We start from the raw sequence: 72089 nt of genomic DNA on the forward strand, positions 1-72089 counted from the left end.
CCACAGAACAAGTTACGGTACCTTTGCGGTACCTTGAGCGGTAGTACCGCTTGCAAGCGGTAGTACCGCCTATGGTACCGCTTAAGTACCATTGCACTGAGAAAGTCCCACAGAACAAGTTACGGTACCTTTGCGGTACCTTGAGCGGTAGTACCGCTTGTGAGCGGTAGTACCGCCTATGGTACCGCTTAAGTACCGTAACTAATGTTACGGCAGTACCGCTTCGGTACCGCTATGGTACCGCTTGGGATCCAGTAAGGTTTGGAGCCCATTGCGGTACCTCGAGCGGTACCGCGAGCGGTAGTACCGCTTTGTGTCCAGATGAACAAGTTCTGTGGGGATTTCGAATCCAGAGCGGTAGTACCGCTTACCAAAGCGGTAGTACCGCTCGGCACGAATCTGACCGTTTTCTCAGCCCCAACAGCTATATTTTGGGCCCCCTATTTATACCTCTCTTCCACCTCCGGCCCAAACACTTCTTCCCCTCCATTCTCTCTCCTCCATTGTTGACCTTGAGTTGTTTGATCCTCCTCTTGATCCCCCCACTACTTGTTGCATATTTTTGGGGGAAAGGAGAGAGGAGATCTAGATCTAGAGCTTCACCAATTGAATCCCTCTCCAAGTGAGGGGATCTTGCTAGATCTAGATCTTGGAGTTTCTTGGTGTTTCTCCACTCTTTGTTCTTCCTCCCTTATTCCCCCAATAGCTTGTGTAGCTTTGTTGGAATTTGGGAGAGAAGAACTTGGGCATCTTAGTGGTGTTCTTAGCCATTGCATTAGGTGCATCGGTTTGAGTTCTCTCCGGGGTTTCGATCTCGTAGAGTGTGTGTTCGTTCTTGGTGGTGTTCGTGCCTTAGTGGCCATCGTGCCTTTAGTGGCACATTAGCATCTTGGTGACTTGGTGGTATGATATAGCCTCTTGTGGCCTACTTGAGAGCCTCCTTGTTGTGGAGTTGCCTCAAGCTTGATACTTGGCGTTTGACCAAGCTTGTACGGGTTCGGTGACCACCCTCAAGTGTCCCTTAGTGGATCGAGGCTTTCCTTTGGTGGAAAGGCTCGAGGAGAATACGGTGGCCCTAGTTGGCTTCTTGGAGTGCCTCGTGCCTCCACACCGCTCCAATGGAGACGTAGCACCTTTTGTGGTGTGAACTTCGAGATACATCGTCGTCTCCTCATGCACCGGTTACTTCTCAACCCGAGCTCCTTTACCTATGCGCTTTACATTGTGATATCTATCATGCTTGATGCTATGCCTATCTTGTTATCACCTTGTTGCTCATCATGCTAGCATAGGTTTTCGGAGCACTTAGGCAAACCCCTAGTTGATAGGCCTTGAGCTAAACTAGTAAACACATGTGTAGTTTTATTCCGCCTAGTTTAGCTCTCAAGTAGAAGTTTTTATACACCGCCTATTCACCCCCCCTCTAGGCGACGTCCTAGTACATTCAGCAGAAAAGTCGCCTCCACCAACCATTGAGTACCTGAATTGGTCAGGACAGGCAATAGGGTGTTGGAGATATGCCCAAGAGGCAATAATGAAGTGGTTATTATAATATCTTTGTGTTTATGATAAATGTTTGCATATCATGCTATAATTGTATTAACCGAAACATTGATACATGTGTGTTATGTAAACAACAAGGAGTCCCTAGTAAGCCTCTTGTATAACTAGCTTGTTGATTAATGGATGATCATGGTTTCGTGATCATGAACATTGGATGTTATTAATAACAAGGTTATGTCATTGGTTGAATGATATAATGGACACACACCCAAATGAGCGTAGCATAAGATCAAGTCATTAAGTTCATTTTGCTATAAGCTTTCGATACATAGTTGCCTTAGTCCTTCGACCATGAGATCATGTAAATCACTTACACCGGAAGGGTACTTTGATTACATCAAACGCCATTCCGTAAATGGGTGGTTATAAAGATGGGATTAAGTATTCGGAAAGTGTGAGTTGAGGCATATGGATCAATAGTGGGATTTGTCCATCCCGATGACGGATAGATATACTCTGGGCCCTCTCGGTGGAATGTCGTCTGATTAGCTTGCAAGCATATGATTTGATCATAAGAGATGACATACCACGGTACGAGTAAAGAGTACTTGTCGGTAACGAGGTTGAACTAGGTATGGAGATACCAATGATCAAACCTCGGACAAGTAGAATATTGTGTGACAAAGGGAATTGGCATCATATGTAAATGGTTCAATCAATCACTAAGTCATCGTTGAATATGTGGGAGCCATTATGGATCTCCAGATCCCACTATTGGTTATTGCTCGGAGAGGAGTCTCGACCATGTCTGCATAGTTCGCGAACCGTAGGGTGACGCGCTTAAGGTTCGATGTCGCATAAGTAGATTTGAATATGGTATGGAGACGAAGTTTGTTCGAAGTCTCGGATGTGATCCAGGATGTCACGAGGAGGTCCGGAATAGTCCGGAGAATAAGATTCATATAAGGAAAGTTGATTTCTGGGTTTCGGAAAAGTTCGGGATTTTTCCGGTGGTTGACTGGAAGGTTCTAGAAGGTTCCGGAGGGGTCCACCATGGGGCCCACGACCTAGGAGGGCTAGCATGGGCCGAGGGGATGCTCCCTGGCCTAATGGGCTGGGGGCACATGCCCCCCAAGGCCCAGGCCGGCCAACCCCTAGGGTTTCCCTAGGGGGGATCAACTTGGGGGGGGGGGGAATCCCTCTCCCCCCTTTGGTCGCCGCCCCCCCTAACCCTAGATGGGAAGGGGGGCCACCCCACCGACCTGGCCCCCTATATAAAGAGGGGAGGGGGTGGCCGGCCACCTTACCCCATCATTGCCCCCTCCTCTGGCCACCTCTCTCCTCCACCATACGTTGCTCCGGCTTAGGCGAAGCCCTGCAGTTTTCTTCCTCCACCTCCACCACCACGCCGTCGTGCTGCTGGAACTTGGAGGAGATCTACCACACCTCCGCTGCCCGCTGGAACGGGGAGAGGAAGGAGCTTCATCGACACCGTACGTGCGACCGAGTACGGAAGTGCTGCCGGATTGCAGCACCGGAACGATCGTCTACACCAACAACGAGATTAATCTCGTAGGCTTTGGAATCTTCGAGGGTTAGTCTCATCTCCATCTCGTTGTTCAGATCTCATAGATTAGATCTTGGCTTTTCCATAGATTAGATCTTAGATTTATTCGTCTTCGCGGTAGGAAATTTTTTGTTTTCTATGCAATGAATCCCATCATAGGGTTCACCCAGGAGGATCATCCACCTCAAGTTCCTCCATCAGGGCAGTCAGCTATGATTTTACCAGTGGTAATCGCGGGGTTTGAGGTCTCCCACATATTCATAGATGGAGGAAGCAGTCTAAACCTCATATATGCGGATACGCTGCGGAAGATGAATATCTCTTTGGCAAACTTGACACCAACAGACAGGCGTTTTTACGTCATCACACCGGAGAAGCCAAATTATCCTTTGGGAAAGATCCTACTCGATGTACAATTTTGGACAAGGGAGAACTTCAGAAAAGAGAAGCTGGAATTCAAAGTTATTGACTGGCCGTCGCAGTATCATGCGCTGTTAGGATGACCCGCATATGCCAGATTTATGGATGTGCCGCACTACACATATTTGCTGTGGAGAATCCCTGGACCCAACGGTCCAATAACAGTCAAAGGAAGTTTCGCCACGGCAAATAAATGCGAGAAGGATTTCCACAAGCTTTCTGAAACCTTCGGGATGCAAGCGGAGTATGATGCATCTAGGCTAACAACCAACTATGATGTGCTACCTGACGGAGATAGGCCCGTCCAGGAGCAAGCTTTCGACACCTCCAAGAACTCTAAGGAAGTGCAGATCCACCCGACAGATCCCAAAAAAATACTGCTATCGCAACAAACTTGGATAGCGCATAGGAAAGTGCGCTCGTCAAGTTCCTCCGTGAGCGCTGGGAAATCTTCGCATGGTGTCCAGCTGACATGCCAGGAGTTCCCAGGGAAATTGCCGAGCACCCCCTCAATCTAGATCCAAGAGCTAGACCGATTCGACAACCTTTGCGGTGCTTCTCTGAGCCGAACCGCAAAGCTATGCTATCTGAGCTCCGTTGACTTATAGAAGCGGGTTTCATCAAAGAAATACACACCGAAGCCACATGGGTCGCTAACCCAGTGCTGGTCCCGAAGAAAAACACTGAAGTCCTTCGCATGTGCGTCGATTTCACGTGTCTTAGTAAACATTGTCCAAAGGATCACTTTCCCCTCCCGAGGATCGATCAAATTATCGACTCCACAGCGGGTTACGAACGTCTTTCCTTTCTGGATGCATATTCTGTTTACAATCAGATCCGCTTGAAAGAAGAGGATTGATGTCTACGCACGCTTCTATTCCTGTAGACAGTGTTGGGCCTCCAAGAGCAAAGGTTTGTAGAACAGCAGCAAGTTTCCCTTAAGTGAATCACCCAAGGTTTATCGAACTCAGGGAGGTAGAGGTCAAAGATATCCCTCTCAAGCAACCCTGCAATTACGATACAAGAAGTCTCTTGTGTCCCCAACACACCTAATACACTTGTCAGATGTATAGGTGCACTAGTTCGGCGAAGAGATAGTGAAATACAAGTATAATGGATGACTGTAAGTAGTAATTGCAATCTGAAATAAAGATGGCAGCAAGCAAACATGTAACAAAACTTGTTGGAAACGGTGTTTCAATGCTTAGAAATAAGGCCTAGGGATCATACTTTCACTAGTGGACACTCTCAACATTGATCACATAACTGAATAAATAAATGCTACTTTCTACACTCTCTTGTTGGATAACAAACACCATTCATTGTGTAGGGCTACAAAAGCACACCTCAAGCCGGAGTAAACAAGCTCCACAACATCCGGAGTTCATATTAGAGTAACCTCTAGAGTGCATAATAGACCGTTGCAATTTAGACCGAGTACTAACATAGCATACACACTGTCAACAATAGCTATGAAAGGGGGAATAGATCGCATCAATACTATCATAGTAATAGTTAACTTCATAATATACAAGAGATTACAATCATACCCTACGCCAAGTACTACATGATGCACACACTGTCAACATTACATCATGGAGGAGGAATAGACTACTTTAATAACATCACTAGAGTAGCACATAGATTAATAGTGATACAAAGCTCATGATCACATAAAGATCACACCATGGGAGAGAGAGATGAACCACATAGCTACCGGTAGAGCCCTCAGCCTCGGGGGAGAACTACTCCCTCCTCATCATGGGAGACAGCAACGGCGATGAAGATGGCGGTGGTGTCGATGGAGATGGATTCCGGGGGCAACTCCCCGTCCCGGCGGCGTGCCGGAACAGAGACTTCTGTCCGCCGAAACGGAGTTTCGCGATGGCGGCGGCTCTGGAACTTTACCAAAAATTCACATGTTCAGAGGGGACACGATCATTCTTAACACTTCTGGACATTATCCAAAGCTACTGAAAGTTAATGGAACAAAGAAATCCATTCAACATAGCAAAAGAGGCAATGCGAAATAAAAGGCAGAACCTGTCAAAACAGAACAGTCCGTAAAGACGAAATTTTTAGAGGCACTTAACTTGCTCAGATGAAAAATCTCAAATTGAATGAAAGTTGCGTACATATCTGAGGATCACACACGAAAATTGGCAGATTTTTCTGAGTTAGCTACAGAGAGGCCTACTCAAATTCGTGACAGCAAGAAATCTGTTTCTACGCAGAAATCCAAATCTAGTATCAACCTTACTATCAAAGACTTTACTTGGCACAACAATGCAATAAAATAAAGATAAGGAGAGGTTTCTACAGTAGTAACAACTTCCAAGACACAACAAAACAGTAGAAAAATAAAACATGGGTTATCTCCCAAGAAGTGCTTTCTTTATAGCCATTAAGATGGGCTCAGTAATTTTAATGATGCTCGCGCAAGAAATAAGAGTTGAAGTAAAAGAGAGAATCAAGAAGCAAATTCAAAACACATTTAAGCCTAACCCACTTCCTATGAAAAGGAATCTTGTAAATAAACAAGTCATGCAAGCATAATGCAACAAGCATAGGAAGGCAACACAAGCGCAACTTCAATATTCTCAACATAAAGAGGGGAAACTTAATATTATTAAGATGCATATAACCATGTTTCCCTCTCTCATAGTAACTTTCAGTAGCATCATGAACAAACTCAACAATATAACTACCACATGAAACATTCTTATCATGAGCTACATGCATAAAATTATTACTCTCCACATAAGCATACTCATTACTATTAATTGTAGTGGGAGCAAATTCAATAAGATAGCTATCATTATTATTCTCATCACCATAATCATCATATATAGGAGGCAGATTGTAATCATAATTAATTTTCTCCTCAATAGTAGGTGGACTGAAAATATGATAGTCATCATTGTAATCATCATATATAGGAGGTAAAGTATCATCAAAGTAAATTTTCTCCTCAATGCTTGGGGGACTAAAAATATCATGCTCATCAAAACCAGCTTCCCCAAGCTTAGAATTTTCCATAGCATTAGCAACAATGGTGTTCAAAGCATTCATACTAATAACATTGCCATTAGCATGCATATAAAGTTCCATAGATTTTTTAATTTTCTCTTCAAACACCTCATGTCCTAACTCAAGATAAATACTATAAAGATATCTAATATTTTTGTTGTTTTCCATTAAGCCTAACTAGTAAAAATAAAAAAAAGAAACAAAAAAGATATAATTGCAGGATCTAAAGGAAATAGCTTCGAGCACTCACACACCGGCAACAGTGCTAGGAAATAGCATAGTAGTCGGAGGATGTGAATACCTTTTACCTTACCTCCCCGGCAACGGCGCCAGAAAATAGCTTGATGTCTACGCACGCTTCTATTCCTGTAGACAGTGTTGGGCCTCCAAGAGCAGAGGTTTGTAGAACAGCAGCAAGTTTCCCTTAAGTGAATCACCCAAGGTTTATCGAACTCAGGGAGGTAGAGGTCAAAGATATCCCTCTCAAGCAACCCTGCAATTAAGATACAAGAAGTCTCTTGTGTCCCCAACACACCTAATACACTTGTCAGATGTATAGGTGCACTAGTTCAGCGAAGAGATAGTGAAATACAAGTAATATGGATGATTATAAGTAGCAATTGCAATCTGAAATAAAAATGGCAGCAAGCGAACATGTATCAGAACTTGTTGGAAACAGTGTTTCAATGCTTAGAAACAAGGCCTAGGGATCATACTTTCACTAGTGGACACTCTCAACAATGATCACATAATTGGACAATTAGATAACTTCTCTTCACTGATTATTCGCTTCCATACCCGGTGCGTGAGATGAAGATTTGGGTCTGAATTACTCTCCTATTGGAATCACTAATCATCACGTAGTGGCTACAAAATCTCCACTCAAAGTTCATCAAGTACTTGACAAACACCACTCATAGGGATATCCTCATCAAATCATAATCCAAGATAATACTGTTGCAATTTAGACCGAGTACTAACATAGCATACACACTGTCAACAATAGCTATGAAAGGGGGAATAGATCACATCAATACTATCATAGTAATAGTTAACTTCATAATCCACAAGAGATTACAATCATAGCCTACGCCAAGTACTACATGATGCACACGCTGTCCACTTTACATCATGGAGGAGGAATAGACTACTTTAATAACATCACTAGAGTAGCACATAGATTAATAGTGACACTAAGCTCATGATCACTGATGTCTACGGGTGCTTCTATTCTTGTAGACAGTGTTGGGCCTCCAAGAGCAGAGGTTTGTAGAACAGCAGCAAGTTTCCCTTAAGTGGATCACCCAAGTTTATCGAACTCAGGGAGGAAGAGGTCAAAGATATCCCTCTCATGCAACCCTGCAACCACAAAGCAAGAAGTCTCTTGTGTCCCCAACACACCTAATAGGTGCACTAGTTCGGCGAAGAGATAGTGAAATACAAGTGGTATGAATGAATATGAGCAGTAGTACGGTGCCAGAAAAGTGCTTGCTAGCGTGCAGTTGATGGTAGTAATATTGCAGGAAGTAAACATGCAGTAGAACAGTAAACAAGCAGCGATAGCAGTATTTAGGAACAAGGCCTAGGGATCATACTTTCACTAGTGGACACTCTCAACAATGATCACATAATTGGACAATTAGATAACTTCTCTTCACTGATTATTCGCTTCCATACCCGGTGCGTGAGATGAAGATTTGGGTCTGAATTACTCTCCTATTGGAATCACTAATCATCACGTAGTGGCTACAAAATCTCCACTCAAAGTTCATCAAGTACTTGACAAACACCACTCATAGGGATATCCTCATCAAATCATAATCCAAGATAATACTGTTGCAATTTAGACCGAGTACTAACATAGCATACACACTGTCAACAATAGCTATGAAAGGGGGAATAGATCACATCAATACTATCATAGTAATAGTTAACTTCATAATCCACAAGAGATTACAATCATAGCCTACGCCAAGTACTACATGATGCACACGCTGTCCACTTTACATCATGGAGGAGGAATAGACTACTTTAATAACATCACTAGAGTAGCACATAGATTAATAGTGACACTAAGCTCATGATCACTGATGTCTACGGGTGCTTCTATTCTTATAGACAGTGTTGGGCCTCCAAGAGCAGAGGTTTGTAGAACAGCAGCAAGTTTCCCTTAAGTGGATCACCCAAGTTTATCGAACTCAGGGAGGAAGAGGTCAAAGATATCCCTCTCATGCAACCCTGCAACCACAAAGCAAGAAGTCTCTTGTGTCCCCAACACACCTAATAGGTGCACTAGTTCGGCGAAGAGATAGTGAAATACAAGTGGTATGAATGAATATGAGCAGTAGTACGGTGCCAGAAAAGTGCTTGCTGGCGTGCAGTTGATGGTAGTAATATTGCAGGAAGTAAACATGCAGTAGAACAGTAAACAAGCAGCGATAGCAGTATTTAGGAACAAGGCCTAGGGATCATACTTTCACTAGTGGACACTCTCAACATTGATCACATAACAGAATAAATAGATAGATGCTAGACTCTACACCCTCTTGTTGGATGATGAACACCACTAACTGTGTAGGATTACACGAACCCTCAATGCCGGAGTTAACAAGCTCCACAATATTCAATGTTCATATTTAAATAACCTTAGAGTGCATGACAGATCAACATAACCAAACCAAGTACTAACATAGCATGCACACTGTCACCTTCACAATACGAAAGGAGGCATAGATCACATCAATACCATCATAGCAATAGTTAACTTCATAATCTACAAGAGATCACAATCATAGGCTACGCCAAGTACTACACGACGCACACACTGTCACCATTACACCGTGCAGGAGGAATAAACTACTTTAATAACATCACTAGAGTAGCACACAGATAAATTGTGATACAAAACACATTGCAATCATAAAGGGATACAAATAAGCACTTCACTATGCCATTCATAACAGTGAATAAGTATTCTGTGAAATATAGCCTAAGAGACCCACACGGTGCACACACTGTCACCTTTACACACGTGGGACAAGGAGTCTCCGGAGATCACATAAGTAAAACCCACTTGACTAGCATAATGACATCTAGATTACAAGCATCATCATATGAATCTCAATCATGTAAGGCAGCTCATGAGATTATTGTATTGAAGCACATAGGAGAGAGATGAACCACATAGCTACCGGTACAGCCCCGAGCCTCGATGGAGAACTACTCCCTCCTCATGGGAGACAGCAGCGTTGATGAAGATGGCGGTGGTGTCGATGGAGAAGCCTTCCGGGGGCACTTCCCCGTCCCGGCGGCGTGCCGGAACAGAGACTCCTGTCCCCCAGATCTTGGCTTCGCGATGGCGGTGGCTCTGGAAGGTTTTCTCTGGTTTTGTCGAACGTAATAGGGTTTTCGTGACGGAGACCTTAAATAGGCGGAAGGGCAGCCTCGGAGGGGGCCTGGTGGGCCCACACACTAGGGGGGCGCGGTCCCCCCTCTGGCCGCGCCAGGGTGTTGTGTGGGGCCCCTAGGGCTCCCCTCTGGCGGCTCTCGGGTGTTCTGGAAGCTTCGTCCAATTATAAGACTCTGGGCGTTGATTTCGTCCAATTCCGAGAATATTTCCTTACTAGGATTTCTGAAACCAAAAACAGCAGAAAACAGCAACTGGCCCTTCGGCATCTCGTCAATAGGTTAGTTCCGGAAAACGCATAATAATGACATAAAGTATGCATAAAACATGTAGATATCATCAATAATGTGGCATGGAACATAAGAAATTATCGATACGTCGGAGACGTATCAGCATCCCCAAGCTTAGTTCCTGCTCGTCCCGAGCAGGTAAACGATAACAAAGATAATTTCTGGAGTGACATGCCATCATAACCTTGATCATACTATTGTAAGCATATGTAATGAATGCAGCGATCAAAACAATGGTAATGACATGAGTAAACAAATGAATCATAAAGCAAAGATTTTTCATGAATAGTACTTTCAAGACAAGCATCAATAAGTCTTGCATAGGAGTTAACTCATAAAGCAATAATTCAAAGTAAAAGGTATTGAAGCAACATAAAGGAAGATTAAGTTTCAGCGGTTGCTTTCAACTTATAACATGTATATCTCATGGATAGTGTCAATGTAAAGTAATATAACAAGTGCAATATGCAAGTATGTAGGAATCAATGCACAGTTCACACAAGTGTTTGCTTCTTGAGGTGGAGAGAGATAGGTGAACTGACTCAACATAAAAGTAAAAGAAAGGCCCTTCCCAGAGGAAGCATTGATTGCTATATTTGTGCTAGAGCTTTGGTTTTGAAAACATAAAGAGAGCATAAAAGTAAAATTTTGAGAGGTGTTTGTTGTTGTCAACGAATGGTAGTGGGCACTCTAACCCCCTTGCCAGACAGACTTTCAAAGAGCGGCTCCCATGAAATTTTATTTTTGGGTGGCACTCCTTCCAACCTTGCTTTCACAAACCATGGCTAACCGAATCCTCGGGTGCCTGCCAACAATCTCATACCATGAAGGAGTGCCTTTTTATTTTAGTTTTATTTAGATGACACTCCTCCCCACCTTTGCTTTCTCAAGCCATGGCTAACCGAATCCTTCGGGTGCCGTCCAACAATCACATACCATGGAGGAGTGTCTATTTTTGTTAATTAATTTGGGACTGGGAATCCCATTGCCAGCTCTTTTTGCAAAATTATTGGATAAGCGGATGAAGCCACTAGTCCATTGGTGAAAGTTGCCCAACAAGATTGAAAGATAAACACCACATACTTCCTCATGAGCTATAAAACATTGACACAAATAAGAAGTAATAACTTTTGAATTGTTTAAAGATAGCACTCAAGCAATTTACTTTGGAATGGCGGAGAAATACCATGTAGTAGGTAGGTATGGTGGACACAAATGGCATAGTGGTTGGCTCAAGGATTTTGGATGCATGAGAAGTATTCCCTCTCGATACAAGGTTTAGGCTAGCAAGGTTATTTGAAACAAACACAAGGATGAACTGGTGCAGCAAAACTCACATAAAAGACATATTGTAAACATTATAAGACTCTACACCGTCTTCCTTGTTGTTAAAAACTCAATACTAGAAATTATCTAGACCTTAGAGAGACCAATTATGCAAACCAAATTTTAGCAAGCTCTATGTATTTCTTCATTAATAGGTGCAAAGTATATGATGCAAGAGCTTAAACATGAGCACAACAATTGCCAAGTATCAAATTATCCAAGACATTTTATCAATTACTACATGTAGCATTTCCCGTTTCCAACCATATAACAATTAACGAAGCAGTTTCAACCTTCGCCATGAACATTAAAAGCTAAGAACACATGTGTTCATATGAACCAGCGGAGCGTGTCTCTCTCCCACACAAGCATTTATTCAAACAAAAACAAAAACAAAAACAAATAGACGCTCCAAGTAAAGTACATAAGATGTGACCGAATAAAAATATAGTTTCAAGAGAAGGAACCTGATAATTTGTCGATGAAGAAGGGGATGCCTTGGGCATCCCCAAGCTTAGACGCTTGAGTCTTCTTGAAATATGCAGGGATGAACCACGGGGGCATCCCCAAGCTTAGACTTTTCACTCTTCTTGATCATAGTATATCATCCTCCTCTCTTGACCCTTGAAAACTTCCTCCACACCAAACTCGAAACAAACTCATTAGAGGGTTAGTGCATAATAAAAATTCACATGTTCAGAGGTGACAAAATCATTCTTAACACTTCTGGACATTGCCCAAAGCTACTGGAAGTTAATGGAACAAAGAAATCCATCCAACACAGCAAAAGAGGCAATGCGAAATAAAAGGCAGAATCTGTCAAAACAGAACAGTCCGTAAAGACGAATTTTAAAGTGGCACCAGACTTGCTCAGATGAAAATGCCCAAATTGAATGAAAGTTGCGTACATATCTGAGGATCACGCACGTAAATTGGCAGATTTTTCTGACTTACCTACAGATAATTCTGCCCAGATTCGTGACAGACAGAAATCTGTTTCTGCGCAGTAATCCAAATCTAGTATCAACCCTACTATCAAAGACTTTACTTGGCACAACAATGCAATAAAATAAAGATAAGGAGAGGTTGCTACAGTAGTAACAACTTCCAAGACTCAAATATAAAACAAAGTACTGTAGTAAAATAAACACATGGGTTATCTCCCAAGAAGTTCTTTCTTTATAGCCATTAAGATGGGCTCAGCAGTTTTAATGATGCACTCGCAAGAAATAGTATTTGAAGCAAAAGAGAGCATCAAGAGGCAAATTCAAAACAAATTTAAGCCTAACATGCTTCCTATGAAAAGGAATCTTGTACACAAATGAATTCATGAAGAACAAAGTGACAAGCATAAGAGGATAAAACACGAGTAACTTCAAGATTCTCAACATAAAGAGGGGAAACTTAATATTATTAAGATGCATATAACCATGTTTCCCTCTCTCATAATAACTTTCAGAGGCATCATGAACAAACTCAACAATATAAGTATCACATAAAGCATTCTTATTCACATGCATAAAAGTATCATTACTCTCCACATAAGCATAATCAATTTTATTAGTTGTAGTGGGAGCAAATTCAACAAAGTAGCTATCATTATTATTCTCATCATCAAATATAGGAGGCATATTGTAATCATAATCAAATTTATCCTCCATAATAGGCGGTACTAAAAGACTACTATCATTATAATCATCATAAATAGGAGGCAAAGTATCATCAAAGTAAATTTTCTCCTCAATGCTTGGGGGACTAAAAATATCATGCTCATCAAAGCCAGCTTCCCCAAGCTTAGAATTTTCCATATCATTAGCAACATTGGTGTTCAAAGCGTTCATACTAATATGTTCCATAGGTTTTTTAATTTTCGCATCAAACCATCCATGTCTTAAATCAGGAAATAGAATAAGAAGCTCATTGTTGTCCATTATGCCTAACTAGTATAAACAAGAAACAAAAAGATGCAATTGCAGGATCTAAAGGAAATAGCTTCGAGCACATACACAACGGCGCCAGAAAAGTACTTTACCTGGGACCGGAGTATGAGTGCCTTTTACCTTTCCTCCCCGGCAACGGCGCCAGAAAAGTGCTTGATGTCTACGGGTGCTTCTATTCTTGTAGACAGTGTTGGGCCTCCAAGAGCAGAGGTTTGTAGAACAGCAGCAAGTTTCCCTTAAGTGGATCACCCAAGGTTTATCGAACTCAGGGAGGAAGAGGTCAAAGATATCCCTCTCATGCAACCCTGCAACCACAAAGCAAGAAGTCTCTTGTGTCCCCAACACACCTAATAGGTGCACTAGTTCGGCGAAGAGATAGTGAAATACAAGTGGTATGAATGAATATGAGCAGTAGTACGGCGCCAGAAAAGTGCTTGCTGGCGTGCGATTGATGGTAGTAATATTGCAGAAGTAAACATGCAAGAGAACAAGAAACAAGCAGCGATAGCAGTATTTAGGAACAAGGCCTAGGGATCATACTTTCACTAGTGGACACTCTCAACATTGATCACATAACAGAATAAATAGATAGATGCTAGACTCTACACCCTCTTGTTGGATGATGAACACCACTAACTGTGTAGGATTACACGAACCCTCAATGCCGGAGTTAACAAGCTCCACAATATTCAATGTTCATATTTAAATAACCTTAGAGTGCATGACAGATCAACATAACCAAACCAAGTACTAACATAGCATGCACACTGTCACCTTCACACTACGAAAGGAGGCATAGATCACATCAATACCATCATAGCAATAGTTAACTTCATAATCTACAAGAGATCACAATCATAGGCTACGCCAAGTACTACACGACGCACACACTGTCACCATTACACCGTGCAGGAGGAATAAACTACTTTAATAACATCACTAGAGTAGCACACAGATAAATTGTGATACAAAACACATTGCAATCATAAAGGGATACAAATAAGCACTTCACTATGCCATTCATAACAGTGAATAAGTATTCTGTGAAATATAGCCTAAGAGACCCACACGGTGCACACACTGTCACCTTTACACACGTGGGACAAGGAGTCTCCGGAGATCACATAAGTAAAACCCACTTGACTAGCATAATGACATCTAGATTACAAGCATCATCATATGAATCTCAATCATGTAAGGCAGCTCATGAGATTATTGTATTGAAGCACATAGGAGAGAGATGAACCACATAGCTACCGGTACAGCCCCGAGCCTCGATGGAGAACTACTCCCTCCTCATGGGAGACAGCAGCGTTGATGAAGATGGCGGTGGTGTCGATGGAGAAGCCTCCCGGGGGCACTTCCCCGTCCCGGCGGCGTGCCGGAACAGAGACTCCTGTCCCCCAGATCTTGGCTTCGCGATGGCGGCGGCTCTGGAAGGTTTTCTCTGGTTTTGTCGAACGTAATAGGGTTTTCGCGACGGAGACTTTAAATAGGTGGAAGGGCAGCCTCGGAGGGGGCCTGGTGGGCCCACACACTAGGGGGGCGCGGCCCCCCTCTGGCCGCGCCAGGGTGTTGTGTGGGGCCCCCAGGGCTCCCCTCTGGCGGCTCTCGGGTGTTATGGAAGCTTCGTCCAATTATAAGACTCTGGGCGTTGATTTCGTCCAATTCCGAGAATATTTCCTTACTAGGATTTCTGAAACCAAAAACAGCAGAAAACTGCAACTGGCCCTTCGGCATCTCGTCAATAGGTTAGTTCCAGAAAACGCATAATAATGACATAAAGTATGCATAAAACATGTAGATATCATCAATAATGTGGCATGAAACATAAGAAATTATCGATACATCGGAGACATATCAATCACATAAAGATCACACCATGGGAGAGAGAGATGAACCACATAGCTACCGGTAGAGCCCTCAGCCTCGGGGGAGAATTACTCCCTCCTCATCATGGGAGTCAGCAGCGTCGATGAAGATGGCGGTGGAGTCGATGGAGATGGATTCCGGGGGCACTTCCCCGTCCCGGCGGCGTGCCGGAACAGAGATTTTGTCCCCCGAAACTTGTCTTCGCGATGGCGGCGGCTACGTAACTTTTCGTGGAATATGACTCATTGATTTAGGGTTTTCACTTCTGGGAGAATATATAGGCGAAGGGGCGATGTCGGTGGAGTCCCGAGGTGGCCTCCCCACCTGGCGGCGTGCCCCCCTATGGGGAGGAGGCCCTGGGCCTCCCCCGGGCTTGCCCTTCTTGCTCTGTGTGTCCCTCGGAAAAATAGGAGGTTTGGCTTTTGTTTCGTCTAATTCCGAGAATATTTCCCGTGTAGGATTTCTGAAACCAAAAACAGCAGAAAACAGGAACTGGCGCTTTGGCATCTTGTTAATAGGTTAGTACCAGAAAATGCATAAAAATGATATAAAGTATGAACAAAACATGTAGGTATTGTCATAAAACTAGCATGGAACATCAGAAATTATAGATACGTTGGAGACGTATCAAGCATCCCCAAGCTTAGTTCCTACTCGCCCTCGAGTAGGTAAACGATAAAAAGAATAATTTCTGAAGTGACATGCTACCAACATAATCTTGATCAACACTATTGTAAAGCATATGAGATGAATGAAGTTACTCAAAGCAATGGTCTATAGTTTGCTAACAAATAGGTAATGACTAAACAACTGAATCATATAGCAAAAACTTTTCATGAATAGTACTTTAAAGACAAGCATCAAAAAGTCTTGCATAAGAGTTAACTCATAAAGCAATAGATTCTTAATAAGAGGCTTTGAAGCAACACAAAGGATGATTAAGTTTCAGTAATTGCTTTCAACTTGTAACATGTATATCTCATGGATAGTTGTCAACATAAAGTAATATAACAAGTGCAATAAGTAAACATGTCGGAATCAATGCACACAATTGACACAAGTGTTTGCTTCTAAGATAGAAAGAAGTAGGTAAACTGACTCAACATAAAGTAAAAGAAAGGCCCTTCGCAGAGGGAAGCAGGGATTAAATCATGTGCTAGAGCTTTTCAAGTTTTGAAATCATATAGAGAGCATAAAAGTAAAGTTTTGAGAGGTGTTTGTTGTTGTCAACGAATGGTAGTGGGCACTCTAACCCCCTTGTCAACCAGACTTTCAAGAGCGGCTCCCATGAAGGACGTTATCTCTACCAGCAAGGTAGATCATCCCTCTTCTCTTTTGTTTACACATGTATTTTAGTTTCATTATTGATGACACTCCTCCCAACCTTTTGCTTACACAAGCCATGGCTAACCGAATCGTCGGGTGCCTTCCAACATTTCACATACCATGGAGGAGTGTCTATTGCAAAATTAAGTTGCTTACTGATAAATCAGGGCAAAACATGTGAAGAGAATTATTAATGAAAGTTAATTAATTGGGGCTGGGCACCCCGTTGCCAGCTCTTTTTGCAAAATTATTGGATAAGCGGATGTGCCACTAGTCCATTGGTGAAAGTCTGCCCAACAAGATTGAAAGATAAAACACCACATACTTCCTCATGAGCTATAAAACATTGACACAAATAAGAGATAATAACTTTTGAATTGTTTAAAGGTAGCACATGAAGTATTTACTTGGAATGGCAGAAAAAATACCACATAGTAGGTAGTTATGGTGGACACAATTGGCATAGGTTTTGGCTCAAGGTTTTGGATGCACGAGAAGCATTCCCTCTCAGTACAAGGCTTTGGCTAGCAAGGTTGTTTGAAGCAAACACAAGTATAAACCGGTACAGCAAAACTTACATAAGAACATATTGCAAGCATTATAAGACTCTACACTGTCTTCCCTATTGTTCAAACACTTTTACCAGAAAATATCTAGACCTTAGAGAGACCAATCATGCAAACCAAATTTCAACAAGCTCTACGGTAGTTCTCCACTAATATGTTTAAACTACATGATGCAAAAGCTTAAACATGATCTACTTGAGAGCTCAAAACAATTGCCAAGTATCAAATTATTCAAGATAATATACCAATTACCACATGAAGCATTTTCTGTTTCCAACCAAATAGCAATAAATGAAGCGGCTTTCAACTTTCGCCATGAATATTAAAAATAAAACTAAGAACACAAGTGTTCATATGAAAAAGCGGAGCGTGTAACACATACAATGAATGCTAGGATCCGATTTTATTCAAACACAAACAAAAATAAAAGCACACAGACGCTCCAAGTAAAGCACATAAGATGTGACGGAATTAAAATATATTTCACTAGAGGTGACCTGATAAGTTGTTGATGAAGAAGGGGATGCCCAAGGCATCCCCAAGCTTAGACGCTTGAGTATTCTTGAAATATGCAGGGATGAACCACGGGGGCATCCCCAAGCTTAGACGTTTCACTCTTCTTGATCATATCATATCATCCTCCTCTCTTGATCCTTGAAAACTTCCTTCACACCAAACTCAAAGCAATCTCATTAGAGGGTTAGTGCATAATCAAAAATTCACATGTTCAGCAAGGACACAATCATTCCCAACACTTCTGGACATTACCAAAGGTTACTGAAATTTAATGGAGCAAAGAAATCCACTCAACACAGTAAAAGAGGCAATGCAAAATAAAAGGCAGAATCTGTCAAAACAGAACAGTCCGTAAAGACGAATTTTTTCGAGGCACTTAACAGGCTCAGATTGAAAAGCTCAAATTGAATGAAAGTTGCGTACATATCTGAGGATCACGCATGAAATGTTTCAGGATTTTACGAGTTTTCTACAGAGAGATCAACTCAAATTCGTGATAGCTAAAAATCTGTTTCTGCGCAGGAATCCAAATCTAGTATCAACTTTACTATCAAAGACTTTACTTGGCACAACAATGAAATAAACATGATAAGGAGAGGTTGCTACAGTAGTAACAACTTCCAAGACACAACAAAACAGTAGCAAAAATAAAAAACATGGGTTATCTCTCAAGAAGTGCTTTCTTTATAGCCATTAAGATGGGCTCAGTAATTTTAATGATGCTCGCGCAAGAAATAAGAGTTGAAGCAAAAGAGAGCATCAAAAGCAAATAAGAAACACTTTTAAGTCTAACCCATTTCCTATGAAAAGGAATCTTGTAAATAAACTAGTCATGTAAGTATAATGCAACAAGCATAGAAAGGCAACACAAGCGCAACTTCAAGATTCTCAACATAAAGAGGGGAAACTTAATATTATTAAGATGCATATAACCATGTTTCCCTCTCTCATAATAACTTCCAGTAGCATCATGAACAAACTCAACAATATAACTATCACATAAAGCATTCTTATTCACATGCATAAAAGTATCATTACTCTCCACATAAGCATAATCAATTTTATTAGTAATAGTGGGAGTAAAACTATCATAACCATCATTGTAATCATCATAAATTGCAGGCATGGTATAATCATAATAAACTTTATCCTCCATAGTAGGTGGCACCAAAATACCACTATCATTATAATCATCATAAATGGGAGGCAAAGTATCATCAAAGAAAATTTTCTCCTCAAAACTTGGGGGACTAAAAATATCATTTTCATCAAAACCGACCTCCCCAAGCTTAAATTCTTCCATAGCATTAGCAATAATAGTGTTCAAAGAGTTCATGCTAATAACATTGCTACAACTATTTTGCAAACAATGTTCCATGGGTTTTTTAATTCTCTCTTCAAACACATCATGTCCTAATACAAGATAAATACTATAAAGATCTCTAATATTTTTGTTGTTTTCCATTAAGCCTAACTAGTGAAAATAAAAACAAGAGACAAAAAGATAAAATTGCAGAATCTAAAGGAAATAGCTTCGAGCACTCACACACCGGCAACAGTGCTAGGAAATAGCTTAGTAGTCGGAGGATGTGAATACCTTTTACCTTACCTCCCCGGCAACGGCGCCAGAAAATAGCTTGATGTCTACACATGCTTCTATTCCTGTAGACAGTGTTGGGCCTCCAAGAGCAGAGGTTTGTAGAACAGCAGCAAGTTTCCCTTAAGTGAATCACCCAAGGTTTATCGAACTCAGGGAGGTAGAGGTCAAAGATACCCCTCTCAAGCAACCCTGCAATTAAGATACAAGAAGTCTCTTGTGTCCCCAACACACCTAATACACTTGTCAGATGTATAGGTGCACTAGTTCGGCGAAGAGATAGTGAAATACAAGTAATATGGATGATTATAAGTAGTAATTGCAATCTGAAATAAAAATGGCAGCAAGCGAACATGTAGCAGAACTTGTTGGAAACGGTGTTTCAATGCTTAGAAACAAGGCCTAGGGATCATACTTTCACTAGTGGACACTCTCAACAATGATCACATAATTGGACAATTAGATAACTTCTCTTCACTTGTGCTACTCTGAATTACTCTCCTATTGGAATCACTAATCATCACGTAGTGGCTACAAAAGCTCCACTCAAAGTTCATCAAGTACTTGACAAACACCACTCATAGGGATATCCTCATCAAATCATAATCCAAGATAATACCGTTGCAATTTAGACCGAGTACTAACATAGCATACACACTATCAAGAATAGATCACATCAATACTATCATAGTAATAGTTAACTTCATAATCCACAAGAGATTACAATCATAGCCTACGCCAAGTACTACATGATGCACACGCTGTCCACTTTACATCATGGAGGAGGAATAGACTACTTTAATAACATCACTAGAGTAGCACATAGATTAATAGTGATACAAAGCTCATGATCACATAAAGATCACACCATGGGAGAGAGAGATGAACCACATAGCTACCGGTAGAGCCCTCAGCCTCGAGGGAGAACTACTCCCTCCTCATCATGGGAGTCAGCAGCGGCGATGAAGATGGCGGTGGAGTCGATGGAGATGGATTCTGGGGGCATTTCCCGTTCCCGGCGGCGTGCCGGAACAGAGGTTCTATCCCCCGAAACTTGTCTTCGCGATGGCGGCGGCTACGTAACTTTTCGTGGAATATGACTCATTGATTTAGGGTTTTCACTTCTGGGAGAATATATAGGCGAAGGGGCGATGTCGGTGGAGTCCCGAGGTGGGCTCCCCACCTGGCGGCGCGCCTGGGGGCCTGGCCGCGCCCCCCTATGGGGAGGAGGCCCTGGGCCTCCCCCGGGCTTGCCCTTCTGGCTCCGTGTGTCCCTCGGATAAATAGGAGGTTTGGCTTTTGTTTCGTCCAATTCCGAGAATATTTCCTGTGTAGGATTTCTGAAACCAAAAACAGCAGAAAACAGGAACTGGCGCTTTGGCATCTTGTTAATAGGTTAGTACCGGAAAATGCATAAAAATGATATAAAGTATGAACAAAACATGTAGGTATTGTCATAAAACTAGCATGGAACATCAGAAATTATAGATACGTTGGAGACGTATCAGCGCACCCGCAAACCAACGGCCAAGTCGAAAAAGCAAACAACATCATCTGCAATGGCATCAAGAAGCGTTTACTAACACCGCTTTAAAAAGCGTGGCATACTTGGGTTGACGAGCTGACCAATGAGTTATGGAGCATACGAACAACGCCCAATACAGCAACCCAAGAAACGCCATTCTTCTTAGTTCAAGGAGCCGAGGCGGTACTCCCGATAGAAATAGAGCATAATTCTCCCAGAGTCATGGAATACGATGAAGAAACCTCGCGAAAGGCGCTTGAAGATTATGTCGACGCACTCGACGAAGCCAGAGATGAGGTACTATAGAGAGTAACCACGTATCAGCAAAATCTGAAAACTACCACAGCCGACGTCTACGACCCAGGTCATTCGAAGTTGGCGATCTAGTCCTTCGATTCAAACAAGATAGCCACAAAAATTCGAATCTCCATGGGTAGGGCCATACATTGTTACTGAAGTAATTCCAGGAGGAGCTTATTGACTGAAGGACAAGAAGTGAGGCAAAGACGAGCCAAACACGTGGAACGTTGCGCAGCTGCGGCGTTTCTATGCCTAGAAGGAAGCCAACATAGTACAATCCATGTAAACATAAATTGTATCTGAAGAGCTCGCAAGTTTTCAGACGCACTCTTTTTCTTTCAGGGCACCGAGTGGAACTGAAAGGTTTTCAATGAGGCGGGCTTGCGATGCTGCAATATAGCATGGTTGAAATAAAAATAGTGATGAAAAATATTTCTCCTTTCTTTGCCTCAAGCAACGCTCGGGGGCTTGAACTCGACAAACTTACAATATATTCAACTACATCACACTCATCAAATATAAACGCCTTGGTTACACAAAAACCTCGTGAAAAATAAACATATTATGCCAAACAAAGTACTCGGGGGCTGAAGGAAAGATAGTAACAAACTCAGAAGAACTTGCCCTGACTTTATACAAGTCTCGCAATAAGTTTACAATATACATGATAGACAAACGTATACATCTTTGCGTTCTGGTCCAACCCAACACATTGCAAAAAAAGAAACAAAAAATTCCTATATCAAGTTGTCTATGTTTACATTTTCTCTTGTAGCAGGGCCACTTTGAGTGGAAACGTCGTATCGAAACTCCTTGAAGAAACCAGTGTCTACCTGAAGAAGCTCATCAACCATCACTTCGGCGACAGGAGACACAACTGCATCATGCTTGTCGACTTTTATTTTCTTCTTCGACGCCTTGAGGTAAAAAGTTTCGAGGACCGTGTTAAAATCCAATTTCGATTGACAAATCTTCAGCCAAATCAAAGCCAGTTTAGCACCAACAATAATCAGAGCCTTGACGAAGCCATGGATACTGCACACGTCTCTGAATTTATCCATAAGCTGAGGAAGATTATCAGGTTGAGGATTCCGAGAAAACAAGGCATTATATACCATGGCCAAAGTGCTATTGCAGAAGTCGAGAAATCCCCGAGTTTGGGTAGCTCGATCCTGAAACTGAACAATACGGCGAGTGCGACCCTCATCCGCCCAAAAATTAACGCCATGGCTCTTAGCAAGGCGAAGAAGATTTTCAACCCGAGCATTTACTCGTTGTTCTTCAGCGGCATCATCTACAAAGGCACCTATGAAAAGAAGAAAAGAGAATTGAAGCACAAGGAAGGGCACAGAAAAGATAGCAAGGGAGCAATAAAATAACAGCAACATACCAGCCATGTCGTGGCTCGCATCAGTCATCAAGTCAAGCATATAATTCTCGCGTTGAGCAGATCGCGCAGCATCAGCAGTCGCAGTTTCTTTCAACTCAATGGCTTCATGCACTTGCTGAAGGGCAGCTCGCTCCCGATCCAAAGATTTACGGGATCGTTCCATGACAATTACAGTTTGTCTTTTCATCGACTGCAATTATTGTCGTAACTCAGCTATCTCGTGACTCACCAATTCAGAACCCGACGAAACCTCCAAGGAAACGTCGACAGGTACTTTCGCAGAATGAGAACTAGCAGGAGAAGCGTTGGAAGGACCAGCACCAGTATAGTTGTAAAAAATCAGCTGGAACAAGAAAAACTCGAAATCAATCATTTGGCAAGGCACACTTTTCATTCATAGTCAAAGATATTACATTGGCGTCCTTACAAAATAAGGCTTATAAGAAGCCCATACTAATGATTGGGAGCAACAAAAGGTGATACTGTCTACAAAAGAGAAAAACAAAGGAAGTGCAAGTTGGTCTACTTGACCTCCGGGCGAGCAGCACTAGCAAAAGCCGTAGACTTCGGGTCGAGGAAGGAGATAAGCTTCTTCGAGTAAATCTTGGCGCCCTTGACAAAAGCCTTCCACTTTTCGGCGTTCAGACCCTTGGGAGTCGCAGCTTGCACCCAGTCAACGTTTTGGCCGCTGGCCGCCACCAAAGCAATGGTCCCTTCGACTCCGATCTTCAAGCTAGCTTGGCGATAGGCCAAAGATGGATCATCCTCTGCCAGAAAATGATGGGCAAGCTGAGCGAAAACCTCGGGTTGAGCATCCTTCGGGAAGAAGTGCGGGAAGACGCGCTTCAGCGCACTCCGCGCAAATGTCAGGCATTTTTGCGCCAAATCACAATTCAGCTCAAGAATGTCGAGAGTGTCCAGAAGACGATCCTCCGTTTCCTGGCTCAAGGTGTACTGCTCACCCATTTTCCATGCTGGAGAAAAGCAGGACTTCGTCAACGTCAAAGAATAAGGTTAACACAAGGAAAATTAAAAGACAAGGGAAAGATAGTACTTGAAAATCTTCGAGACTGTGTCTCGAGGCGCTTGACTATAGCGTTTTCGCACTAAACTTGCTTGGCCTCCTTATCGCTCAAAGCGTCCTCAGCTGCCTGGAGTCTTTGGCGCAAGTCTTCCACTTGGGAAGCATCCTTTCAGCTTTCTTACGGGCCTCCTCGCTAGCCTCGAGCTTGGCTCCCAAATCGTCGGCGTTGAGCTTGGCCTCCTTAATAACTTTAAGCTTGGCCTCCTCGCTGATCTTGAGCTTGGCCTCTAAGGCATCAGCGTGCTCCTCAGCACGACGAAGCGCCTCTGAAAAGAAAAAGTAAGAGAATGTGTAAAAACAAGACAAGGAGACACAGGAGACAAAAGAGTTGAAGTTTTTACCTTTCAAAGATGCAGCCTCGTCACGGAACCCAATGATGGGAGCCTATGTCAATCAACCTCTTCATCAAGGGCTGCATAAAAGCCGATAAGAAAAAAACATAAGTTACAAGTACAAAATACTTCGCGTAGAAAAAACAAAGGACGACAAGCAGCAAAAAGAAACTTACATCTTCAAGGGGAGGACCCGACGTACTCCCAGTGGCAAGCTCATGAGTGCTACCAGCCTCGGTTTTAGCTTTATTCAGCTTCGGCGCTCGAGGGCTGGGCACTGGAGTTGGTGTTTCCGAGTTATGCTGCGGGGGAGGCGAAGCTTCCGAAGTAACACGACGTTCCTCGGATAGAACCAGCGTGTTGGAAGTGCTCGTCGGAGCTGGCCCTTGAGCTTCGGGTTCTTCTTTTTCTTCTCCCTCGTCAGCTCTGTCAACATAGAAGCAAATAAAACATAAGGCAACCGAAAGAAAACGGGATAGGAAAAGGCAAAAGAAAATAACAACTTACGAGCTAACAGCGCCGGTCATGGTGAAGGGGTCGAAGGCCTCTTGGTCATCCGGAGAAGATTCTTCGGCAACTGGTTCTGCGCGCTTGGACGCGCTAGAATCTTTGTCATCGTTCATCTTCCTCTTGCGACCATCTGGAGACGAAGCAGGAGAAAGAGAAACGGAATGAGCAGAGTCAGAGCGTTGCTCTGATTCTACCTCTTCATCAGAGGAACCCGCAGTTTCGTGGGGTTCGGCGGGTTCGCCCTCAGGAACAGAGGACTCTTGCGAGTCGTCGTGGATAACGGCTTTCTCATCCACTTCACCACCTTCAGGTAGTGAGGGAAGAGAGGAAATAAGTCGGTGTTTCTACAGGCAAAAGGTATGGGAAGGACAAAACAAAATTGTCAACAAACAAAAGCAAAACATTCAAGAAACAGGAACTTAACTCGAAGAAAACTACTTACTTCGGGAAGGGCACAGCTGCCACTGAAGGGCTCCACGCGGCAGAAAGAAGGAACTTCGTGATTCTTGCTCAGCGAAGTGAAACGGCGGACAAGTTTCTCCAAGTCCTTCAGAGGAAGCTCGGCAGAGACCCTGTCGGGATCTTCAGCACCCGAATACATCCACATAGGACTTTTTCGGGCTTGGAGAGGCTGGATTCGGATGCGCAGGAAGTAGGCGATAATCTGTACACCCGATAATTCAGCCCCATCTGTATTCTGAAGCTTTCGGATGTGTGCAAGCAGAGCATCAGTAGCTGCTTTCTCTTCGGCTGAAGCTTCTGCATCCCAAGATTGGCGCTTCTGAATGTCTTCGGTAGCTTCAAAAGGCGCCAGCCCATATTCTTGAGTAGGAGTGGATTCATCCTTGACATAGAGCCACCTCCGATGCCAGCCCTGGACAGAGTCGGCGAACTTCACGTCGAAATATCCGACTTCCGGGCGGACGTAGATGCAAACGCCACCTACGTTGTAGACGACGTTCTTCGAGTTGTTGCATCGGATATAGAAGATGTGTTTCCAAAGGCCCCAGTGCGGGTGGATGCCCAGGAAGCACTCGCAAAGTGTGATGAAGATAGAAATGTGAAGGATAGAGTTTGGGTCAGCTGATGTAGCTGAATCCCGTAAACAAAAAGAAGGCCGGGAAGAAATTCGTGGACAGGGACAGAGAGGCCGCGAGTGAGCAAATCGACAAAGGTTACCCGGAAATTGATCGGAGGATGGGGAGAACTCTCATCTCCAGGGATCTGCATGGCTTCATTGTTGAACAATCCCATCCTCTACATCATCTTATGGTCCTGAGCGGATAGCTTCGACCTCTCCCATCCAGAGATCTTGGGCTTCTCTATATGCTCGTCGGCGCTTGGAGCACGGAACGAGCATCACTTGGTGCGTGGCGGCATGGTGCAGAGTGCAAAGGAGAGAGGCGAGAACGAGAGCAGAGAGTGGGCGTGAGGTGCTCGAGAAAGACGATGAACAGGGGAGAAGATGTGCGGCGTAGCGAAGGGAAAAAAAGAGGAGTAGGTCATGGCTTTATAGAGGAATACGATGAAGCTACGCCGTTGGATAGAAAAAGAGGAGATCCTGAGCCGCCACGTCTTCAAGGGGTAAAAGCTCTTTTCACAACAAATTTATTGGAGGGAAGTTACTGCGCGCGTGCCGGGAATTCCGGACGACGTGCGCGGTTCACTTGCGCGACGTGTCGAAGGCGCAGAGTTTTGGACCCATGCAACTGTGGATTGACAGGAGTCGTGGCTTCCTAAGGTGGGCGTACGTGGCTGTCGTCAGCAACAACGTCATTCAAAAAAACTTCGAGTAGTGAAACAAAATATGGCGACAACAAAAACTTTGGGATCTGAAGAAGCGCACGGTTAAAAAGAAACTTCGAGAGCGTATGCCTAGATGTAAGCATCTGTTCATATGCTTGGGGGTTACTCTTATCATGAGTATTGTCTAGACTCCTGATAAGATAATGTGGAGAAAGGAAAAATGCAGAGTCGACCAAAATAACAAAAGTTGAGCCTACAACCAAGTGCAAACACTCGGTTGTAGCCTCGGGGGCTACTCCCATCGGGAGCGCTGGTCGCGCACCTGATGAAATACGAGGAAGAAGAAAGAAGAGAATAGCAAGACAATATAGAATTGCAGACGAAGAATTTTCATCGCACATCTTCGAGTTACACATAACTCGTCATGTACTCCCATCGGGAGATCAAGATATTATTTCATGAGACAATTCGAATAAATTTGCAATTCCAGAAGCCGACAAAGGCACTCGACAATATATTCTCAGAGCGCGTCCGTCGCGGTAAGAACTCTGAATGCCGTAACTCGAAAGAGATTACGAAGGTAAGTCCCCATGATCTATCATGTGTGGCGTGGTATCGCACCCGAATGCGCTCTTCCACTTTATCCGTGTCAACAGATGCGAAGAAAAATCCTAACGAACGCGTCAGGTATTCGATAAAACATAACTGGGATTCGGTTCGCGATAAGTCCTTAAGCGGCACGTGTCAAATTACGTCGGTATCCCGAGTTCGAGACCAGGGACTCGAGCTTGAAGTAGGTTTTTGCGGGTTTGCCACAAGAGCAGTTAACTGGTACTTGATCCGTCAGATGAACCAGCCCCATCTACCATCATCCCTATATAATATAGACATTGCGCAAAATATTTATGGTAATTCGAAAGTTCTATAAACATACGACTTGGTTCTACGATGGAGATTTTACTCGACTCTACGATTCAAGCAAAATCTCGGGGGCTACTGACATAGGAATGCCGAATAGGCCTGCCGAATAAAGTACCCGAGGTTGTCTGAAGGCCCGCGACCCGAAGCATTGAAGGCCCAGTAGCCCATAGATCCTCGATAAGGAAAATAGAGTTGTATTAGGAACTGTGTAGCAAAATAGGAAAGGCCTAATACGCCTCTCAGCAGTTTGTAACTTACCCGACACGAAAAGCCTCGGCTCTACCTCCTATATAAAGAGGAGCCGAGGGAGAAAGAGGGGATCGAATCTATTGTCAACACACACCATATTTTCTGTGTCGAGCACCTTTTCGGCTGAACCTTCGAGATCTACTTGCCCTCTACTTTCTACGAAACCATAAGTCTACAATTTGTAGGCATTGACAAGTTAATCCCTTGTCAATAAGTGATAAATCCCACGTAATTCTCTCATGTTGTGAATCATACATAGAGAGAAATAGTAAGACACACTTGAAGCTCTTCAAACTTTTGTATAAAGATTCTTCAAATATTATCATTGATAAAATCCTACAGTTCTTATACAAATAATTAGTTAAACACGACCATTGTTATCACCACCAAAACCACCTAGGTGATATATTCTTTCAATCTCCCCCTTTTTGGTTCTTGATGATAACATAATAATTTGCATAAGAATTGAATTTTAAGCACTTTCTAACAAAAGTAGACAAGCTCCACCTAGACATGTGCAACCATTTCAAATTGCATTTTGAACAAGAGCACATCATCTAGGATCAATACTCTCTAATATTTTATAGACTGACCAACAAGTGCAAGAACCAAAGAGTAATCAATCATATTCATATCTTGCACTAAGTAGAGACATAGCATATATAAGTAAATACAAGTGTTTATTTTAGAGATCATACCACAAGTAGTTCACTTAGTCTTTACCATAGATAGCTAGATAGCATATGTCTCATACATAGATAGATAAAGTCCATAAAACATAACGAGATAGTTCACAACACCTAATAGCCATAAGTCACAAGCATAGAGAGTCAAAGAAAACACAAGCTTGTGACTTCACATGCAATTCCCGTAAGCAACCTACTAGAACTCTTCTCCCCTTTGGCATCAAGACGCCAAAAAGGTTGAAGAGTGATGTTAGCGTCCCGTGAGCCTCAAAGGAAGTCATTCGTATCGTCTTGAGAAGAGTCGTCACTGTAAGAGGGTCCGGCTTCATCATCAGACCACTGACTGTGAGAAGAGATCCACTTGGGCTTAGGAATGATATTCTCTTCAGATCCTGGAGGAGACACTTCCAACTCTAGCTTCCGCATGATGCTCTTCGGGCGTCGTAGAGCTTTCTTCTCGGCCACATAAGTGTCATACATACGCTCCTGGATATCTAGTTGTAGAAAGAAGATCTTCTTCACCTTGATCTTGAGCTTCTTGTACCAAGATGGCTCGATCATAGGGTCATACATGGAGTTGGGAGTTGGCCCAAGTCCCATATGAACAGGAAATCCATCTATATGTGTAGCAGAAGGACCTGCAGATGTTGTTGTAGGTGCTGCTAGAGTTGTGGCTGTGGCAGGAGTTGCTGTAGGGGCTGTTGTGGCTGGAGCTGGAAGCCCATGATCTTTGATAAGTAGCTTCTTGCTACGATGCTCGGTAAGGTTGGCAGAAGGTTCAATGCGCACACTGTCAAACTTGTCACTCTACCTCTCACAAATGAGCTTCATGATATATGGAGCAAATGAAGGTGACCTCTTCTCCAGCATACGCAAATAAAGCTGATTCCACAAGCAATCCATCACATCCATCTTCACACCTTTGTCCCTCCGGAGGTGTGTTTGAAGCAATAAGTCAATGACAAAGGAGTGAATCTCATCAAGGTTACCTACTTTGGCGGCAATGGTCTCACGGTAGATGTGTAGCATGATATCATAGACTGGCTGAAGACCGGAAGTGTACCCAAGCTTGCATTTACCATGCATATAGAGAGAAGCTAGCACATCCTTGGAGCTTGCATTCAGATCATCATGGAACCTCCAACCACTAGTTCCATCCTCACAATTTTCCGGAATGGTATAACCCAGAATACGTCCAAATTCACTCCAAGTGGCAGTGAGTACCACATCACGAGTCATCCAAGTAATGGACCGAGCTTTATCCTCATGAAAATAGACCGTTGCAAAGCATTGAGTCACAAGAGATTCATCATAGTTGCATTTGAGAGCCATAATGGGAAGCAATCCAAACTCCCCACAAATCTCAAGGTTTGATAAAGAACTTGTGTGAGTATCCTTGTCATGAGTTCTAGAATTGAATTGAAGAGATACCATGAGGGTCATGTTAGGAACATTTATTTGTTTAAGACATGAAAAAGGTAAGTCAAGAATGGTTCCCCAATTTTCTTGTTCTTTGATTTTTAGTTGAATAAGATTCATAAATTATTGCAAGTAATACCATATTATAATCCCTTATAAGATTTGATATTTGATCCTTATATAATACTCTATTTGATCTAACCCCTAGATCAAAGCACCTCTACCAAAAACAGGATTTTAGCAATGGTCACATTGAAGTTTATAGCTTGTCTTGATGATCTACTTCAATTTCGTCAATTCAAGTGAAACTCCAGTCACTGTGACAAGTTTTATTTGAAAGCGTGAAAATTTCTCAGATTTTTTATACATGAATGCAATATACACATGTTTTATCTCTATTTCTAACATTGAAACATGCGATGTTATAGTAGGTGGCAGTAAGGCTGACCGGTGGGGTCTTTTATATCTACAGTTTGATTTTGAGTTGCCGGAGTCCCCCACAAGATCCCAAGCGGAGAGATTGGATTGGGAGTGCCAGCCACTATTTAGGACTCCATTTGCTCTGGTCAGCATTTAGAGACTTCGGATGAAAGCTGTTTTTTTGGCTAGGAATTCCCAAAGGGCCTTTGGGGGCACTGATGGGCTCAATCTTCTCCCTTGGCTCAAACGGAGCGGTTTCTCCCTGTCCCTTGGCTCAGATGGAGCGGCCCAGATTGTCGTGGAATCACAACACACAATAGCCATGTAACCAGACGTGGTTCATGTAACATTAGATATGTTCTCGGTAGTTGTGATTCAAAGTTTCAAACACACCCATAGCTCGATGAGGAAGATGATTGCGAAGGGGTGGAGGGGACGTGGATCCAGGATGGGACGAGTAATCGGGGTTGATGATCATTGCGTCGTCGCGGCTCACACGACCTGTGCGTGGTCGTCCACTCCGCAGCCTCCGTCCGTCCTTTTTCGTGAGGTACTACGTATACTATGTGTGTTAGCAATGATTGCCCACGTGTTGTGGAGCATGCGCTCAAAAATATATTTTTAAAACAATTGCAGATTGGAGCAGATTTTGCTCATAACTTTTTTAAAATAATACTGTAAAAGGTTCAAGAGTTGGGAACCACATGTACCTTTAGGGGTGTAAACGGATGAGATCCGTGGTCATACCATATCTTTCACCATATATTTTTCTCGAATTCAGATTAGAGCAGATTTTGATCGGTTTTGGATTCGTATGCGGATATACCGGACCGCGAATTCGAATTGGAATGGGATGGATTCGGACCGGAAACAAAAATAGTCGGATATATGATGTCATTAGTAAATAGTTATAGTTTTTGCAAATCTTGAGAGAGATTTAAATTTTAAATGTTGTGTAGTTAAGAAAAAAGAAATGCAATACGCTAAAACTCAAGCATTTATAGAAATTTAGAGGTAAAGGTGCTCGCCAAATGAATCTGATAACTCAATATTTACTAACCTTGCAATATTGGATTTGGCTTTTGACTTAAAAATCAGATTATCCGGTTAAAAATCTTCGAATTAGCCTAATTAAGTTTCGGATAATCCATATCCGCATGTTATTTTCTATACTGTATCTGAAGCACCACTTCGAAATCGTATATCCTTATCCACCGGTTTAAAATCGGATATGCATACCTTAAAACGGATTCGGTGTCGATTTCGGTGCGAAAGTTATCATATCCGTTTACACCCCTACCTTAAAATCTTTTATTCTAGGTACTCCCTTTGTTCTAAAATATGTTGCGTATAACCTTTAGTCAAAATCAACAGAAATTCAATTCGGCTCCCGAGTGCGTATGCTCCCTATACCAACAAATTATATTTCGAGTTGTCGAAAAATTTTGACAAAAAATTCTACATGTACATCTCCATAATATATGTGCATTCATCAAGTTTCACGAAAAATCAATATTTTTTGTGTTCTATATAAAAAAGAGAAAAATTATCTTGTAAAAAGCATTATTTTTAGCACTGAGTTTTGTCTTTTTTACACACGTCACATGACAAGTCTATTTTTTATGAAACAACTTTGTGAGCACGTAGCACGTGAAGATGTACGTGCGAATTTTTCGTTTCAAGTTTTTTGAAATTCAGAATATATGTAAGATGAATTTCAAAATAGAGGGAGCATATGCTCCCATGTTCCAAAACACCACTCCCCAAAATCAAACACTACAAAGTTTGATCGATTATATAGCAAATAATTACTATCTATGATACAAAATGTATATAATATGAAAATATATTTCATCATAATTCTAATCACATTGAATTCATATTATAAAAATTGATAATTTTTGTTTTATAATTGATCAAACTTTACAAAATTTGACTTTCACGTAAAATCATGCGCAACATAAATTGAAACGGAGGGAATAGTAGAGAAGAAAATACAGTTTGCTTGGCACAAGAATAGTAAAGATATAGCACTCCCTCTGTTCACTAATATAACATGTTTTCGTTTTGTAGATTCATCTCTTAGTATGCATCTAGTCTACTTTTAGCGTATAGATTTACTCATTATGTATCTAGTTTAATTTGAAATTTCTAAAACATCTTATATTTGTGAACACACGGAGTAGTATGGTCTATGATAGCATCAACTGCACCACCACCACTTGTCCACCACCCCCTTCCCCTCCACCATGCCCCCACCCCACATGTACCTTTTCCTATGACTATAAGTGGCCATATGGCATGCTAGTTCGGATAGTAATACTCACAACCGTAGCCTTGCCAAAACCAATGGCTAAGGAAAGTGAATTTATTCCTCGTCCAAAGTATGGCACAGACGTCCTCAGGAAACCAAGGCAAATACTTCCTGGTGGAAGAACAGTTGCACTGGTACTAAGCACAATGGTCTTCCTTCTTATTTTCTCAAACATTTATCCGGATCAGACTCAGATTGTCTATGGCTCTCCAGAGCCAACTCAGACTTCTCATCAGACGTCCATAGCCGGTATGATTCTTGCTCAGTTGCTCTCTAGCTAGCGTTTATTTACTCATTCTGTTTCATTCAACACCCTCAATACAGTTTCTTTCTCTAGTTTGTGTGGATATACTACTCCCTCGAACTAAATCCGTGACAAGTAATTTGGATGGGAGGGGGCAACTTTTTTTGTACTTATTTTCATTACCAGTATGAATGAAGTGCATAATAAGATACCAACTCCCTGTTCCATACCGATATTACCAAGTTCAAATAGTACAGTAGGGAAGCTTGCGACTAGAGATGCTTACCACATACCAAGCATGGTTGACACTTTAGATCCAAGTATCACTTCTCAGATGATCTTTATAGTCTTTATCAAAAAAAAAAAATATTTATAGTGTATTTATAGGATTTTTTTTAGTTCTTACGTACGATTAGTTTATGGAGACGGATCTCGCACTGCTCCTACTCAAGGTTTGGGACCAAGGCACCAAGGGCAGCGGCCCTGGATGGCGGTGACGCCGTCGACCTAGTGGCAGGTGGCGGGCGTCTGGTGCCACTGACCGTGGCACCGCGGTGGTGGTCTTCTCTCTCACCGGAGGAGATCGGCTAGTTGTGTGGCTAGCTGTGGCGGATCTCGCGATCCGTCGCCTAGCCCCCGATGGTGAGGCGCAGCTGCCGGTGAAAGCCGACCGGACTTCGGTCATGGCGGATGATGGCGGCGTGCTTCGTCGTTACCTTGTTGAAGGCCCCATTGTCTCTGCAGCCTGCGTTTCTTCACCTGGGCTACTCCGGGGGAAATCCTAGACCCGGGTCTCCCAGATCGGACGATGGCGGCGCGCAACGCCGTTCTCCCTGTTGGGGGCATCGTTTTTGGAGCAGACAATGGATGGCGGTGGTGCTGAGGTGGAGCGGTGTGCTTTCGCTGTGTCGGCGTCGTCGAGTCGCCGCGGCACGGTGAGGTGGTGTCTCGGGACGGATGCAGTGTGATGGACTCGCGCAGGATGGTGGAGTCGTCTGGCGCCGTGGCGGCGTCGATGGCAGGCCTGGCATGGTCGATGCGATGATCTCTCTTGAAGATGGAGTCGAAGAAGACGGCGGTAGCAACTTCTATGGCGTAGGCGTTGGCGTATGTTGGGAGTCTGTTTGACCGGATGTGTTTCTCATCTACTATTGGGCAGCCTGGGAAGGCATTTGGTTTTTGGTTGATGTGTGTTGGTGAATTGTCACCCTCTTCATCCCTCTGTAGGTTTAGCGAGGTGGCTTCGAGTTTGATCTTTTGTATTGCTCTTGTAAGGTGTTGTGAATAATCTAATAAAAAGCCGTGTGCATCCCTTGGATGCAGAAGCTGGGGCGATATTTCCCCATTTAGAAGAAAAAAAGGATTAGTTTATGCAAAGGAGAAAAAAGGATAAGAAACAAACCTTTACAATGTAGACAAAGTACCAAAACAAATACTCCCTTCATCTATTTACATACAAGGCCGCTTTCTCTTGCCTTAAGTCAAAGCTATTTAGGTCTGACCAAGTTCATTGAAAAATATATAACCTCTACAATACACATAGATATATTATGAGAATATATTTCGTGATAGATATAGTGGCATGGATTTGGTATTGTAAATGTTGATATTTGCTTCTGAGAACTTGGTCAGAGATAAATCGGTTTGACTTAAGCCAAGAGAAAATGGTCGCGTATTGTATTTATAGACAGAGTAAACAACATAAAGGAGAGCTTTTGCCTCCGGAAATTGAACGCTCAATGCGGCGCTGAACTATGGATAAAGAAGAAGAGTGCTAGGGGTTTGAATTGTATCAAGCACAGGAAGCTTTTCTTTCAAAGAAATTCATGGTGATTTTGCTGTTGTTTAGGTCCCAGCGACAATGACAACTGCGATCTGTTCAATGGCACATGGGTCCGGGATTTGGGAGGCCCAATCTATACTAACATGACATGCCCGACGATGCCAATTTCAAAGAACTGCGGGAAGTATGGAAAGCCAATGGACTATGTAAACTGGAGGTGGAAGCCACAGGGCTGTGATATGGCAAGGTTTGAACCCCAACTATTCTTAAATATTGTCCAAGGGAAGACATTGGCTTTCGCCGGGGATTCAGTTGGACGGAACCAGATGGAGTCACTCCTCTGTTTATTGTCGCAGGTGAGTAAGCAGTGTTCAGCAATGCTATTGTTTAGATAATGGAAATATGGAAGCTTTAGCGATGCCTACATCACTCCTCCCTACAGACCTTGATATTAAATTACTTATAGTATAGTTTACTATGCAATTTCTGTGTACATATATGGATCCAGCAGGCAGGCATTATTTGACAAGACCATAGAGGGGCAGGAAAATCCCTGATTTCAGTTGCCAGGAAAGAAAATAAAAAGCTACTGGTATTGGTTAAGATGATAAAGATTTTAATCGGCATCACAGATCTGCTGGAGCATTCATTCAATGACATAACTTAAACATTCAAAAAAAATTATTTCTTGTTTCATTTGCTTGAAATGCGCAGAACCTACAATGACCCAAAGCAGTTGAAAACGTTAATTCGTTTACTTACCTAGAAATCTAGAAACATTTATCCTATTAGTTTAAGTAGATCTGAAACTTATTGTACAAACTTACGCAGGTAGAAGCTCCAATAAAAGTTCACAGTGACACTATAGATAAATTCATCACGTGGCACTTCAGATCTCATAACTTCACTCTCATGGCACTGTGGACCAAATTTCTAGTAGAAGAATCTCAAAGAGAGATCAATGGCACATTAGTCGAATCACATGACATGCACTTAGATAAACTTGATGCAAGATTAGCTGCAAACTTAAATGAGATCAATATCTTAGTTCTATCTGGTTCACGCTGGTTCTTCAGAAAAAATTATCTCTATGAAGAAGGGAAGCTCATCGGTTGCATATATTGCTCAGAGGATAACATCACAAATTTCAGCGTCATTTCAGTTATTCAAAGGGCGTTTAGGACGGCTCTAAGTAACTTGGACAGCCACCAAGAGTCCAGACTTCAGTTAACAGTGGTAAGGACAGCAACAACGGCACATTTTGAAAATGGAGACTGGAATACTGGAGGAACATGCAACAGAACTGAACCCGTGGGACAAGGAACAGCGATGACTGGTACAGGTGAATTGGAAATAAGAAACGTTCAGGTTGAGGAAGCCAACAGGGCACAGAAGGAGAATAACCACAAGCGAGGGATGAATATAGAGATTTTAGATATAACCAAAGCTATGTCTATGAGACCAGATGGACACCCAGGGCTCCATTGGGACAACCAGTGGATGAATGGTTACAGTGACTGTTCGCACTGGTGCCTGCCAGGACCAATTGATACGTGGAATGAGTTATTACTTGCTGTGCTTACCAAATATAGGAAAAACTTGGAAGGGCAATGACGCGGGGACTTCTGCTAATCCGTAAGACACCAGCGAGTCCCTATTTTCATTCTTGTTTTTTTACAATGTCAAAATTCAAACTCATTTCTCTCCTTTGCAACAATTTTGGTTTGGTGCAGAAAGATGATATTTGTGTACTGCGATGACTGTTACTTGTGATCATTAGAGTTATGTATGTTGAAAGATTACGAAGGAAAGAACCAGAAAATCTACTTCAACCCACACTTCGCTAAGTCATTTCTTGACCAATTTTTCAAACCAGCAGAGTTATGTACTTTACCACTTCTGATCGGTGAGCACATTAGCTATACCATAGGTCAAGAAATGTTCCAAAGTACTTAGATTTGTAAAGTCAAGTAGTGAACACATCTCCTTGAGAACCATTTTACGATAGCCAGTTGATAAGGACAATACAATAGTCCATATGCACATGAATTCGCAAAAAAAAAAAAAAAATGCACACGGCAATTAGCGTCGAAATAGAAGCATAGATTTATACATAAGAGTTAACTCATGTGTACCTGATGGCGCTATTGCATGTTCAGCCTGTCAAAATGTTATCATCAAATTCTATTGTTGTACACTCACTGCCAACAGAAACTTGCGGTAACTCCTTGCGCATCAAGTGCTTGCGCTTCTGGAGACTCAGCCAAACAAAAATACTGTCGGTCTGAACAATGTCGTATCCTGCTTTTTTGTACATGTTAAACGGAACTTGGTCGATTATTCTACAATGAAGATATACACGTGTTTTAGCATCCATCTTGACAACCAGATCCTCACATGCCTTAAGAAGTTGTTTTCCAATTCCTCTCCTGGTGAGCAAAACAAGATTTCTTTTTTAGAAAAACAATAGAACGCAATATCGAAAACATAATATAGATGAATGTGCTCCATGTGGCATTAAACCTATCAATTTTGCAACCGACTCGTGTATGTCTAGACAGGAAATGAAACTCAAAACTAGCACCTTCGTTTGGAGAGGTAAAATCCCCACATTAATCTATACATCTAGAAATTCTCAGGATAACTGAAAGATAAAATATCTACACCGCTTAGTTTGAGTCCACACCGTGATAGAGATAGAGGCGGGAGATTCTTATTCCATACGACGTTGCCTCGACAGTCGAGATGCCGCCGCTAAAAACCAACAAACCTAACACACGAGGAATGCAATCTACACCCAAGCATTCAACTGTTCATTCATGGTTCTACTCACTTGCCGGACCTGATTGATAACCGGATGAGGGGGACCAGGGAAAATCGACGGAGAATGGCCGCGCCTTGTTGGTCCTAACGACTATGTTTCAGTCCGATCTGATTTGGATAGCTAATTGACGATGCACGGGACTATGTTATCGTAAAACCGTATCATTCATCATGTTCAATCTAGAAGGAGGACTGGGACTCCATTCTGTGAAGGATGCGCATGCCACAATTGGCTTAATATTTTTTTATTGAAATGTTTCATGGTCCCTAGTTTTGTGGAACCGTCTTGGACGATTAACTCTATACCCAACATCTTAATTCCGACCTGAAGGATCCCTAGTTTATTCAGGCGCTTCATAGCTCATACTTCCAAGGAAAACCCCCTTCATAGTCGACTATATATAGATCATTTATATACGTATTTATTCTTCTTTACGAAATAAACAGGTGGGCAAAATGGCGGTTGGATGGAGAGCATTATCCGTTACCTCCTGAAGGAGGTCTTGACAGTCATGTTGCAGATGTAAGGGAAGTCAAGCGGCGGCGTGGGCGTGGGCGGCGCCCCGGGCGCGCCCACCGCGTCCAGCGACACCTCGGCGGTGCACGCCATCTCCCCCTCCCCCTCGTCGTCCTCGCCCTCCGCGGCGGCGGAGACGGCGGGCTTGTAGAAACCCACGAGGACCGCGGCGTGGGGCGCGAGGCCGCGGCGCTCGTGGAGGTAGCGTCGGATGACGAAGGCGAGGAGCTGGGCGTAGCGCTGCGCGGGAGCCCACCTGACGTCCTCGGAGAAGGAGGATGCGAGGAGGCGCACGAGCGCGTCGGCCTCGGCGTCGTCCTCCGGGGTGAGCGCGCGCACGGTGAGGCTACCGTGCGGGAAGGAGTGCGCGTAGCGGAAGGCGGCGAGCGCGTCGAGCTGCGAGAGCGCGGTCGGCGAGAGGAAGACGCCGCCGCCGCCGCCGCCGCCGCCGCTCGGGGAGGAAGAGGCGGCGGGTGGGGCGAGGCGGAGGCAGCGAGGCGAGTGGGTGTGGGAGAAGAGGAGGTGCGGGTGCCTGGAGACGGCCGGGGAGAGGGAGAGGAGGGCGGGCGCGGCCATGGGAGGGAGATGGTACTGGTAGTTCAGCGAGCAGCGGGGAGCGCAGCTTTTTAGTTCTCTATTTTCTTCTGATACGTTTTGAACGGACCTACGTGGATGAACTTGAGCTGCGTTTTACTCCTACATTTTGAACGGCCCTAGCCTCCCGCTATGACGACGTGGATAAACCGCCTATCTCGCGGGGTTAAACTTGAACTGTTTAACAAACTTTTAGCTCCCATTAGGTTTCAACTTGCAACAACCGAACCTCCCACGTAAGGACTGAAATCATTTTTCAAAAATTTAAACTGAACTAATTTGCTAAAACAATGTACAGCTAGCATAACCGGTTTTAAGTACGAAGCGGGATAGATCGGGTGCCACTTTGCATCCCTAGGTCACCTACGCTAACTCACTCCGCACCGCACTCAACATTAAAACGACTTCGCAGGTTATGTAAACTCTAAGGGCATCTTTAGTGCGCACGGCTAAATCACGGTCGTCTAGGTAGATTAATTTTTCAACAAGATCGTCTTGTTGTTGAAAGGGGAGGGAGGAGGAGGAGGAGGAGGAGGCACCTCCATTCCCCCCATTGTCAACACCAACCAAACCTTTGGCCACCACATTCACGGCAGTCAGCGTCGCGCGCGCCCTCCACCCTTCCCTAATATCCGACCATCCCTTTAAGCCCCATGCAACCCTTTCTTCTCGGTGTCAGCTAACCCCCACCCCCAAACCGTAATTATAAGGTTTTGCCTCGCTCTATGATAACATCACCTTCTTCTTCACTGCAGTTCCATAGTAGTTGTCGCGGCGTCACCGACTCCAGATAGGTAGCACAGGAGGAGGAGGCAGATAGGAGAGGCAGTGAGGAGGTAGGAGGTGGGGGCGCGCACTGTTACAGGAGAAATCAGGGAGGAGAGGGGATAAGAGAGCGTCCCTTGGTGGAACCCACCATAAGACTCGCCAACATACACACAAGCTTTAATTTTGCCATCACCATTGGTCCACAAACATTATGGGATCCCTCAGGAGGTCTTGAGCTAGGTTTTCAAAGTAAAGTGTCTTTGCACCGCAGCGATGACTCTAGTGAGTACTACCCCGTTTCTCAAAAGAGGGTGTCGGGGGTGCTCCCCGGTAATGCCCACCATGAGGGCTTAGGGTTGATGGAATCCTGCAGGCTAGCACGAGACATCGGTGATCGAACAAACGGGGAGAGAGATTTACCCATGTTCGGGGCCCTCGATGAGGTAAAACCCTTACTTCCTGCTTGTCTGATCTTGATTATCGAAAAATTAAATTGGGTTACAATGAGTAGACGAAGGACTACGATGGATTCGCCGAGAGGCTAGGGTTCTAAGCTCTAAGCGTTGCGTTGTGATGGTTCTATGCGTGTAATTTGTGATCCGGCAGATCCTCTCCTGGCCTTTATATACTAGGCCAGGTCCCGAGAGATCTGTCCGGATTCGACTAGAGTACAAAGAGTCATAGTCTAAAGTTTCCTTGTTTCGTCATTGCCTTTCCTTGTCCTTCAAGTATCTTCCTTTGTATGAGTCATTTCCTTTGACGTCGACGCGTAAGCCTGATGTCTATGCACGCTTCTATTCCTGTAAACAGTGTTGGGCCTCCAAGAGCAGAGGTTTCTAGAACAGCAGCAAGTTTCCCTTAAGTGAATCACCCAAGGTTTATCGAACTCAGGGAGGTAGAGGTCAAAGATATCCCTCTCAAGCAACCCTGCAATTAAGATACAAGAAGTCTCTTGTGTCCCCAACACACCTAATACACTTGTCAGATGTATAGGTGCACTAGTTCGGCGAAGAGATAGTGAAACACAAGTAATATGGATGATTATAAGTAGTAATTGCAATCTGAAATAAAAATGGCAGCAAGCGAACATGTAGCAGAACTTGTTGGAAACGGTGTTTCAATGCTTAGAAACAAGGCCTAGGGATCATACTTTCACTAGTGGACACTCTCAACAATGATCACATAATTGAATAAATAAATGCTACTCTCAAACACTCTCTTGTTGGATGACAAACACCATTCATTGTGTAGGGCTACAAAAGCACACCTCAAGCCGGAGTAAACAAGCTCCACAACGTCATAAAGGAATCACACACGATGCGCACACTGTCACCATCACACCGTGGAGAGTGACTCCGGAGTTCATATTAAAGTAACCTCTAAAGTGCATAATAGACAAGAGTAACATCTACATATTCAACTAGATTACAAAGCTCATGATCACATAAAGATCACACCATGGGAGAGAGAGAGATGAACCACATAGCTACCGGTAGAGCCCTCAGCCTCGGGGGAGAACTACTCCCTCCTCATCATGGGAGATAGCAACGGCGATGAAGATGGCGGTAGAGTCGATGGAGATGGATTCCGGGGGCACTTCCCCGTCCCGGCGGCGTGCCGGAACAGAGACTTCTGTCCCCCGAACTTGGCTTCGCGATGGCGGCGGCTACGTAACTTTTCGTGGAGGAAGACCGGTTGCTTTAGGGTTTTCGCATCTGGGAGAATATATAGGCGGAAGGGCGGCCTCGGAGGAGTCCCGAGGGACCCACCCCATATGGCGGCGCGGCAGAGGGGTGGGCCGCGCCCCCCTATGGTGTGGGGGCCCCTTGGCCCCCCTCTGGCCCTTCTCTGGCTCTCTGGGTTCGTCTCGGTAAAATATTGACTTCTGTCTTCGTGGGGTCCAATTCCGAGAATATTTCCTGTGTAGAATTTATGAAACCAAAAACAGCAGAAAACAGGAACTGGCGCTTCGGCAGCTTGTTAATAGGTTAGTCCCGGAAAATGCATAAAAATGATATAAAGTATGAGCAAAACATGTAGGTATTGTCATAAAACTAGCATGGAACATAAGAAATTATAGATACGTTGGAGACGTATCAAGCATCCCCAAGCTTAGTTCCTACTTGCCCTCGAGTAGGTAAACGATAAAAAGAATAATTTCTGAAGTGACATGCTACCAACATAATCTTGATCAATACTATTGTAAAGCATATGAGATGAATGAAGTGACTCAAAGCAATGGTATATAGTTTTGCTAAGAAAAAGATAATGACTAAACAACTGAATCATATAGCAAAAACTTTTCATGAATAGTACTTTCAAAACAAGCATCAAAAAGTCTTGCATAAGAGTTAACTCATAAAGCAATAGATTCTTAATAAGAGGTTTTGAAGCAACACAAAAGAAGATTTAAGTTTCAGCAATTGCTTTCGACTTCAACATGTATATCTCATGGATAATTGTCAGCACAAAGTAATATAATAAGTGCAATAAGTAAGCATGTAAGAATCAATGCACACAGTTGACACAAGTGTTTGCTTCTAAGATAGAAAGAAGTAGGTAAACCGACTCAACATAAAGTAAAAGAAAGGCCCTTCGCAGAGGGAAGCAGGGATTACTCATGTGCTAGAGCGTTTTATTTTGAAAACATGGAAACAATTGTGTCAATGGTAGTAATAATTCATATGGGTTATGTATAAAACTTCCTATAAGTTGCAAGCCTCATGCATCGAATACTAATAGTGCCCGCACCTTGTCCTAATTAGCTCGGATTTCCATGGATTATCATCGCATTACATATGTTTCAACCAAGTGTCACAAAGGGGTACCTCTATGCCACCTGTATAAAGGTCCAAGGAGATAAATCGCATTTGATTTCTCGATTTTGATAGATCTCAACTTGAGGACATCCATATCGGGACAACATAGAAAACAGATAATGGACTCCTCTTTTATGCTTTAAGCATTCAACAACAGATAATATTCTGACAAGAGATTTGAGGATTAATGTCCAAGCTGAAACTTCCACCATGATTCATGGCTTTGGTTGGCGGCCCAATGTTCTTTTCTAACAACATGCATACTCAAACCATTTCAACTCATGGAAAATCTCGCTTACTTCAGACAAGACGAACATGCATAGCAACTCACATGATATTCAACAAAGGGGTGACAGGTTGATGGCGTCCCCAGATAACATGGTTACCGCTCAACAAGCAACATATAAGAACTAAGATACACAAGTGACATATTCCTTACCACAATAGTTTTTTAGGCTACTTTACCATGAGCTATGTATTGCAAAAACAAAGAATGAATTTTTGAAAGGTTTTAAAGGTAGCACACAAGCAATTTACTTGGAATGGCAGAAAAAAAATCACATAGTAGGTAGTTATGGTGGACACAAATGGCATAGGTTTTGGCTCAAGGTTTTGAATGCACGAGAAGCATTCCCTCTCAGTACAAGGCTTTAGCTAGCAAGGTTGTTTGAAGCAAACACAAGTATAAACCGGTACAGCAAAACTTACATAAGAACATATTGCAAGCATTATAAGACTCTACACTGTCTTCCTTGTTGTTCAAACACTTTTACCAGAAAATATCTAGACCTTAGAGAGACCAATCATGCAAACCAAATTTCAACAAGCTCTACGGTAGTTCTCCACTAATAGATTTAAACTACATGATGCAAGAGCTTAAACATGATCTACTTGAGAGCTCAAAACAATTGCCAAGTATCAAATTATTCAAGACAATACACCAATTACCACATGAAGCATTTTCTGTTTCCAACCAAATAACAATAAGTGATGCGGCTTTCAGCTTTCGCCATGAACATGAAAAACGAAGAACACGAGTGTTCATATGAAAAAGCGGAGCGTGTCTCTCTCCCACACAAGGATGTTAGGATCCGATTTTATTCAGAGAATGAAAATAACAAAACGAAAATAAAAGCACACAGACGCTCCAAGTAAAGCACATAAGATGTGATGGAATTAAAATATAGTTTCACTAGAGGTGACCTGATAAGTTGTTGATGAAGAAGGGGATGCCTTGGGCATCCCCAAGCTTAGACGCTTGAGTCTTCTTGAAATATGCAGGGATGAACCACGGGGGCATCCCCAAGCTTAGACTTTTCACTCTTCTTGATCATATCATATCCTCCTCCTCTCTTGATCCTTGAAAACTTCCTTCACACCAAACTCAAAACAATCTCATTAGAGGGTTAGTGCATAATCAAAAATTCACATGTTCAGCAAGGACACAATCATTCCCAACACTTCTGGACATTACCCAAGGCTACTGAAATTTAATAGAGCAAAGAAATCCATTCAAACACAGTAAAAGAGGCAATGCGAAATAAAAGGCAGAATCTGTCAAAACAGAACAGTCCGTAAAGACGAATGTTTTCGAGGCACTTAACATGCTCAGATGGAAAAGCTCCAGTTGAATGAAAGTTGCGTTCATATCTGAGGATTACTCATGATTTTTTTCAGCATTTTACGAGTTTTCTACAGAGAGAAAAACGCAAATTCGTGACAGCTAAAAATCTGTTCCTGCGCAGAAATCCAAATCTAGTATCAACTTGCTATCAAAGACTTTACTTGGCACAAAAACGAAATAAACATGATAAGGAGAGGTTGCTACAGTATTAAAAACTTCCAAGACACAACAAAACAGTAGCAACAAATAAAAACATGGGTTATTTCCCAATAAGTGCTTTCTTTATAGCCATTAAGATGGGCTCAGTAATTTTAATGATGCTCTCGCAAGAAATAAGAGTTGAAGCAAAAGAGAGCATCAAAAGCAAATAAGAAACACTTTTAAGTCTAACCCACTTCCTATGAAAAGGAATCTTGTAAATAAACAAGTCATCTAAGCATAATGCAATAAGCATAGGAAAACAAGACAAGCGCAACTTCAAGATTTTAAGCAAAAAGAGAGGTGTTTTAGTAACATGAAAATCCCTACAACCATATTGTCCTCTCTCATAAAGATTTTCAGTAGCATCATGAACAAACTCAACAATATAAATATCACATGAAACATTCTTATCAAGAGCTACATGCATAAAATTATTACTCTCCACATAAGCATAGTCATTACTATTAATTGTAGTGGGAGCAAATTCAATAAGATAGCCATCATTATTATTCTCATCACCATAATCATCATATATAGGAGGCATATTGTAATCATAATTAATTTTCTCCTCAATAGTGGGTGGACTGAAAATATGATAGTCATCATTGTAATCATCATATATAGGAGGTAAAGTATCATCAAACTAAATTTTCTCCTCCATGCTTGGGGGACTAAAAATATCATGCTCCTCAAAACCAGCTTCCCCAAGCTTAGAATTTTCCATAGCATTAGCAACAATGGTGTTCAAAGCATTCATACTAATAACATTGCCATTAGCATGCATATAAAGTTCCATAGGTTTTTTAATTTTCTCTTCAAACACCTCATGTCCTAACTCAAGATAAATACTATAAAGATCTCTAATATTTTTGTTGTTTTCCATTAAGCCTAACTAGTGAAATAAAAACAAGAAACAAAAAGATATAATTGCAGAATCTAAAGGAAATAGCTTCGAGCACTCACACACCGGCAACAGTGCTAGGAAATAGCTTAGTAGTCGGAGGATGTGAATACCTTTTACCTTACCTCCCCGGCAACGGCGCCAGAAAATAGCTTGATGTCTACGCACGCTTCTATTCCTGTAGACAGTGTTGGGCCTCCAAGAGCAGAGGTTTGTAGAACAGCAGCAAGTTTCCCTTAAGTGAATCACCCAAGGTTTATCGAACTCAGGGAGGTAGAGGTCAAAGATATCCCTCTCAAGCAACCCTGCAATTAAGATACAAGAAGTCTCTTGTGTCCCCAACACACCTAATACACTTGTCAGATGTATAGGTGCACTAGTTCGGCGAAGAGATAGTGAAATACAAGTAATATGGATGATTATAAGTAGTAATTGCAATCTGAAATAAAAATGGCAGCAAGCGAACATGTAGCAGAACTTGTTGGAAACGGTGTTTCAATGCTTAGAAACAAGGCCTAGGGATCATACTTTCACTAGTGGACACTCTCAACAATGATCACATAATTGAATAAATAAATGCTACTCTCAAACACTCTCTTGTTGGATGACAAACACCATTCATTGTGTAGGGCTACAAAAGCACACCTCAAGCCGGAGTAAACAAGCTCTACAACGTCATAAAGGAATCACACACGATGCACACACTGTCACCATCACACCGTGGAGAGTGACTACTGAGTTCATATTAAAGTAATCTCTAAAGTGCATAATAGACAAGAGTAACATCTACATATTCAACTAGATTACAAAGCTCATGATCACATAAAGATCACACCATGGGAGAGAGAGAGATGAACCACATAGCTACCGGTAGAGCCCTCAGCCTCGGGGGAGAACTACTCCCTCCTCATCATGGGAGACAGCAACGGCGATGAAGATGGCGGTAGAGTCGATGGAGATGGATTCCGGGGGCACTTCCCCGTCCCGGCGGCGTGCCGGAACAGAGACTTCTGTCCCCCCGAACTTGGCTTCGCGATGGCGGCGGCTACGTAACTTTTCGTGGAGGAAGAACCGGTTGCTTTAGGGTTTTCGCATCTGGGAGAATATATAGGCGGAAGGGCGGCCTCGGAGGAGTCCCGAGGGACCCACCCCATATGGCGGCGCGGCAGAGGGATGGGCCGCGCCCCCCTATGGTGTGGGGGGCCCTTGGCCCCCCTCTGGCCCTTCTCTGGCTCTCTGGGTCCGTCTCGGTAAAATATTGACTTCTGTATTCGTGGGGTCCAATTCCGAGAATATTTCCTGTGTAGAATTTCTGAAACCAAAAAACAGCAGAAAACAGGAGTTGGCGCTTCGGCATCTTGTTAATAGGTTAGTCCCGGAAAATGCATAAAAATGATATAAAGTATGAGCAAAACATGTAGGTATTGTCATAAAACTAGCATGGAACATAAGAAACTATAGATACGTTGGAGACGTATCAAAGCCTTCTTCTGATATTCGGCAATCTTCATGGGTCCCTGTTGACCCACAAGTATAGGGGGTGTATCGTAGTACTTTCGATAAATAAGAGTGTCGAACCCAACGAGGAGCAGAAGGTGTTGACAAGCAGTTTCGATGAAGGATTCACTGTAAATGCTCACAGACAAGTTTTCAGGAGGTTTTGATATAGCAGATAAATAAAATGCAAGTAAGTAAAATGCGAGAATAATAATTGCAGCAAGTGGCCCAATCCTTTTTAGCACAAAGGACAAGCCGGTTTATTTACTTATGATGACCAAACATTCTTGAGGATACACGGGAATTTAGTCTAGTGCTTTCGCTTCATATAGTTGATTAATCTTCAATGTTTTGATAAGTGTTGTGTGGGTGAACCTATGCTAATGCACCGCCCTTCCTAGGACTAATACATACTTGTGATTAAACCCCTTGCAAGCATCCGCAAATACAAGAAAGTAATTAAGATAAATCTAACCACAGCCTTAAACTCTGAGATCCTCTTATCCCTCATGCATCGATATACCAACGGGGGTTTAGGTTGATGTCACTCCGGCAACCCCACAATTAGCAAACGAATACAAGATGCATTCCCCTAGGCCCATAAAGGTGAAGTATCATGTAGTCGACGTTCACATGACACCACTAGAAGAATAACACCACAACTTAAATATTAAACCATTAAATATTACTCAACATAGTTCACTACTAACATTTAGACTTCACCCATGTCCTCAAGAACTAAACGAACTACTCACAAGACATCATATGGAACATGATCAGAGGTGATATGATGATGGATAACAATCTGAACATAAACCTTGATTCAACGGTTTCACTCAATAGCATCAATAACAAGGAGTAATTAACACCGGGAGAGTTTCCCCTATGAAATACTCAAGATTCAACCCTAGATGTTACAGCGGAGACGAGGTGCAGCGGTGGAGATGACGGTTTCGGTGGTGGAGATGATGATGATGATGATCCCAATGAAGTCCAGCTCGATGACGGTGACGATGGCGACGATTTCCCCCCTCCGGGAGGGAATTTCCCCGGCAGATTTCGGCCTGCCGGAGAGCTCTTTTCTCTCTGTTGTTTTCCGCCTCGAGGAGGCGGTGATGACTATCCTCGATGTCCCCCCGCACCTTAGGGTTTCTGGGAGATGAAGTACGCGAAAGGGCGATGGCCGAGGGGGTCGTGGGCCCCCTCCCCACGTGGCGGCGCGCCAGCATTGGTGGCCGTGCTGGCCCATGGGGAGGGCCCATGGCGGCCCTCCTCGGCCTCCCCTTTTGGCTGGCTCTATCATCTGGAAAAATAGGAGCTTCGGTATATTTTCCGTCAATTGTTGATCTTCAGAAATATTGTATCCTGACGGTGCTTTTTCCAGCAGAATCCTGACTTCGGTGAGTAATTCTCCAATAATCATGAAACATGCAACATAGGTGAAATAACATAAGTATCATCTCTAAATATGAAATATATCAATGAATAACAGTAAATTATGATATAAATAGTGATGCCAAATGGACGTATCAGTCCCTGGTTGGGCCGGTGGAGGTATCCCAATATAGGTTACCCGAAGGGTAATGCCCACATTAGTAGTCCCCGAGTGACTGGCCGAAGCTTGAACTTTAATCGTCTTCATCCGAATATCTTCATCTGTCGAAAGAACGTGAAACTTCATGCCCTTTTACTGTTTCCAAACCATTATTTTCGGGTGCGCGTCTAGCGCTCCCGATGGGAGTAGCCCCCGAGTCTAGGGACGGATGCTTGCAACCGTGCGTAGACACAAATTGTACCACTCGTAGATTTTTGTTGTCGATGCTTTTATTGTAAAAAATTCTTGATATCGGGTGCGCGTCCAGCGGTCCCGATGGGAGTAGCCCCGAGTCTAGAGACGGATGCTTGCAACCGTGATAGACTCAAGTTGTTCTACTCGAAGATTAAGATACTGATGTTTTCTGTAACGTTTTCATCATCCAATATTTTTTTATATCGGGTCTTCTAAGTCTTCGAATGTGGTTTCGATAGTACGTAAGGGATAGGAGCAACGAGCCCAACTTTACTCGATAGATCGATGCTGGTTAACTACCAATGGCAAAACAACGTTTCCCTACTCAAGATCGAGTCCCCGGGCTCGATCCTGGATTTTATCTAATCTTCGGGTTTTCTCTTCTTTGTCTTCATTACTTTTATCGGGTGCACGTCCAGCGCTTCCGATGGGAGTAGCCCCCGAGTCTAGGGACGGATGCTTGCAACCGTGCGTAGACTCAAGTCAAACAACTCAACCTTGTGAATTATTTCGGATGCTCCAAAAGCGTAGAGTCGATACTTTTGTTGACGTCATCAATGACGCGGCCTCTGCGGCGATTCGATTGATAGGACGTGACCTGACGGGCCCACCATATTTCTGCGCAGTCAGTTAGGAAATGACTAGTCATTGCGCCTTGACTGAGGCACCTCCTCGATTTCCATGTGTAGTGGGATAACTGTCCTTTAGCTTCATGACCTAACCGCGGATTTCTCGGTCCAAGTCCCTGGTAATTTCCCTTCATATACAAAGGAAAATACCGATTTATTTCTTTCATTCTCCTCTTCATTGGTTTCTTCTTCCTCTAACCTTATTCTTCCAAAACTCCAGCGCCGCCGCCACCGCCGCGTTCCAATCTCCATCATCCCCTAAGAATCTTGAGATGGTGAAGAAGAAGAACTCCGCAGCCGCCACCGGCGCCGGTTCAAGTAGTATTGTTTCCAAAATGGCCACCGATGCGGCGGCGAAGGGTAGAGCGCCAGAGACTTCTGCCACGGCGACCAAGGGCGCCCCCGGCGATTGGCCTGCTTCAACAACAACAAAGCACGGTGTGAACAAGCTTCGAAGCCTCGGCTTAATCCCTAACGAAGAGGGAAATGTCATCCTCCCAGGTTCAGCCTCACGTCTCACTCCTCCCGCTGGTTTTTCCGTCATGTTCATCGCATTCTTGTATCACGAATTGTCTTTGCCTGCACACGAGTTTCTTCGTCGACTTTTAATTTCATATGGGATTCAGCTCTGGCAACTAACCCCAAATTCCATTCTCCATCTCGCAATCTTTATCACCCTCTGTGAGGCATTTCTTGGTATTGACCCCCACTGGAGTTTGTGGAAGAAAATTTTCTTTGTCAAACGTTATAATTGCAAGAACGGTTCCTTTGTTACCAGTGGAGTTGGCTTTGTTATCCGTAAAGATGTGAACTATTTTAACTTTTCAACGAGAGAATATGTCCAAGGATGGAGGTTGAAGTGGTTCTATCTCAAAGATTTGTCGGTAGCTGATAGTGATACATGTCTTCCGAAGTTTATTGATGTCCTTGAGGCTGTGCCAAAGAAGTCTTGGAAAAATGTACTGACAGCCGAAGAAAAACCAGTAGCCGACAAGCTATTCAAAAAAGTGCTCCAGATAAAATAATTTGATGGTCAGACAATGATTGGCACCGAGATTGCCGCTGTGTTCCTGAAATGTCGCATCCAACCAGTTATATCCAGGGTTCACCAGATGTGGTTGTACTTGGGTCCCATGGACAAGACTCGAATTAACGTTGCAGATTTCTCAGGTAAAGAACCGCTGGATGAAGTCAAATGATTGACCTATTTTAGTCAGGCGGACTCGATTCCCTTGATAGCTCTTTACGAACCTTTCGACCTAGTTCACTAGCCAACTGAGGCGACCTTCTGATTTTCTGTACGTATTTCTATTCAATATATCTTTCATTGTCTCATCTTACTGTTATTGCTTTGGTAGATCCTCTCGACTGTCAAACATCTTCCAAACTTATCGGGTGATGATGAAGATCTTGAAGAAAATGAATCCACCCCCAATGCAGAATCTGATACGGGAGTGAACAAAATCGACGAAACCTTCTCAAAAAAGGACATCAATATTACCAGTCTTGCAGCCTCCTCTGCTGTTCTTAAGGCTTACGATGACACGCTATTCGACACAGCTGAGTCGAGTCATGACAATGAAGCTGATCGCACTCCTTTTGTTCGTGCAGCTTTGGAGAAGACCAGTGCCCAGCCGCCGAAGAGATCTTCCGGCGGTTTTGCCGATGAGGACGACTTGCTCCTTGACTTGTAAGCTCTCTTTATTTTTTCAAAGTTGATTTGTTTCTTCCTTTTTAAACTTATGAACCCATATATTGCAGTGATGAGGGATTTATAGAGCCTCCTTCGAAGAAGGCTAAGGCTACCCCCAGTGGTTCGACTCCCGCAGCATCAGGAGCCTCTGCTCTGCCAACGGCTCCTTCGGTTCCTTCAATTCCTTCGGCTCCTTCTTCCCTTCTGAAGGAGAAATAGATTTCTTCGGCAGTGGCTGCTCCCTCTGCTCCTTCTGAGAAACTTGTAAGTATTTTGATTTTTCTTGACGATGATCTCTTCTCTTCCAGCCCCCCGAGTCTACATTTGATTTCTTGTAATCAAATGTGGACTTCAAGAAATGCTTTTTTCCATATGTTGATTTTAATATTGTTTATTTCGGCTGTTCTTTTTTAGGGCATTCAAACTGCCATAACTATCTTGAAAGACTTCGCCTCCCAATTCTCCTCTCTCTAAGCTACCAACACTCGGCTCCAAAAGGACGTTGTCTCGAATTCCTCCAAGCTTGACCAGGCAATAACAATAGGTGCCAATGCCCGTCGAGAGGTAGATGTTTTAAAGAAAGAACTTGATCAGCTAAAGAAGAAATGGAAGGAAGAGGAGAAGGCAAACGCTGAAGCCCAGGTTCAGCAGAAAGAGAAGGAGAATCTGTTGCTGAAAACCATCACGACCTTGCTTGGTAAAGTGACTGTTTTGTCTTTCTAATTCTCCATACTCAGTTTTATTGGCTTCCAACCTATGTACTTATTTTTGCAGAAGCAGCCGATATTTCTTCTGGTTTCGCGGGCAAGCTCCCAACAGATTCTGATCCTATTTTTTTGGTAACCGAGTCTAGCGACCGCATCCGCATGCTTCTTCAAAAGAGCAAAGCGGTCCTGTCAAGACTTCACGCCATGATCCTTCCCAAGGCGGACTAGCAAAAGACACTGGAGCAATTGGCGGATACTTTCTCCGTCAACATCGAAGGCACCATCGAGGTATTCAAACGTACCTCCCGTACCTATGGTGCTCTTCTTGCTTTCCAGCTTTTGATGGGGCATGGCTTCAAAGCCGAAATGGAACTGTTGACGAAAGAGTTATCGAAGGGTCCCGATGGTATAGCTATCGACCTTAGTTCCCTCAAGGCATCAGCACGCAAATGCGCCATTCAGCTTCTTGAACTAGTATCGGCAAATAAGTCAAGTGCTGGAGGAGTTGTCCCATGCTCATCAACACAGACCCAAGCTCTTTGAATTCTCTGTTGTATTGTAATTTGTCTATTTGCTTTGAACAGTGCCTTTTCTAAGGCTTTTCCTCTTGTAATGGATTTCAGGCTAGTTGTGTTTGTCAGTTTTTCGTTGTTCATTACAATGATCTTGTTTCCGATTGTGCGCTCCCAATGGGAGTAGAGTATTCTTAGCAGTAAATATATATTCTTTGATACTTTTCGATGATGTAATCTTTGCAGGTAGCTCGTATTCCTTACTTTGCTGAAGGTTCTTCGGCAGGCGACTCCGAACATGATCGGCTGCAATGTATGAAGACCCGAATCGCTTAGATGGAGAGAGATATGCGCAATCTCCATGCCATGGCATCCATTATCAAGAAAAAAGGGGAAATGGCTGTTGACGCAGAGCGATATGCTTTAAGCGAGCTACAGAAGGCCACAGACAGTTTAAACTGTAAGTGCTTATTACTTTCATTGAGAAAGTCAAATCTCCCTTCACTTCTGATTTTTTTTTGCAATTGTGCTATCCGCTAGTTATTGCTTTGAATCTTTCCGAAGAGAACAAGCGAGTACATGACCGTGTAGCTTCTTTGACCAACCTTTCACAATATGAAGAAGTTTTCTGGACGGACAAGCAAAAATCTGTCATTGTTGCAAAATTTTAGGATCGGGTACATCAAGTACACCGGTTTTTCGACAAATGCTATACTGGGTTGAAGATGATATGGAAGACAATGTTTCCACTGAGTGAAATTCCTGCAACACTGCTAACTTCTTGCAGGAGTTGAGGCAACACTTGCTTTTACGTTGTCACAACATCCTTCTCTAAATTTAGAAGCGATTGCAAGAGCTGACGATGATATTGCCCATTTTATACCTTTTGTAAAGGATCCCACCGCCATGATTGCTGCTAGGCTAGAGATTAACTCCGAAGCATATGATTCCACTTGAATGGTGTCACTCTTCCTCTTCCGAGAGCAAATTGTTATTGTATGTTCGGATGTTGCGTTTGCAAATTTTATTCTTCTCTTGAATATACCGAAGAATTTCGCAAAGATTTTGTTTGTAGATAATGTTTTTGCCACTTTTGACAAAAATACTAGTATCTCTCAAATTGTCTTCATAGTAAGTAGTAGTTTTGGTAGACTGAGTTACAAATCTCGATGCACTAGTCGTTTGAGTAATGATATTGTAATGTTTTTATGAAAGATATCGGGAGCAAAATAATGAGTGATCATCTCATGTTTCGGGTCTGATGAGCCCGTAGTAATTGCAACTTTGTTTCAACCGAAGATGTATGTTTTTAGCGATAGCTCCCGAGTAAATCGAGGAAAATATACTCCGTATTCGACTCCATTGCTCTTGAGTACCTTCTTTGTTTGATGTACCGGCATTGGCCTTTCATAAGTTATTTACCCTTGCCACTAGCAGCACTCGCGTATTCCTTGAGGCTTTGGCAGAAGATAATTTTTGAGTATAATTGTACAGACAAAAAATTGTCCGGGTGCCCCGAAGCAATTGAATGACTGTAAAAAATTATCCGGGTATCCCGAAGCAATTAAATAACCGTATGAGAAATTGTCCAGGTGTCCCGAAGCAATTAAATAACCGTATGATAAATTTTCTAGGTGACCCGGAGCAATTAAATAACCGTATGAACGAGAAATTGTCCGGGTGTCCCGGAGCAATTTTAATGACCATATAGACGAAATTTGAACCTTTATTAATAAGTATGCGATAATAATATGAGCTAATGCTGCTATGGCTTAAGTGAGCCTTATTGCAAGATAAAAAAATCCTATGGGAATAAAGATGTCTGACACTGCTCATATCCTCTAAATAAGAGAGAGTCCTTCTTCTCTTGAACCTTTCCTTCCGAAGCTTTAGCGGTTTCCGAGGTGCCAGCCATTGCCAAAATCATACCAGTAGTATCCGAAGGAATATTGTCAACAGCTGCCGAAGACTTAGCACCTTCCTCCAAGGCTTTATGTTCTGCTACCGCAAACTGGACAGTTGCCGTTGTCGAATCATCCAATTGTTTCATTTTCTTGCCATCGCCAATTTCCTTAAGATTGGAAGGGGAGTCGATAACTTTAACTTTCTGTTTGACCCCAAATTTCGCAGCAATGTTCTGGAACTCCTGATCACAATTATCCGAATGAGAGAAACTTCCGTGAACCGTAATATTGGTCCAATTGTTACCTAGCATCTTGAGTTTGAGGTACGCATAGTGCGAACAACCATGAATTTGGCCGAATGAGAGAAACTTCCGTGAACCGTAATATTGGTCCAACTGTTACCTAGCATCTTGAGTTTGAGGTACGCATAGTGCGGTACAGCCATGAATTTGGCATAAGTTGGTCTCCCTAAGATAACGTGGTACTGCGATTCCCAATTCACTACCTCGAATTCGACCCTTTCTTTTCTAAAATTATCTGACTTCCCAAAGACTACAATCAATGACATTCTGCCAAGGGGATACGCTGGTGAAGTTGGAATAATGCCATGAAAACACGTGTCAGACTCCTGCAACATGTTGACTGTACTACCCATGTTTTTAACTGTACTTGCAAATATCAGATTTAATCCACTTCCACCGTCCATGAATACTTTGCTTATATTGAACCCCCAAAGCTGTGCTTCGACCACCAAAGCTGCATGACCTGGCCTTGGGACAGACATCGGGTGATCGGCCCTGCTAAACAAGATGCTCTGTGTAACCAGTCGATGTAATCTGGGATATTTGCCATGGTGCTCTCTGATACGTCTCCAACGTATCTATAATTTCTTATGTTCAATGCTGGTTTTATGACAATACCTACATGTTTTATACACATTATATGTCATTATTATGCGTTTTCCGGAACTAACCTATTAACGAGATGCAGAAGTGCCAGTTCCTGTTTTCTGCTGTTTTTTGGTTTCAGAAATCCTAGTAAGGAAATATTCTCGGAATTGGACGAAATCAACGCCCAGCATCTTAGAATTCCACGAAGCTTCCAGAACACCCGAGAGCCACCCGAGGAGGGCCCTGGGGGGCCCACACACTAAGGCGGCGCGGCCAAGGAGCCAGGCGCGCCGCCCTATTGTGTGGTGGCCCCGTCAGCCTTCCGACTCCGCCTCTTCGCCTATTTAAAGGTCCCTGACCTAAATCTTCGATACGGAAAAACCACGGTACGAGAAACCTTCCAGAACCGCCGCCATCGCGAAGCCAAGATCTGGGGGACAGGAGTCTCTGTTCCGGCAAGCCGCCGGGACGGGGATGTGCCCCCGGAAGGCTCCTCCATCGACACCACCGCCATCTTCATCACCGCTGCTGTCGTCGTGGTGAACAGACAGATGCCATAGGATGGCTTAGATTGGGGCCGAATGGACGCTAGAGGATTCGGGGGAGGGTTTGCGATCAGATGGGATGAACTTCCGGATGCTTTCCTCAAGAACACAACCAAAGGCCGGTATGCAAGAAGAGAGACAAGAGGAAGAACTCTTTACTAGATCGCTTGCTTCATTGATCTCAACAGGATTACAGGTGCTTGGATACAAGTTCTATCGTCTAATCTCCTCTGTGGACACGCGCCTGTATAAGGCAGTACCCCCTCTCCTTATATAGGGGAGAGGGTGGCTTACAGAACAAGAAACCCTAATGGCATCTTTGACTGGACAAACTACTTTACAAAGCTACTTTAATCATAGATGACGCCGGAGTCTTCTTTAATCAGGGACGCTGACGTCCTCCGGCTTCTTTCAGCGTCATCTCTCTCTTTGGCGCCAGGGCTCTGATTAAAGCCGCTTTGCTTAGCTCATCCTTGTCTTCTTGCTCTGAAGAGAATCTTTGACCAGTCCTGCCGACAGGCCCTTCTCTCCGGTATCTTCCTTACCAGGATCCGGTATACCCCTCTTGGGGATACCGGCTTAGCTTCACTTAGCCAAACTCTTACTTTCGTGCTCCAGTAAGAATATTAAACCGGTATCTCGATGGCTCAAACCATCCGGTTTGGCATGCCTTTGGCATACCGGGGGTTATCCCCCCAACATTAGTCCCCGAAGCTGGTATAGTCTGACGGATTCTATCCTACAGACCATGCCAGGTTTTCATGTTTTTAGGATACCGGTTTAATCTCTCCGGCTTTGAGCTTGGATCCGGCATCTTTGCCCCTATTTGTCTTTATTTCTCTTTGCAAGGAATTCCCCGACATCTCTTTTCTCCGGTATCATTCGCATTTACTCTTTCCTCGGCGAAGTCGAGAATATCTCGGGCCCCGCGCCTGTCAGTGACATGCGCACTGTTAACTGGCGCACCAGTGTCAGTTGTCACTTCGCTTCGACTCCCGCGCGCTCATTAAATGCACCACTGCGGATCCCACTAGCCACTTCGGATCTCGTGTGTGCCTCCGTGTGGCTTCTTATTTTTTCGCGTGTACTTCCTCGCCACGTGGCGGCCCGTGGTGCGAACCGTCGTGGGCCACGAGGCGAACCGCCGTGGCCCGGCGGTTTTCGGCCCACCTTCTTTCTTCTTTATAAGGAGAACTGCCCTTTCTTCTTCCTCTTCTTGCATTCCCCAACCTTCGCGCACAGTACTCCTCGCCTCTGCGCCTTCGCCGCTCTTCGTCCGCCGTCGTTCGCTTGAGCTCTATCGCCCGGCGAACTCACGCCGCGTTTCCGCTGGACCTCGCCGTGCGGAAATCTTCCGCAGCACCTCCGTCGCGCCCGCAACATTCTTGCTTCTTCGCGTCCTTCTCCGCTTCACCGTCGACGGTGCTCGTCGGCGACAGTAGGTCCGCTCCTTCGCCGGCGAACGTCTTCCCCAGCAACTGCGCCGCTCGAGGTTAGTGCCAATCTTACTTTGCTTGCCATTTGCTTGTTTTCTAGATCTTGGGTTGATAGTGTTCTTATTTCCTCTTTTTCTTTGATTTTCTTCTTACTCGTAGATCTTCGCGCGGGGTTCAACTGTGGGATTTCTGTTTTTTCGCCTCCAAACCCATGTCTTGCGAGGAATCTTCCTCTGCTTCGTCTTCTTCCCCCTCCGGTAGCCGGCGTAGACAATCTCCCGGTGAACCTACGGCTTCAGATCCGATGGATACCGATTCCGGCAACCAGCAGGGATCCGGTAGCTGCCAAGAATCCGGTAGCCAGCAGGGATCCGGTAGCCGCCAAGAATCCAGTAGCCTCCTAGAATCCGGTAGTTCTAGCCAAGCATCCGGTAGCTCTGGCCAAGCATCCGGCGGAGAGCCTTCCCCTATCACTCGTGGAGCCTGGATGGGCTCCAACGTTACCGAATACGAGATCGATTGGCTATACCGGTCCCGCAGGATTCCGGAAGGAGTAACCTGCCGGCTTCCCGGTGACGAAATTGAACCGGAGCCCCAGCCCGGTGAACATGTTGTTTTCCTTGCTCATTTTGAGCGTGGCTTCGGCCTTCCTGCCTCGCCTTTTTTCCAGGAGTTCTTAGATTTCTATGAACTCCAACCTCATCACCTTCCTGGCAATGCCGTCTTTTACCTTTCCTGCTATGCCACCTTCATGGAGGCCTACATCGGCATTCGTGCCACTCGTGAGACGTTTGCCCGCTTCTTTTCTCTGCGGATTAATTCCGTTCAGGGCAAGGAAATTCCTAAGCCCAAGCCTCCTGTGGAGTGCGGGTCCTGCATCGTTGGCTCTCGCCAGGGGAGCCCTTTCTTTAAGTTCACCGGCCTCGAGTCCTGCCGCGCCTGGCAAGGAACTTTCTTCTATGTGAAGAACAACGGCCGCGCGAATCTCATTGATCTTCCGCCGTTCAAGGTGGGGCCTCCCAGTAGAGCCAACTGGAGTTATAACCCGAAGACGGATCATATTGAAACCAACCGGGTGGTACGCTTCATGGCCTCTTTGAAGAAGGAGACCAACATCTGCTTGGATGATATCATCCGCACTTTTATTTCACGCCGGGTGCTTCCTCTCAAGCGCCGGATGCATAGGATGAGCGAGATGTACGGTCCTGGCGATCCCACCAAGATCACAGGCCGTCCCCTTAGCAAGAAGGACGTCGTCCGCAAGGCTAAGCAGATCTGCCAAACTGCTATGCCGTTTGACTGGGAATGGGGCCTCCTTCCCCTCAGCACTACTAACCCTCCGACCCAAGAAGTAAGAGATCATGCAATTAGGGTCGGTTTTGCCGGTAACTTTTTTGCTCTTGTTAACCCTCTTTTTTCGTGTTCCAGGCCAAGGACCGCTTCCCCCTCATCCAAGCAGAGCGGCGTGGGATCTGCGTGAAGCACACCCTTGACTCCGTCGACCCAGATCCCTACATTTTTTGGAAAGATCTGAAGATGGGCAAGACCCCAGTCTCGCGCCTTGGCAGGTCTCCGCCGGAGCCAACCGGTTCTTCGGATGATCTGACCATGCTTGAGGTATTTTTCTCTTCCGGTTTCTTCTTCTTCTTTCATTGTTGCTTTTTCGCGAATCGCTTCTTAGCCATTTTTAACTCATAGGTCCACGAGCACGTGCCGCCCTTGCACGCCGAGGCCGGCTCTGAGTTTGTGGACAAACTCATGGCCCAGGGCCAAAAGAACAAGATGCCAGCATCTGATGCTGGTTCCAGCCAGGCCCTCCCTCCAAGCGCTTCCGGACTGAGCCCTTGGGGGAGAAGGAAGTGGGCATGCGTCGCTACGGGCGCAAGCAGATGTCGACTGCCTCAGGGTAAGTTTCTTGTTTTCTTGCTTGCCTCTTTTTGCCAAGCTCTTTTTCCGGTTGCTTTTCTCCAACTATTTTTCTTTCTTTTTCTCAGCCCCGCGCTCAAGCTTGGCTCAAGGCCAGCGGGCTCTGAAGGTTCCGCAAGGACCTCAACCCCTCCTCCTCGCTCAAGCCCGGCACCATCTGGTGCCGGCAACATCTCTGCCTCCCCTTCGGGGGGCACAACAAGTTTGGGGCGTGCGGCCCCTACACCGCCAGAACACCGCACGGAGGAGGATCTTTCCTTCATTCCAGAGAAACAGGATACCGGCGCCAGCAACATCGGCACCGAGGAAGAAGCTGCCGGGCGGGCGGAGCCTTCAGCTCCTCCCGTCCTTGAAAAGAAGACAACTTCCGCGCCGGGAACTTCTGCGCCGGAAAGTTCCAACCTGGGAGACGCGCCTAGCGCTCCCCCTTCTCCACGAACTATTCTAATGCCACCGCCAGATGCTCCTCGCACCAAGCCCTCCGGGGCCGCTCCAACTGCACCGCCGCCCAAGATCTCCAAGCTTATCAAGGGGAAGGCGACGGCCTCCAACGCCCCTTCCGGCGGCCAGCAGCCCCTAGTGCTGCACGTCTCCAAGGCCGCCAGAGATACGGCCACAAAGGCCACCGGCCTGCTTGGCCGTATCACTGAGTTCCAGCGCAGGGGCCGGGAGCTGGGGCATCTGCTGCCCTACGCCCAGAAGTGGAACGCCGCAGATATGACTCCGGCGACCCGCGGTTTGGGCAAGGACAGGCTGCCGGCACCTGACCCTGTTGGGGACCGGTCTTCCGAGGAGCACGTCATGCGGCTTCGCTGCGCCGTGAAGGAGCTCGACAACGCGTGGTATGATGCCACGAACAACTTGATGGTACACTTTACTAACTCTTTTCAATTTTTACCGGTTTTCTTGCTTCCGGATTTTTTCTATCTTTCCTTTAGTTTCATGCTGGTTCCTCTCTTGTCTATCTTCCCAGTCCCCGAGTTTTGTGGTGAGAGCGCAGCTTTTAGCACAAAACTTTAACCTAAAAACTTAGCGTGAAACCGGTACTGCTAGTCCCCGAGCTTCGGGTTAAGAATTTTGTTCTTAGCGCGAAACTTAGCTTGTAAAAACGCGCAAAACTAGCACTGCCAGTCCCCGAGTTTCGGGTTAAGAACCTTGTTCTTAGCGCAAAACTTAACTTTAAACGCGCGAAACTAGCACTGCCAGTCCCCGAGTTTCGGTTTAAGAACCTTGTTCTTAGCGCAAAACTTAGCTAATCTCTTTTTCTTGAACAGCTCACGGCTGACACTCGGAAGGCCCTCTTTGAGGAGCTTCTATGGGAACATCGGGACCTCGCTGAGGCACATGATAAGTGCCAAGGTAAGTTTTTGTACCACCGGCATCTTCTTACCGGAAACCTTTTTTCCTCCTAACATTTATAATTTTTGCTTAACAGTGATCCCGGAAGCTTCCATTGAGGCTCTCAAGGAGCAGCTCGCCGCCGCCCAACGTACAGTTTTTCCTCTTTCCTGTTAGCTTGGTTTTCTTTTCATCTTAACCAGCACAATTTTGTTAACACCTTCTTTTCCGGGTTTCAGGGGAGAAGGACCAGCTCATCCGGCGGCATCAGGAGGAGCTGAGCACCCAAAAGACCAGCTACCAGGAGCTCAAGTCCCAGTTTATCCAGCTGGGGCTTGATCATGCTAAGGCTCTCAAAGCTGCTGAAGCTGATGCAGCGGCCAAGATGAATGAGGCTCTTGAAGATGCCGGCAACGCCAACATGGTGTTGCTAGCTGAGCTGGAGGAGCTGGCCAAAGCCCGGAAGGCTACCGAGGAGAAAGCTGCACGGCTGGAGGCGGAGCAGAAGGAGTGCAACCGGCTGGTCTTGCAAACTGACACACATGCCTACCGTAAGTCCTTTCCTTTTGCACTTTCTGACTACTGCCCACGAGCCTTTTTTATTCCGATCGCATTTTCTTTTCGTTATCTTTCCTTCCGGTTGTATTTTCTTCCGGATTCCTTTCCTTAGCTTTTTTCTTTCTTTGCACAGGCCTCTTCCCGGACTCTCAGAGGTTTGCTGTCAAGAAGGTTGACGAGCGCTGCACTGCCCAGGGCCAAGAGAATCTTGGCGCGCCATGGACCCCCTATGACCATCTGGTCGCGCTGAGCGCGCGGGTGTCTCATATGCGCGCCATAGATCGCAACCTGTCTGACATTCCTGATGTAGCTACCCAGCTCTTCAGGACTCTGTGGCCTGGCGAGGAGGTGCCGGATACTTTCTCACTGATCAGCGACCGCCTTAAGGGCGCCGGCAAGAGGATCCGCGAGTGGCAGTGCTCTGCTGCCCGTGCTGGAGCAGACTCTGCCCTCCGCGTCGCTTGCTCATGGTATCCGGAGCTGAACTTGGATGCCCTCACCGGAGTGCGCGAAGGCGCGGAAACCGATCTGGACCCGATTCTTACCGCTAAGCGGCAGGATCGCGCGTACCACATCGCGGAGTACGCCGATATGCGCACCTTCATCCCTCCCCCTCCTGACGTCCAAGACTATCTCGACGAGGAGGAGGATGAAGCCGAGGAGGAGCCTCTGGGCGATGCTGGTGCTGGCGATGCTCCTCCAGAAGCCCCCGCTGCCTGATCCCCTACTGTTCAATGTTTGCCTGTGAAATATCTGGTTGTCCTGTTTGACTCAAAACAATGCCTCGTTAAATTCTACCCCGGTATGTCGGGGTTTATGATGTAAAACTCTAAGTTCGCTTTTGGTTGCCGTACAACAGTTTATGCCGGTAAGTTATACCGGTACTTAATTTTCTTAAGTTTGCCTTAGCATATTTGCTTTTGGTTTTGCTTTTATCCTGTACTGCAAAGATTTCCAAATTGTTTCCGCATCCAATTCGATGCACACTTGGTTCTTTTGCCTTGGCTCTGCCTGCCTTCTCTGGGCGTTCTTTGGCGTATGAGCGCAAGGTTCTTTCACCAACCAAGCATTTTCTTGAATTTAGAAATAACTCGAAATTTTTGCAAAAAACCGGTATAACCGGGGTTAGTTAAATTTTCCAGATTGCTCTTTCCTGCTCTCCCACTTCGCAGTTCATGTGCTTATCCCCTACCGGTTTATCTTGCTTGCCATGAAGCCAGGTTGCGGACAGCAGCGGAGTCGAAGACTCCGGTAGGGTTTAGCACACTACTAAACCGGAAAGAAAAAACGTTCAATAAGCAACCGGTAAACTGAAAAAATAAACAAGTTACATGCAACCTTATTGGGGTAGTCCCCGAGATTCATTTGAGGTTCCGACATCTTTTATTCATAGCATGTAAGGTACAAAAAGGAACTTCTTACTCCACAACTTCAAGAGTAGAAAGGACGCAACAGAGCTACGTTCCATGGACGCTTGCTCTCCTCTCCGGACCTGTCCGCCTTTCCTTTTTTCCACTCCTGTGCATCGATCAAGTAGTATGCATCGTTGTGAAGCACTTTGCTTACAATGAAGGGACCTTCCCATGGTGGTGAGAGCTTATGCCGGCCTTCAGTGCGCTGCACTAGGCGTAGCACGAGATCTCCTTCCCGGAAAACTCTTGGGTTAACCTTCCGGCTATGATAGCGTCTGAGGTTTTGCTGGTAAATGGCTGTTCTTGCCAAAGCCAGCTCTCTTGCTTCTTCTAGCAAGTCCACATCATTTTCTCTGGCCTCTTTGACCTCTTGCTCAGTATAGAGCTGTACCCTTGGTGAATCATGAATGATGTCAGTTGGTATGACTGCTTCTGCTCCGTATACCATGAAGAATGGGGTGTACCCAGTGGACCGGTTTGGAGTTGTTCTTATGCTCCACAACACTGATGGTAGCTCATCAAGCCAACGCCCCGGTGACTTTTCTACCGCCTCAACGAGCCTTGGTTTGATACCGGAAAGTACCAAAGCATTCATTCTTTCCACTTGGCCATTGCCTTGTGGGTGTGCCACTGAGCACAAATCCAACTGGATGTTGTTGTCCTCACAAAACCTTTTGAACTCACCTTGAGCAAAGTTGGTTCCATTGTCAGTGATGATGCTGTGCGGGTATCCATACCGCAAAATGACATCTTTTAAGAACTTCACCGCTGTATGCCCATCCCATTTTGCGATAGGTTTCACTTCTAGCCATTTGGTGAATTTATCCACCATAACCAAGATGTGAGTCATGCTGCTCCTTGCAGTTTTGAATGGGCCAACCATATCGAGGCACCAAACGGCAAACGGCCATGTTAATGGTATTGTTTTTAAACCGGACGCTGGGGTATGATTTTGCTTGGCGTACCTCTGGCACCCGTTGCATTTTCTTACTAAATCCTCAGCCTTTTCCAAAGCAGTGGGCCAATAAAACCCATGCCGGAATACTTTTGCTACCAGCGCCCTTGATGAAGCATGATGTCCAAATTCTCCTTGGTGAATCTCCTCAAGCATTTCTTTCCCTTCTTCCGGTTCCACACATCTTTGAAGGACACCGGTAACGCTTCTCTTGTACACCTCACCATTGATGAATGTATATGCTTTGGACCTTCTTTGGATTCTCCTTGATTCATTTTCGTCATCCGGTAAGGTGCCGTTGATCAGGAATTCCTTAATAGGTTTTACCCACGACGGTGTCTCTCGAACCAAAAACACCGGTGCATCTATCTCCATGCTATCTACCAGCATCGTTTCTCCCGGTACGGCTGCAGCAGTCCCCGAGCTTGTGGGAGCAGTCCCCGAGTTTCCTTCATCGATATCCATGGGTACTACATGCGATTCCGGTACGAAAATTGATTCCGATTCCGGGCTTGGTTTGATCGATGGTACTCTTAAGTGAGCTAAAGCTATTCCGGGAGGAATTTCTTGCCTGGATGAGCCCAGCTTGGACAAAGCATCCGCGGCTTCATTTTCTGCGCGCGGCACATGGTGAAACTCACACCCTTCGAAGAATCCGGCAATCTTTTGCACGTGAAACCGGTACGAGGCCATGTTGGCATCTTTTGCATCCCAATCCCCGGAACACTGCTGTACCACAAGGTCTGAATCTCCGTAGCAAATGATCCGGTGCGCACCGATTTCTTTTGCAACCTTAATCCCATGGATCAAAGCTTCGTATTCAGCGACATTGTTTGATGCCCTGAAATGTACTTGCAAAACATACCGGAGATGATCTCCTTTTGGTGAGGTGAGCACCACACCTGCACCTAGACCCTCTTTGAGTTTGGATCCATCAAAGTGCATTTTCCAGTATTCTATCTTCTGATCTGGCGGTTTGTATTGCATCTCCGCCCAATCGACGAGGAAATCAGCCAAAGCCTGTGATTTTATGGCATCTCTTCTTTCGTACGCTGGTACATATGGTGAAATCTGGATTGCCCACTTTGCAATCCTTCCGCTAGCGTCCTTGTTGCACATGATATTGGAGATTGGTGCTTCACTCACCACCTTCATAGGATGTTCTTCAAAGTAATGCTTGAGTTTTGTGGCGGCCATGTACACGCCATAAGTCATCTTTTGGAAGTGAGGGTAGTTTTGTTTTGAGAGGGAGAGCACCTCGCTCAGGTAGTATACCGGCCTCTGGACGGTTTTTCCTTCCTCTTCTCTTTCAACCACCACCACAACGCTCACAACCCGGTTTGTTGCTGCTATGTATAATAGCATAGGCTCTCTTTCTAGAGGTGAAGCCAGTATAGGTGCTGTGGCCAGCATTGTTTTCAGTTCTTTAAACGCTGCGTCTGCCTGAGGGGTCTAGACGAACGTGTCAGATTTTTTCATGAGAGCATAGAGTGGCAGAGCTTTTTCTCCCAACCTGCTTATGAACCGGCTTAGCGATGCCAAGCTACCGGTAAATTTTTGCACATCTTTTAGTTCTCGTGGGATAGTCATTCTTTCTATTGCCCGGATTTTTACCGGATTGACTTCAATGCCCCGGCTTGACACAAGGAAACCGAGCAACTTGCCGGCAGGGACACCGAAAGTGCATTTTGCCGGATTAAGCTTCATCCGGAACCGTCTTAGGTTATCGAACGTTTGCCGGATGTCATCGATTAAGGTGTTCTTTACCTTAGTTTTTATCACAATATCGTCTACATAGACTTGCACATTCTTTCCGATTTGATCAAACAAGCATTTTTGCATACAGCGCTGTACGTTGCACCAGCGTTGCGCAAACCAAAGGGCATAGTGATATAGCAATAAGCCCCATGCGGGGTGATGAACGCAGTTTTTATTTGATCTTCCTTTTTCAAGGGAATTTGGTGGAAACCGGAATACGCATCCAGGAAGGACAACAACTCACACCCAGCAGTTGAATCAATCACTTGATCAATCCGTGGCAAAGGAAAATGATCTCTTGGGCAAGCCTTGTTTAGGTTGGTGTAGTCGATGCACATGCGCCATACCTTTGGGGCTTTCGCCTCCAGGTTCTCATCTTTTTTCTTTTCAACCATTACCGGATTGGCCAGCCACTCTGTGTGCGTGACCTCCACAATGAATCCGGCAACGAGCAGTTTGGTCACTTCTTCTCCAATAATCTTCCTCCTATCTTCAGCGAACCGGCGCAAGGGTTGCCGCACCGGCTTGGCGTCTTTCCGGACATTTAATGAGTGCTCAGCCAGCTCCCTTGGAACACCCACCAAGTCATCAGTTGACCAGGCAAAGATATTCCGATTCTCACGGAGGAAGCTGACGAGCGCGTTTTCCTATGCTTGATCGAGTCCGGCACCGATGCGAACGGTGCGCTCTCGGTAAGCCGGATCCAGCACAATGTCCTTTGTTTCATTTGTCGGCTTGAATGCCGGTGAGCCCAAACTTCCACTCATTGCCGCTAAACTCAACTGTGAGGACTGAGCCAGCGCAACCGCGGTTTGCATTCTTCTTTTTTCCTCCGCGATCACCAGCGATTCCGCTAGGTTTGATCCGGCAGATGCAGTTTCCAGTGAGATCTTATAGTCCCCCACCACAGTTAAGGGTCCACGAGGTGCCGACATCTTCATCTTGAGGTAAGCTATATGAGTCGTAGCCATGAAAGCTGCCAACGCTGGTCTTCCCAGCAATGCATGGTAAGGACTGTCTAGGTCCACCACCTCAAACTCAACATTTTCAACCCGGCAATTGTCACGTCCTCCAAACGCTACGTCCACCCGAACTTTTCCTACCGGAGCACAGGACAAGCCCGGAACGATTCCGTGGAACGTTGTACGCGTTGGCTGAAGCATGTTTTCTGTTATGCCCAGCGTATGCATGGTATGCTTGTACATGATGTTTATGCTGCTGCCGTTGTCTATCAGCACCTTGCTGAATTTTACTCGGGTTTGCGGCCCTTTCATGATTGGGTCCACAACAAGAGCATATCCACCCGGATTCGACATGATTTTGGGGTGATCCTTAAATGACCAGGTAATTTCCTGATCTGACCACAGCATGTATCTGGGGACTGCCGGCATCACGGCGTTTACCTCCATGGAGCGGCGATGCACACTTTGCCTGTCTGTCGGCTCAGTGACAAAGACAACACATCATAGATGCGGGCCCTCGTAAACATTCCGGCCTAAAGGTGCCGGTGGAGGCGGTTGATCATCGTTTTGCTCCACCTGGTTAACTTGCTGGTATTGTTGCCTATTTGGCTGATGCTGTACCGGTAAAGCATTTGCTCCGGTGAGCGGTGGCGGTGGTGGTAGTTGTTGCTGACGCAGCATATCTTGCGATGGTGGCAACACTGTTGAGCACCCTTGTGCTTGCGCGTCCTTTACCGCTCCCTTTTGCATCAAGTACTTGGTCCAAGAACAATCCTTCGTCAGGTGATTTGACGGGTGATCCGGGTTTGGCGTGTGCCACCGGCAAGGTTGATCCATGGCGGCTTCCATGGTGTATTTTACGGGTTCCTGCCAATTCTTTTTCTGGCCCCAGGGTTTCTTTTCGACCCACTGCTTTTTTGGACCCGCCCATGGCTGCGATCTGGTTTTTTGCCTCTGGCTGCCGCGGGCATCATAATTTTCTTGCACGGCAGCAACGTGCTGCGGAGCGTACCTTCGATCCAGGAAATCTTCCCTTCTCTTGTTGTTCCGGTTGTCCCGGTATTGTTCCTGTCGCTGCTCCGGCTCAGCTTGTACCGCTGGTTGCAATGGGTCTCCCAATGCATAGCTATCCGCCACACGTATCATTTCTGCCAAGGTTGCTGGCATGCTTCTCTGCAGCTTTTGCCACAGCGGTGATCCTCTCCGGCATCCTTGACTGAACCAAGCAATTGCTTGTGCTTCAATCACTCCTTCACACGTGTTTCTTGTTGAGTTCCATCGGGTAAGATAATCCATGTCTGTCTCACCGGCACGTTGCTGGCATAAAGCGAGCTGTTGGGGCCGATTTGGCCTCTTGTAAGTGCTACTGAAGTTGTTCACGAAGGCTTCCTCAAAGTCCAGCCATCCGTTAATGCTTCCTGCCGGCAAGTTGTTAAGCCAAATCCGTGCAGGGCCTACCAGGTAGGACGGTATGATTCTCACCGCCCAACGCCGGTTTACCCCACCACCAGCTACATAAACAGCTGTGACATAGTCCGCCAGCCAATCTTCCGGCTTTGTCGTGCCATCATACGTTTTTGTGTCTCGGGGCAGCTGGAAATTGCGTACCGGTGGCTCTTCTCCCATGATCCGTGGGCCAAAACACTTCGGGCTAGGAGGACCCTCAGATTCGATCATTTCGGAAAGATGTACTCTGTCCAGCCTGTGCCTCGCATCCTGGTCTGGCAAACATCTCTCCCCCAGGCGATCCCCCAAGGGGTTCCGGTAGACTCTTGTTCGTTCTACTTCGGAATCTCCCTCTCCGTATCTTTCCGGTTCCACGGCTCTTGCCTGCCGGTACCTTGGTGGTGGCATCTCCTCATACGCTGCCCTTGCAGCTCGATAATTTTGCCCGGTTTCATATCTACCGGCATGATTGTTTCCGGTATAGCCTCCTCTGGCGTAACCTCGACCTGCCCCTTGGCTTTTTCTACCGGCATCGTGTTGCCCGGCTTGTTGTTTTCCGGCAAGAACCGGATCGTACACAGTCATCTGCTGTGCGTTCATCTCTTTTTCTCTTCTTCTGTCCGGATGGGGGGACGATGCCTGCCCATGGGACTTGCTTCCGGCATTCTTTGTTGAACGCGCGGATTTTGAGGCCGCGGCCTTGTTCAGCTTAGCCAGTTGCTCAGCATTCTGCTGCTCAATAGTTTCCAGCAGCTCTCTAACACGCTCTTGCTGTTTTGCCAAAGCATCTCCGGAAAGCGATTCGCATAGCTCTACTGCAGCTTTAGCAGCTTTTATAGTTTTATCCGGGCTACTGTACTTAGGTTTTTCCACGATGCTAATAGATGCAGAGGTACTTTTGCCGGCAAGAACTTCTTTGCGCAAATCCTGATCTAGGTTGCGAGCTTTTAGCCGGTTTTCCGGTATACTAGCAGCATGAGCACTAACAGAAGCAAAGCCATGGGCAGCGTTATACTCACGTAGGGTTAGGTTCAGCTCGCGCTGCGCCCGGACGATGTCGGCGCCGTTTGCGAGCAGCTTCTGGCGTTGTGCCTTCAGCTCCGCCTGAGCCGCTGCCGGGTCGATGTTCTGCGCGATGGGCGTTGCCAGCACGTTCATCGCCGCTTGGAGTGGCGTTGCCGGTGGTGCGGAAGATGCTCCCGCAGCGCCAGCGTCGCGCTCCAGCGGTGGCTTGGCCGCACGGGTCGAAGCCGCACGACCAGCACCTTCATCCACGGCTTCTTTTCCTGCACCAACCACGCCAGTCATCATTACCTCGACGCTGCCGGCGGCGCGGCCAGCACAGAGCCACCTTGGCGGGTCCGGTGCCACCAGCACTGGCGAGAGGCGCTGGCGCACAGGGACGGTGCCGAAGTAGACACGGTGGCTGCCGAACTCGATGGTGCGGCCGTTCTTGGGGAAGATGCCGCCGTTGGCGAAGCAGCCCGCCTTGTCGTTGATGAAGTCCATGTCGTAGATGCGCTGCACGAGCGCGGACACCGTACGCTCGCCGGCGACCTCGAGGATGCCCGCCCGAATATGAACTCCTGCAAGCGCCACTTCATGCCCCACGGTGGGCGCCAACTGTCGTCGTGGTGAACAGACAGATGCCATAGGATGGCTTAGATTGGGGCCGAATGGACGCTAGAGGATTCGGGGGAGGGTTTGCGATCAGATGGGATGAACTTCCGGATGCTTTCCTCAAGAACACAACCAAAGTCCGGTATGCAAGAAGAGAGACAAGAGGAAGAACTCTTTACTAGATCGCTTGCTTCATTGATCTCAACAGGATTACAGGTGCTTGGATACAAGTTCTATCGTCTAATCTCCTCTGTGGACACGCGCCTGTATAAGGCAGTACCCCCTCTCCTTATATAGGGGAGAGGGTGGCTTACAGAACAAGAAACCCTAATGGCATCTTTGACTGGACAAACTACTTTACAAAGCTACTTTAATCATAGATGACGCCGGAGTCTTCTTTAATCAGGGACGCTGACGTCCTCCGGCTTCTTTCAGCGTCATCTCTCTCTTTGGCGCCAGGGCTCTGATTAAAGCCGCTTTGCTTAGCTCATCCTTGTCTTCTTGCTCTGAAGAGAATCTTTGACCAGTCCTGCCGATAGGCCCTTCTCTCCGGTATCTTCCTTACCAGGTTCCGGTATACCCCTCTTGGGGATACCGGCTTAGCTTCACTTAGCCAAACTCTTACTTTCGTGCTCCAGTAAGAATATTAAACCGGTATCTCGATGGCTCAAACCATCCGGTTTGGCATGCCTTTGGCATACCGGGGGTTATCCCCCCAACAGCTGCTGTCTCCTATGATGAGGAGGGAGTAGTTCTCCCCCGAGGCTGAGGGCTCTACCGGTAGCTATGTGGTTAATCTCTCTCTGTACCCCAATACAATGATCTCATGAATTGCTTTGCACGATTGAGATCCATATGATGAGCTTTGTATCACTATTAGTCTATGTGCTACTCTTGTGATGTTATTAAAGTAGTCTATTCCTCCTTCACGGTGTAATGGTGACAGTGTGTGCATCGTGTAGTTCTTGGCGTAGGTTATGATCATAATCTCTTGTAGGTTATGGAGTTAATTATTACTATGATAGTATTGATGTGATTTATTCCCCCTTCATAGTGTAAAGGTGACAGTGTGTATGCAATGTTAGTACTCGGTTTAGATTGCAAAGATCTATTATGCTCTAAGGTTACTTAAACATGAATATCGAATGTTGTGGAGCTTGTTAACTCCGGCATTGAGGTGCTCTAGTAGCCCTACGCAACGAATGGTGTTCATTATCAAACAAGAGTATATGTAGCACAAAGGAAGAGAACTTATTTATTATGTGATCAATGTTGAAAGTGTCCACTAGTGAGAGTATGATCCCTAGGCCTTATTTCCAATACTGCAAACACCGCTTGTTTATTGTTCTGCTGCATGTTTACCATCAACTGCACGCCAGCAAGCACTTTTCTGGCGCCGTTACTACTGCTCATATTCATTCATACCACTTGTATTTCATTATCTCTTCGCCGAACTAGTGCACCTATACATCTGACAAGTGTATTAGGTGTGTTGGGGACACAAGAGACTTCGTGTATCGTGATTGCAGGGTTGCTTGAGAGGGATATCTTTGACCTCTTCCTCCCTGAGTTCGATAAACCTTGGGTGATACACTTAAGGGAAACTTGCTGTTGTTCTACAAACCTCTGCTCTTGGAGGCCCAACACTGTCTACAAGAATAGAAGCACCCGTAGACATCAAGCTATTTTCTGGCGCCGTTGCCGGGGAGGAAAGGTAAAAGGCACTCACACTCCGGTCCCAGGTAACTTAGTTATTTTCTGTTGCCGTTGTAAGTGCTCGAAGCTATTTCCTTTAGATCCTGCAATTGCATCTTTTTGTCTCTTGTTTTACACTAGTAAGGCTTAATGGAAGACAACAACAAAATGAGAGATCTTTATGAACTTTATCTTGAATTAGGACATGATGTGTTTGAAGAGAAAATTAAAAAACCCATGGAACTTATGCATGCTAATGGGAATGTTATTAGTATGAATGCTTTGAAAACCATTGTTGCTAATGCTATGGAAGAATTTAAGCTTGGGGAGGTCGGTTTTGATGAAAATGATCTCTTCAGTCCTCCGGGTATTGAGGAGAAAGTTTATGTTGATTATGATATGCCTCCTATTTATGATGATTATAATAATAGTGGTCTTTTGGTGCCACCTACTATGGAGGATAAGTTTAATTATGATTACAATATGCCTCCTATATTTGATGATGAGAATAATAATGATAGCTACTTTGTTGAATTTGCTCCCACTACAACTAATAAAATTGATTATGCTTATGTGGAGAGTAATGATACTTTTATGCATGTGAATAAGAATGCTTTATGTGATACTTATATTGTTGAGTTTGTTCATGATGCCTCTGAAAATTATTATGAGAGAGGAAAATATGGTTGTAGAAATTTTCATGTTACTAAAACACCTCTCTATATGCTGAAATTTTTGAAGTTACACTGGTTTTATCTTCCTATGCTTGTTACTTTGCTCTTCATGAACTTGTTTATTTACAAGATTCCTATGCATAGGAAGCATGTTAGACTTAAATGTGTTTTGAATTTGCTTCTTGATGCTCTCTTTTGCTTCAACTCTTATTTCTTGCAAGGGCATCATTAAAATTACTGAGCCCATCTTAATGGCTATAAAGAAAGCACTTCTTGGGAGATAACCCATGTGTTTATTTTACTACAGCACTTTTGTTTTATATTTGAGTCTTGGAAGTTGTTACTACTGTAGCAACCTCTCCTTATCTTTATTTTATTGCATTGTTGTGCCAAGTAAAGTCTTTGATAGCAAGGTTGATACTAGATTTGGATTGCTGCGCAGAAACAGATTTCTGTCTGTCACGAATTTGGGCAGGGTTCTCTGTAGGTAACTCAGAAAAATCTGCCAATTTACGTGCGTGATCCTTAGATATGTACGCAACTTTCATTCAATTTGAGCATTTTCATCTGAGCAAGTTAAGTGCCTCTGTAAAATTCGTCTTTACGGACTGTTCTGTTTTGACAGATTCTGCCTTTTATTTCGCATTGCCTCTTTTGCTATGTTGGATGGATTTCTTTGTTCCATTAACTTTCAGAAGGTTTGGGCAATGTCCAGAAGTGTTAAGAATGATTGTGTCACGTCTGAACATGTGAAATTTTGATTATGCACTAACCCTCTAATGAGTTTGTTTCGAGTTTGGTGTGGAGGAAGTTTTCAAGGGTCAAGAGAGGAGGATGATATACTATGATCAAGAAGAGTGAAAAGTCTAAGCTTGGGGATGCCCCCGTGGTTCATCCCTGCATATTTCAAGAAGACTCAAGCATCTAAGCTTGGGGATGCCTTGGGCATCCCCTTCTTCATCGACAACTTATCAGGTTTCTTCTCTTGAAACTATATTTTTATTCGGTCACATCTTATGTACTTTACTTGGATCGTCTGTTTGTTTTTGTTTTGTTTGAATAAATTCATGCTTGTGTGGGAGAGAGACACGCTCCGCTGGTTCATATGAACACATGTGTTCTTAGCTTTTAATGTTCATGGCGAAGGTTGAAACTGCTTCGTTCATTGTTATATGGTTGGAAACAGAAAATGCTTCATGTGGTAATTGGTATAATGTCTTGAATAATTTGATACTTGGCAATTGTTGTGCTCATATAGATTATGTTTAAGCTCTTGCATCATGTACGTTGCACCTATTAATGAATAACTACATAGAGCTTGTTAAAATTTGGTTTGCATGATTGGTCTCTCTAAGTCTAGATATTTTCTGGTTAAGGTGTTTGAACAACAAGGAAGACAGTGTAGAGTCTTATAATCTTGCAATATGTTCATATGTGAGTCTTGCTGCACCGTTTTATACTTGTGTTTGCTTCAAATAACCTTGCTAGCCAAAACCTTGTATTGAGAGGGATTCTTCTCGTGCATCCAAATCCTTGAGCCAAAAACTATGCCATTTGTGTCCACCATACCTACCTACTACATGGTATTTCTCCGCCATTCCAAAGTAAATTGCT

The 72089-nt window shown here is 44.7% G+C and overlaps 1 protein-coding gene and 1 long non-coding RNA gene across 2 annotated transcripts; one reads left to right on the plus strand and one right to left on the minus strand.

Moving 5' to 3' along the window:
• Positions 1 to 32303: 32303 nt before the first annotated feature.
• Positions 32304 to 35258, plus strand: LOC127329211 (uncharacterized). Its single transcript, XR_011752439.1, has 3 exons — positions 32304 to 32504; positions 34349 to 34638; positions 35114 to 35258. It is a non-coding gene; the product is annotated as an uncharacterized lncRNA (long non-coding RNA).
• A 1106-nt stretch (positions 35259 to 36364) lies between these two features.
• On the minus strand, positions 36365 to 38248 carry LOC127335171 (GCN5-related N-acetyltransferase 5, chloroplastic). Its single transcript, XM_051361764.2, has 2 exons — positions 37594 to 38248; positions 36365 to 36711 (listed from the first exon to the last, which is right to left on the minus strand). The coding sequence occupies exons 1-2, from the start codon at positions 38196 to 38198 to the stop codon at positions 36438 to 36440; spliced, it is 879 nt and encodes a 292-aa protein (XP_051217724.1). The 5' UTR covers positions 38199 to 38248; the 3' UTR covers positions 36365 to 36437.
• Positions 38249 to 72089: the final 33841 nt, after the last annotated feature.

This window comes from Lolium perenne, chromosome 2, assembly GCF_019359855.2.
Source record: "Lolium perenne isolate Kyuss_39 chromosome 2, Kyuss_2.0, whole genome shotgun sequence".
Taxonomy (NCBI): domain Eukaryota; kingdom Viridiplantae; phylum Streptophyta; class Magnoliopsida; order Poales; family Poaceae; genus Lolium; species Lolium perenne.

Coding starts and splice junctions, on each gene's coding strand:
- LOC127335171 (XM_051361764.2), bottom strand. CDS start 38,198: ATGGCCGCGCCCGCCCTCCTCTCCCTCTCCCCGGCCGTCTCCAGGCAC. Junction 36,712..37,593: donor GTCAAGACCTCCTTCAGGAG/GTAACGGATAAT, acceptor TTTGCTCACCAG/GAGAGGAATTGGAAAACAAC.